Source organism: Toxorhynchites rutilus, chromosome 3 (genome assembly GCF_029784135.1).
Source record: "Toxorhynchites rutilus septentrionalis strain SRP chromosome 3, ASM2978413v1, whole genome shotgun sequence".
In the NCBI taxonomy this organism is placed as follows: Eukaryota; Metazoa; Arthropoda; class Insecta; order Diptera; family Culicidae; genus Toxorhynchites; species Toxorhynchites rutilus.
Genome location: NC_073746.1, coordinates 35,329,514 through 35,390,461, shown reverse-complemented (window position 1 = coordinate 35,390,461; position 60,948 = coordinate 35,329,514). Strand labels below are relative to the sequence as shown.

General features: G+C 38.3%; 1 protein-coding gene across 1 annotated transcript; it reads right to left on the bottom strand.

The window, feature by feature from the left end:
* Positions 1-214: 214 nt before the first annotated feature.
* On the bottom strand, positions 215-40,272 carry LOC129777250 (uncharacterized). The gene is made up of 6 exons (XM_055783419.1): positions 38,895-40,272; positions 14,127-14,335; positions 13,869-14,004; positions 13,535-13,797; positions 13,250-13,382; positions 215-3,263 (listed from the first exon to the last, which is right to left on the bottom strand). Exons 1-6 carry the CDS (start codon positions 38,935-38,937, stop codon positions 3,106-3,108), a joined length of 942 nt encoding a protein of 313 aa, XP_055639394.1. The 5' UTR covers positions 38,938-40,272; the 3' UTR covers positions 215-3,105.
* Between the last annotated feature and the right edge of the window lie 20,676 nt (positions 40,273-60,948).

Below are 60,948 nucleotides of genomic sequence, written 5' to 3'. Positions count from 1 at the left end.
AAAAATCTCCGAGAATAGCGGATTCGAGACAGTATTTTTCCGTTCAAATCGATAATGAACTTTGCGAAGATGATCTGTGAATGTTTTCTGTCTCAAATCAAGTGAGGCATAAACGGAGAGCTGGTTGACATTTTAAACTGAATGTTTTCGGATAGTTTTGTTTTAGAATCAACCAATTCTTTCGGATGAGAAGAGTGAAAGGCGGGTAGACACTTTATCCATCATTATTTTTTATTTCATGGTAATGAATCATTTTATCTCTGTTTTTTCATCATCATTCTCATTCGTTCATTGTTTAACTAAAACTTACTTTCAGAGAACTACTTCTCCACGTCTTCCCATCAAGGTTCTAGTGAATGAAATTCCACTTGGAGAGGATTTCTTCACATTTGTTTATCTCACAATTGATTTAACTTTGTTTGTTTTTCTCCTTATATTTTGATTCTGTTTCATGGCACTCTTGTCTGTCAGGTTAGTCTTTCCCATTTCAACGCCCCCGTTTTTATACCACTAAATTGATACGGGATGCTCTCCATTTTTTCCCTCTTAATTTCCTTTCAAAACTTTTGCCCGCCCATCCTTCGATTCTGACAGTGGAGACGCACACACACACACACACACACATACAGAAGTTGAAAACGTTGAAAAATGTAGCTTTTGTTGCGTATTTAATTTCGTGCTGTTTGTTTTTTTGTTTCCTGTTGTTTTTTTTCATTTTAATTTCAAATTCTGTCGTGAAGAAGTAGAATTATCTTACACCTACGCTACATTCGCTCACATTCCCACAATATTATGTTAGTCACGTCTGCTGATAAAATTTTAATTGAACTCCCATACTTTGATATGAAAAGTTTTCTTATCGATATGTGGCATACGTGCTTGCCTGTCTGTCTGTCTGTGTTTATCTCAAAACTCAAGGACGGTAAGGAGGGTCTGTCATTTTGAAGTGCTTTTTATATGGTTTCATGTTTCACCCCCCTCCGGGGGGAATTAAGCCTTAAATATGCGGTTTTCCGGTTGTTTGCTATGTGATATGAACATTTTTTTCTTTGTTTTGTTTCTCGAAATGTACATTCATATTCATGGAATTTAATCACATTCATAATTATTCAGTTTCTGCCGACCACCTCGCGTACCTTCTTCCTTCCGGTTCGTGTGTTCGTTCGATAAACCGATGGCTGAGAACTAATTGATTCATTAAATCCATAAAATGGTCGCTTAAATAAACATTAAAACCGCGGATGATTGAGAACATAAACGGTGCATTAGGCGCTTTGCGGGCAAATGACAAATGATGTGGGAAGTGTGTGTGTGTGGGGTTATCAAAATGGTGTTTGATTTTCGCCGCAGGGCACGAAAATGGTGTTGCGGTGACGTGAATGGAGGGAAGGGTTTGGAATCGATACCACAATTAATGTGTTCTGTCGGTTTCATTGAGCTTTTAAAATTAGCACTTTTCACCGCTGTGGATTTAATCAAATGACGAATGTTACTGATATGATTTCGTATGTTTGATATGAATGAAATATGCGGTGTTGAAGCTGTGCGCAGCAGCCCCTCCTCCAAATCATGCGCCATCGGATTGGATTTAATCACAGCGGAATCTTGTTCGATTTTAATATTTCATATCGGGATGTTTAGCATCTCTTCAGCGTGGATTTAATGCCTGATGTTAACGAATTAAGCTGCGCCATTAATATTCCATGTAATTAAACCCGAATTGCTGGCCTAAATTAGGCTAATAAGAGAGATTGTGTTAACACGAATCGGAAAGCCAGATAGGCGTGTTGCTCCAATTAGGATCGCCAGGAGCGCTCTTTTTCGGCCCCTGCAATCAAAACAACATTCCGTCGGATCTGTTTTATAGCACACGACGCTAGCTTCCGCCATGTTGCCACCGGGGACTCGAGAAGAACATGCCGCCGTTGAATATGGAAAACAGATTGGCGTATTTTGAGTCCCCCTTTCTTTTTTGGATCCACCCGTTCCTCGTAGCAATCCTACCATCGAGTTCTGATATCCTGATTGGGTGTAAAAATGTTGCCGATCTGATTTCCATGCTTGCCATTCAACCCACGATGGCGGTCGTTTGCGGCGTTCGGGAATAAAAGGATACGTATACAACGGCATAGCAGCCCCTCGTTCGTCAGTCCATCGCATCGGGACCGTGTCGGGGGGCCATTACTCAACGCGAACATGGGGTTCATTGTATTGTGCGATTGTTAGTGGTGGTTTTCATGGTTCGATTCGAGGGGGATTTAAATAACAGCATTATTTTCGATATTCCATCGGTAACAGCTATCGACAGCATGATGTCGAATTTAATTTTCCAATTTCCGGATTCAGTTTTTTTTTCCGACGGCTACAGGTCAGCGGTGGAAATCAGTGGGTTTCTTTGTGATAATTGGAGAAGGGATGCCTTTTCCAAAGCTTCGCTTCAAAATTCAAAGAATGAAGCATAATTCGGATTTATTTACAAAGTGAGCGTGGGTGTGAATAACTGTAAGTGAATAAACGCGTAGAGTAATTATTCTATTTCGGTCGAGCGTGAAAAAAATTAAGATGTTAACTCGGTGATGGATTCATTTGACAGCTCTTTCACCCTAGAAATAGTGCTCTCGGTTGGTTGCAATTCTTCGGAACCCAAAGATTTACTCGTATTTCAAACAAGAAGTTGTTTCGTCCTGTTATTGTGAATAAATTAAAAAGAGGAAACATTCTCGGATAATACTATTTTTCACCACTTAACCACCTGCTATTTTTTCCATTTTTACATCGCACATCTTATCTTGTTCTCAGATTTCCATGCAACTTAATTATCTAAAAAAGAACTGTTTCGTAAGGAAGTGACAATACACGCTCTCTCTCTCGCCCATTCGCACATTCCATTCCATGGAATGTTTCACATTCACACAAATTTCAAATTTCACCACCTGCGTTCATTTTTGCTTTGTGTTCACCTTAACTCAAGTAGTATATCTTTCCACATTAAATATCATTTAACGTTAAAATTTGGTTTTCCTTCGTCTTAAACTGGATTACATGCTAGCAGCAGCAGCAGCAGCGATGCGGCGGCAATGAAAGAGAGGCAGCGGGCTCTGCTAGTTACCTCAGGGAGAGCTCCTTGCTGAAGGACTGCCGCTGCTGTTGTTGGGTTTTCGTGCTGACACAGCTCGACGCGGAGGAGATTGCCATGGCGATCAGTAGCGTGGCGAGACTGGTAAGTAGGATTCCACTCGACGAGATGCTCGTGGCTCCGTTGGCTGGGGGGAGAGAGAATAATTGTTTTGCTTTCATCAGTTTCGCGGTATATCACTTCATGTAATAATCATTAGATTTATAAGCATGTCTCGTTTGATGAACTAATTAGGCCTATTAAAAAAATACTTCGACATTTTAATTGAATGAATGTTTATTCCATGCCATCATTTAGAAACGGTTTATCTAAGTTTGATATTAAATATATTCTACATACGAAGTCTGTTTAAAAAGTATCGCGACTTTTCAATTTCAGCGGGTTACGTATATTGGATTTTTGATTTTTTGTGGCGTTATATTAAAATTAATGTCTTTCATTTATGCTGACAGCTTCGCCCATTCTGAATTCTGAATCAGTTAATTTTCGACAGTTATTCTGCCTGCACACCAACGTCATAAAAACTCGAGAATCTCATATACGTAACCCGCGAAAATTGAACGTTTTCTTGCTTTTGACTCGAAAAACGACCCACCACAATTGCCTCCTCATGACTCTTGGAATAATCTCCTTCGTCGTCGCCCCGTCACCCAGATATGGATGACATTTTCTTCGATCAAATTGAACAAGATTTTTGAAAGGAATTCGATAGAATTGGCATTCAAGTGTAACTATGGGATATGTAGGAAAATAATAAAATTGTAACCATATTATTATAATGTTATACTATACTTTTTATTATTTTGTAGTACGGTTGGTTTGTATTGCAGTTTTGACGTAGGTCTACGTCTTTCATCTCTATACGGAGTGTATGTTCGATGTTTCGAAAACGAGAGCGTTACGCCGGAGCAACAAGATTTTGAGCGTTAATACCTCCTAAACAACTAGACGAAATGGTATGATAAACACTTCATTCGCAAGATAAAATGTCCACGCGTGATATGCTTGTTACTTATTGCTCCAAAAACTTGAAACAAGCTTTAAAATTGCTTCCAAAACAGACTATTAAAATTACACAAATCTGTACATAAACGAGTGTTTATTCGGAAATCCACTCAGTTATGATTGCGCAGTGGTTGATGTATAGGAGAAGTGTGTAATAGTATTACACACTTCGCTTATACATCAAGCACGGTCGAGATAAATGCATTCACGCTTAGTATTAGTAATACGCAACCCCTAAGCGAAAACGGATTTATCTCGACCATGCTTTTAAAACTTAAGGTAACAACTACGTCAGTACGTAGATTAGTTAACCCTCAATCATCTGTAATCGTTCTGTATTTTAGATACTGAATAACAATAGGGCTACAAATTTTATTTTATAAGGCGCTCAAATTTTATATTTTCCAAACATACGGTGTTAAATGGCCCAGCAGAAGTATAGTATGCTCATAAGTTGTTTCTCTTAGAGACTATAAAGAGAAACAGCTTGTATGAATGAGAGATTCCATCAACCTATTCACTTCATGCTCACTAGCAAAGTATTCGTGCATTGATTCTCCAGTCCGCGTTCTTTTATTGCTACATTCTCTGAGCACATCATATACAGTGACTCAAATCCGTAATCGGACTCCACCATGCTTCCCTTCTTTTGAATGTTGAATGTATGAAAAATGACTCAAACTCATAATCGTACGCTGGTTGAAATCTCTACTCGATTTCGATTCTCAGCATTATTATGGTATCCCTTGTTCATTGCAACTATCTTTAGCTGTCTTTAGCCTTATCTACGAGTTTTTTGGTGTATTCAGAAGGTATATTTATCAATTTTTTTCATTAAGTGGTTTTTAAAATCGTTATTTTTAGAAATTTAATAGTTTCTAAATTTCCTACACAGAAATTAGAAATTTAATAGTTTCTAAATTTCCTACACAGATAACCGGAAGATTGTGGAGGAATATCAATAACTTTTGAGTAATTGTAATGTAACCATGTGCGAACTTCATATGTCTTGAGTTCTACACTTTTAGGATGTTCAAGTAAACATTCTGATCCATTACACCATCGATAAAAAACAAATTGAGCAAACAAAAAGTTTGTAATGTGCCTAGGAAGGGCAGCTTGAATGCCCGAGCACAGAGTGACAAACCGTTTCTCAGTAAAAAAATATCAGTAACTCCAATTTGATGATTCCAAACAGCATGAAACACATCAATGTCTTTCTGATAAGATGTTATTCCCATAGATGGGTCCTAATTTGATATTTTTGACTCCGATGGTTATCGTTTCGTATGGAGGAAGCTAACGACGAATTAAACGTAAAAAAATCTAAAAGCAATGTTTAAACATGGTGATGGTGAAGGGATCATATGAGGGGGCATGTATGAGGAATTTGGTTTTCATCGATGGTATATTGGGTCAGAATGTTTACTCGATCGTCCTAAAGGAAAATATGAAGCAAAGTGTCAATATAATGGGATAGAATTGAGGATTCAAGTTTTGCCAAGACAATGACCCAGAGATCAAGACATGAAGTTCGCACATGGTTACATTACAATTACTCAAAAGCAGAGCTTGGAAATATTGAGCTTGTTAAGCAACATTGAAAATATATTTTTATCAGTGTAACGCGTTTATTTTGCTTGTCGATGCTACTGTCATTCATTCGACGGCAAACAAATTTACAACTGTGTTCATTCATATTCATTCTGTGCTCTCTGAGCTTTCCTCAAAGCTCGAGTCATGAGAATTCATTCACATTTATTCATTGCCATTGAATTGTCAGGAATGTTGTGACTGTTCATTTTCAGTATCCCGATATGTGTGTGATTTTCTCATTGAGTCAGTGCCTTGCTTATTCAGTTGTTTTTGAAGTTACTCCGAAAGGGCAACGCAAATCGGTGGCGCAAGCGGAAATGCCAACAAAAGAGCAAGATCTGCATGCACACTCACAGCTAAGGATTGCTTAGGCTTGGACGGCGAGGGGGCATTCTGCAGAATCGATCCAAGCAGCGAATGCAAACTGTGTCAGCCAAAGCTGGATGTTGGCAATTTCATCCGCTAATCCTATAGCATAGTTTGATCCGTTTGCAAAAGGAAGCTCGAAATATTCCCATTGCGGTCGTGTCTTGGACACCACCATTTTATGTTCGTGTGTTCAGAATTTAAAAAGAATTAAATGTTTGAAATTTGAGTCAAGACGGTATTTTTTACATCGGAATTCTTCTTTTGAAGCATTTCTGACAAGTGGATTTGGAACTGCATATTCACTATGTAAAATGAAAGCAATTTAACTGAGACGGAAACCTTGCATGCTTGAACAATTTAATTTATTGTCACTATTATGAGCATTCTGTACTTTCTTATCTTCCTCAACGAATTTCTCCGTTTCGTCAGTGTCCGAGAACGATGCTGATAGTGAATGAACTGGTATGTTAATGTCAATGAATGACAAAACTAGGGATATTTTGTTTTGCTCACATTCCGTGAACGCAGAACAGAACGAAAAACAGAATGAAAAAAAACTGGATGAATCAACTGTGAGTGGCTTGCTGTGATTGTGAGGTTTGGCGTTGGTTCATTTTCGGTATCCCGAATGCAATGGTATAATGATCGAATGTGGCCGGAAATTCGGCTGAAAAGATTGATGTGATACAGATATTTCCAAGCACTGCTCAAAAGTTATTAATATTCCTCCACAATCTTCCGACATGTATCCCAGTAAAAAACTAAGGAAGTTATTTGTGTAGGAAATTCAGAAACCATTAAATTTCTAAAAATAACAATTTTAAAAACCATTTAATGAAAAAATTGATAAATATACTTTATGAATGCAGTAAAAAACTCGTAGATAAGGCTAAAGACAGCTAACGATAGTTGCATTGAACAAGAGATACCATAATAATAATGAAATTGGCCAACGTCTTCGAAATCGGGTATAGATTTCAACCAGCGTACGATTATGAGTTTGAGTCAATTTTCATACATTAGCACATACATTCGCCATTTTTAGAGAAATAAAAACCATTATTCTGAAAACAGATAGCAAACCTTTAACCCTCATATGACACTATAATTTTATCAAAATAGAATGTTCCGAAAGCTTGTTTTCGACTTTCAAAAGATGGGAAGAGATCTGCATGGTGGTGTACGATTACGGATTTGAGTCACTGTACTTCTAGAGGCGAATGAACTGGAAAGTTTAAAGCCTCTTTAAAACAAAGAAGAAGAGAACATAATAAAGATGCCAGTTGTGAAGACATGTTTTCGTTTTGAAGATATTTAAAAGTCATTTCAAAATATGCGAAAACAATTGTTTGTCGAACAAGATTTAGAAATATCGTGATGGTTTGCTCATTTTTGTTCATTAAGGTTATATTTGTAGACATTTATTCGTGTCATGCAGAGATATTTGAAAAAATCATCTGGCATCCCTCACATACAAGCTATTTCTCTCGTGAAAATGTTATCCGGCCGAAAGCGAGCAAATTGCCCCGATCGAGGGTATGCCGTACTGCCCGATGGTAAGCTGATACGGAAAATATCTTATTGAGAAGGAAATGAATCCTTTCTTACCGTTTCTTCATCTGATATATCCACTGGGAACTCGACTCAATAAATATGACCTACTGTTATCGCCTCTGAATTGGTTGCAAGCAACAAAAACCTTAATGAAACGATGCAGAAAATTACATCGAAAATCGCTTCCAAAGAAAATGTTTTTTCAAATTTTTTAAAAGCATGTTACAAATGTAAAACTTGCATGGTAGGATTCTATCATTGACTAGGATTTCTTTTCTTGCTGGTTTACGAGAAAATCAGGCGGATCAAATTGCCCGGCAAGCGCGTTTTAGACTTATCTCCTCTACGATCGCTGGAATTTTTGTGTTTCCTTAACAAAGACATCAAAACCTGGGGAAAATCCACACGGAAATCAACTCAGTTATGATTGTACAGCGATTCTGAACATTTTATCGCGGTTGTGACGAAACTATCTTCGTTCATCATGAAAGCGCCGTCGAAAAAGACGGCATGTTAATTGTGCCTACACTATTTTTAAAAAATGAATCAGCGAAGTCTCCCGCATAATTTTAAATTACTCTCATTATTTTTTTATTTTGTTTTGTTGCTTTTGTTGCTTTTGTTAAATCTTATTTATTATGAGGAAATTCGACAAAACTCATAACCTGATTTCTCGGATTTTTTTTTGTTTTATTCGGGTAAACGTTGCATACGGGTAAATGTCGCAGTGGGGTATTTGTCGCATTCGGGTAAATGTTGCATTCGGATATTTGTTACATTCGGGTGAATGACATTCGGATATTTGTTACATTTGGGCAAATGTGATTATTTGTTTTATTTGTTCAGAGCTCGACAAAACGTCCGAAATTTACATTGAGGAAAAAATGCTTCATCGTATGCTGAAGAGAGAAATGAGTGAATAAAAGCATTTTTCGATGGTTTTTCTGTATTTTAGTGCGAAAAAGCACTTCTCAAATCATATCCATCGTTCCGTCAAATGCTCTAAGTTGCGTATGGCATGACTTCTAATAGCAACAAGTTTCGACATGCAACTAAAAGCACAACACAGCCACGCACAATCCAAAAGGCAAACTGTCCAATCACAAAGCAGGGAAACAAAAGGAAATCGAACGATGAACGGCGTGGATTTGAGTTATCCGGCTCCTATCCCCCGCCCAAAAAAAAGGTTTGCCTGTAATTGAATAAGTGTATCTTGTTGAAGATATGTACCTGGAGTAAATGGGTGTTTTAGTCGCATACGCATAGACATTCAAAAGAAGTATAGTATGTTTATCTATTTTGAATCAGTTATCAGTTTGTAGGGACTTTATTCGCACCTTCTCTCGACTCATGTCCAATCACTGTTCGTTAGACGCGCTACTCTTTCGTTTTAATCATGCCGATGGCAATATCTGTGCTTGTGGCCAAGGTTACCACGACATCGTACACGTTGTTTGGTCGTGCGAGGAGTACCTTGTTGCCAGATCGAATTTAGAAAACTCTCTTAGGGCTAGAGGAAGGCAGCCCAATGTGCCGGTGAGAGATGTGTTGGCTCGGTTAGGCCTTGATTACATGTCCCAAATATATGTCTTCCTAAAAGTTATCGATCTTCGTGTCTGATTGTCCTTATATCCTTATATTCTCCTTTTCCTTATCCTTCACGAGAAATCAAATCCCTTCTTGCTAACATTAGAATAAGGTGAAATGTAAATACATATATATATATATATATATATATATATATATATATATATATATATATATATATATATATATATATATATATATATATATATTAATATTTCATAATTGTTCATACATTTAACTTCAGTATAGAATTGTTTTTTTTTTCAAATGTGTTCTAAGCCTTGAGTCAGTGAAGCGCCACACAGTCTGATAAGTGAATTGATCTATTTACGTATAAAGATCAAAACAAACGAAAAAAATTGCTCTCCTCTCACAAACAATATTACCCCATTTTTACACCTGGTTTTACCTATATTACTACAAAGGCTTGCTTCCACCTTAATGTAATAAATCGGGATGCCATAACTTGTGCTAAAAATTAACTTTGGGTGTAGATAAACATACTCTGCTGACTAATTAGATTTGCTATTGAATTAGTTTCCAAAAAAATTTGTTAGTTCACAAATTCAGAAAGAAATCGATTTTTTATTTCTTCCCGATATTTTTATCCACTACATCTATACATACACACCGAGAAAAAAAACCGTTCGTAAAATATTCCAAAGCTTGCGAGTTTAAGCTCTAAAATAACGTACACCCCACCTTTATGCGTTCATTCTATGTAGGGGAGAGGGAGGCAAGATGACGATTCGGTAATTTGACCCGTTGTAATGAAGGTAGCGCCACCTACTTTTTACTGAAGATGCATCATAACAAGGCCAAACTTTGTACTTGGTAACTCTGCCGAAAACGTTATCACAAAAAAAGTGAAAAATAAAAATGAGAAAACTAGTGATTTTGTTATTTTTTTCCGTTTTTTAAATTTCATTATCCACTTTATGAGATAAGTTAAATTTTCATAATATTTTCATAATTTTCATAATTACATGATAAAGGTACTCTATTGTACATAATCTGTTTGTTTCCGGCGAGTTTCAATAATGATTTTTTGTCAGCTATATTTTTTTTTATTGAATAAGTCGCTTGGGGTCAAGTTGGCGAACTGCAACATTATGTTCATTTTTGGTTTTTATTGCAGATGGTTAGAACTTATAAGCGAAAAAGAGACCAACATTGGTCAGACACCAGTTTGGAGAATGTTATGAAAGCTATAGAAGAAGGTTTGTCTGTTCTGGCTGCTTCAAAAAAGTTCGGTGTGCCAGAACCAACTGTGACACGCTATCGATGAAAATATCCAGACATGGAGGTTAGATTTTCAATTCAGCATTTGCGTTTCCATGTTCTTTATGCAAGAAATATTAAATCTGTATCAATTTCAGGATACTTCGTCCAATAAAGGCCGCTTTAAAGCCACATTCAGGTCCAGTTTCGAAGAATTGCCTATTCGTTTGCGGTTAAAAATGGCATAGAGCACCCTTTCAAAGGAACATACGCTGGACGGACATGGGTTGAAATGTTTATGAAGGCTCATAAGCTATCTTTGAGAAAGCCAGAAAATACCTCAGCGGCTCGATTAATGGCGTCCAATAAAGAAAATTGATTCGTTTCAAGCTTGCCGACAGCAATCTCTGCGTTTGTGGCCATGGTTACCACGACATCGAACACGTTGTTTGGTCGTGCGAGCTATATCTTGTCGCCAGATCGAATTTAGAAAACTCCCTTCGGGCTCGAGGAAGGCAGCCCAATGTGCCGGTGAGAGATGTGTTGGCTCGGTTAGACCTTGATTACATGTCCCAAATATATGTTTTCCTTAAAGATATCGATCTTCGAGTGTGATTGTTCTTACATCCTTTCCCCCCCATTTTCTCCTCCTTTTCGTCCTTCGCGAGCTATCGGTTCCCTAACATTAGAATAAGTTAAATTGTTAATACATATTAGATGTGAGGATAGTTTAAGAATTCAGTGTGATGTGTGAGTATGAATGTGAAAGTGAGTGTGAGTGTGAGTGTGAACATGGTTACAATCTCCTTACATCCCATCCTTTTCCTAAAGAAAATGTGTCACCCTTCTAAACTCGAGTCGACCGCGAGTAATCGGTTTCCTATTTCATTAACCGTAGAATTAAGAAAACATGTTAATAGTAAAAGTATAGTTGAGAGTTTGGCTTCTTTAAACCTATGTAACTGAGCCTGTACAAATAAACGAATTATAAAAAAAAAATAAAGAAAATTGTGATTTTTGTTTTCGAACATTGGGAGATATACGAGCTCAGTATCGTTTTCCTGCGTGTGACATTTACAGTGTTGATGAAAATGGCATTTCCACTGTTTCAACCAAGGATAAATAAATAATTGTTATTACATTTTGTTGATATTAGGTGACCAAACCATATTCGCCAATTTGCCTCCAGAAATTCGACGATTTTTGCACAAAGCTTTTGGGTGGACAAGTTTTTTAGTTTTTTTTGCCCATCCAATAGATAATATGACAGAAAACACTTCAGACTATATGAATCAGCATCAACATTAAAAAAAATAATTCCAAGCTCGCCAAAGCTTAACGTCGCCAACTTGCGTCCCTCTCCCCTACAAAAAATTTGTATTTTATTTTTTTAATGAAAAAAATCATGAAAAACTACTTTTTGGACATCCAATATTTGGTTACATTTTGGATTCGTAAATTTGATACAGATATTCTGAGAAAAAAAAATAAGATGAAAAGAATAGTAAACAACTTCTTGCAAATCCCACCAAACACAGCAAAATCTCACTAACCGTCAATTCTAGCTTTGTTTTCGGTTGACATTGTCTTCAGTGAACCACTTCCTATCACCAGTTACCATCCGACATGGATGGGTTTCAAAATCCAATTTAGCAGTAATTTTCTGATGAAAATTCCGTACATAAGTTTTGCTCGACTTCAGGAACATCGGCCATTAGACACAAAAAGATGAAATGGATTTAATCAAATAATGTAAATGTAAATTTGTAATGGTTCTATATGTCTTATACCAGTGAGTCCTTTAAAAGAAATCTTTTTCCACTGGGACTTCACACCCACATTTTTAGTTTTCTTCTCAGCTCATTTTTATTAGTTTATTAGCATTTTTTTTGTTACATTTTTTTTTGCTGCACAGTTCGAGCTATGATAGTTGCGTCCACTACCAGGGGGCTCATTCGAGCTCTTTGGTGTGGGGGATAGCGGAGGGTGAAAAAAAAAATAAGCACAATAATTTTGTGGCAGTGGCGTGGTTATAGTGTGGGGAGCAGTTTGTTGTGAAAATAAGCATACCTGCAGATGTCTTAAAACGAATATACACTGGCAACTATTGCGAACTTCCAGAAGATTCCCTGTATGCAGTAGGATATGGTAAACCATTTAATGATTAGAAAGGCTACTTTTCGTGCCAAGTGTCACGTCAAGCATGGTTCTAAGCAACGGGCCTTAGTCATGTTGACGGCGAATGCCGAAATAGTCCTACTCGAAGCGACTGAGAGGAAAGTCCATTTTCATGTTTCGTCTTCGAAAATGTTGGACCCTGATATCAATCAACATCAATCAATAGTTGATATGAGCATTTTATATAGCTATCACTTTCAAAACAAAGCAAGTTCATTTCATCGTTCAGACGACGATTGAATCTAGCTGATCAAAACTCTACTTTGAAGTCTGCTTTTGAAGAAGTCCCCCTCGTCAATAAATAGGTTGCGCAGATCGATATAGCAATAGGATCACACAGCACCGGAGCTGGACTTCAAATAAAATCACTCCAAATGATGAAAAATTTATTCTGGGAAATTTCTTTGCCATTTCGACATTCAATTATATTTTTTTCTCTTTTTTCTCGAAGATTATTCACTCTCATTGTCGGCTTCCGGAATGGAAGCTGCCAATTCTAATTTTCATTAAATGAAAATTCCTCAAACGCAGAAATTGAAAATGTCCATCAATAGAACGATTCAGATTTGTCAAACAAAAAACCAAAAAAAAAAACGCACTCACCTTGAACTCGATCCGCTCGAGTGTTGGATGAGACGGCCTTCCGCGACTCGAGCATCGGGGCCTTCTGCGGTTTGTCCCCTTCGACGCTTTCCTCGTTGCTCTTCCAGTACACGGTCGAAATCGTAGCGAGACACTGTGGGGACAAAAATAACGACGAAAGCAGAAAAAAAATCCAATTTAGAAATCTTTCTTCATTATAATCTCTTTTGATTATTCCAACCGTCTGAAACTGCAGACAAATTGGTGTAGAATTTGTTATCATTTCGTCCGTCCCCCGCCACTCACCTTCAGCTTCATGTCGCCCCGTTTAAAGTGCTTCGGCTTGACGCGGAATTCCAACCCCAAGATGGATGTTTCCAGCCGGTCCGGGCCGGAGACGATTGGTTCGAATTGTCGCACGAGTGCCGGGTCCGCCGGTTCGCTGTTGATGTACCAGGCTAAGTGAACCGCAGGTTTGGACCGTCCGGAGGAACAGTTGACTCGGACGTAGTCCCCGATTTGGTAGCGAGGCTTTCCGCCCGTTATGTGCGGGTCCTCGTCGGGAAGAACTGTTCAGGATGGGAAGGGGTCATTACAACAAAATTAAGTGGGGGGGGCCAGCCCGGTCGTCATTACTCACCAACGACGGTCATTTCACCATGGTCGGACACGGTTTGGAAGGACGGAGCTTCAGCCGATACCTCACATCGATACTTCCCGCTAGACGTGAGCTCGATTGGGTTCAGTACCACCTGGTTGTTGGTTGAATTTTGTACCTGATGTGGGATGAGGCAAAAGGGAGAGAGCGTGTACAAAAATAAATTTATCTTCATAATCATCAGTGTCGTCTGTTGCTACTGGATACAAACTCTGACGGAACAGGAGCAAAGTAACTTACATCGACATTGATTCCCGTTTGGGGGAACACCTGGGCGGGGGGATTATCTCTTGGCACGTAGCGATAGAACTCGTTGCCGTCCTTGTACCATTTGACCGCGTAGAGCGCATCGCCTTCCATCTCGTAGTGGCACTCGAGACGCACCGGATTATCCTTGATGGTGTGTTTAGGCACTCGTACCTCCATCAGCTTGATTCCGAAGGTCGTTTCTGTGGAAATTGGGGGCGATAGGAGGATGGGAAGAGGTGAGAAACTCATCTTCACTCGAGCTAGGATTTAGCTTCATATCGATCGACATGAAGTATATTTTTAGATTGATTGGTTTCGGTTTCGCACCGCACCCTCCCATATTCTGTTCAAATTTTCCCCTATTTTTGAAATTTTAGTCTCGATGGCATATCAAAGTTAATCACCGTACATTTACAGCTTATATCCGTATGTTCTTAGTTAAAAGAGATGTCAAAAGCGACCGGCGCTCCTCTCCCGCTGAAAATTTAACGCCGGTGATTACTAATAACGAAAGTAATAGATAAGATTCCCATAAAATCAAACAATAACACACACGAGAGGGTGGGTCCCTCGACTGTGCAATCATTTTAGTTTGATAGGCCATAAAATTGACCCACGTGCTATTTGTTCTTTCTCTCTCCACATATTTATCCTTTCACGTTCGTCGGATGACACGAGAAAACGAACCTAATTTAAGCTGACCCTCATTATCCTTCGGTTTTATGTGTCTGTCTTTCTCCGCCTTTCCCCCTCACCGCGCGTGGATTGTGGATTGTCAAAAGTGAATGATATTTCGAGAAATGAATGCATAAAACGCGACCGGCCAATAACATGAGCCCCCCTCGTGCTCACATATGGGCGACGAAAGAGGAAAGCCAGGCGGTGGCAGCTGTTATCTACGCCGTGTTTATTATTCATGCACGCCATGGCCAGCTGGGTCCTTGCGAGTAGGCAGTGGCCATGTGTGCATGTTTTGACAGAGCGGGTCCCGATTAGCGATAAACACGTGGAAATAAATATAATTTGAAATTTAACGCTGGACGGGAAGCGTGTCATTAAAATTGCAAAGAATTTATGACTCACACAGAGTAACGTTGTGCTGCGCTCTAGTAGTTTGAAATTGTCCCGGTCAAGAACATTTGCATTTAGAAGTATTTTTATTCAAGAGGCAAGATCGTATTCGTATTGGTATTATGCTAATGGACATCATTCAATCAAATTTTCACTATATGACCCATTCCAGCGTGACGTTTTGACTCACTAAAACACGATTTCCAAATAGTAGACGATATCAAAGTAAAACGGAGAAAATTTCCTACAAGAATCTTCGGTTGAAGAATATTTTACAGTTTAATTCGCTTGTTGCCAGCCCAACACTTTTGTGACGTGACAACACCTGTCTTTTTGCGGTTTTAGACTTTTGAACATTAATGTTGTATTTTCAGTTCCGTTTCAAAACATACAAATGAACTTTGTTCTATGCTTTGTCAAGAAAAGATGAACGGTGATTCCTGTATATTCAGTTTTTCAAAGAACTCGCAAGAACATTGCAAAAATCGGCATTCATTTTGTGACGTGACAACGCGCTCTGTGCGAAAAAAACAGTCTCCACGAATCGTTGTCACGTCACATAATCAATAAGTTGTACAGTTATACCTCGATATAAGGCAACATTATTTTTTTTTCTCGTTACGTTATATCGAAGCAAAAAAAAATTTTTTTTAATGATGCAAAACTGTTTAATATTACTCAAAAATGCACAAAAACTAATTTTCTATCACCCGCAGTATTTATAAACCTTTCTTATGCCCATTTAAGGTAATTTTCGTAGACATGATCAGTTTTAAGTAGAGGAAAAGGTCTGAAAAAAAAAACTCTGCAAGTAAATTGGTATCAATTAGTGATGAAACGGATAGTAGTTTGGCCGGATACCGGATAACTTCAAGGCCTGATAGCCTATTATCCGGCAGTCGGATTTTCGGCTTTTTATTTGCGAATACGAATACGAAACACTGCATTTGTTCATGAAGCGAATGAAGGATTACATTTTAGAAGAAATAAACACACTTTTACATAAAAATAATGAATCAAGTTTTCGGCAAGTAATCTTCAACAGGGTTTTTTCCTGATAAGGATTCAACTACTTAGGAGATCAGAATTACTTAATTGCAAACTTTTTAGACCCGAGGATCAAGTCAGCCTATTTAGGAGTTCTTGAAACGTAAACAGTCTTGCTGGCAATGTTATTGGAGTACATGAAATATCTTGCGACGAATCTTCTGAGAGTAACAGCTCATCGTCGTCTTCAAGACCTGTAAATGAAAGGAAAGAGACTAAACTGAATCAAACCTTATACACGAAACTCACGACACACCTTTTAGGGATGTTTCAACGAAGTGGCAAATGAAAATAAGAGTCGCGTTCAGGAAAAAAATCCCGTTGCTAACGAAATCGATGCAATGTGAATCACGTTTTTGGTGGTTATGAAAATTAAAACGGTCAATCGAGGACAAGGATTGTTAGAGTTTATCTCTCAGCTTCTCGCAGTAGTATTACAGCGAAGACTGTTCATTGGTTTACCTGGTTTACGAAGCAAAGCGTAATCGGTTGTCATTATCAACTTCCGAAAATTTATTATTTTTTCATCATGATAATAACCATTGGGTAATTTTGAATACCGTTCATAAATTAATGTTATGCGTAAATATTAATTTAACCCTCTACAACCCAACCCCGCCTTTAGACGGGCTTCACGGTTTTTTTTTTCAAATTATTCAGACATTATTTTCAATGTTCACCCCCACTAGAATGTCTTAGACTATTTTCATCTATCACACATACACATTGGTGTTATGCTGGCAGCTTTCTATTAGGAGTATCATCAACTTGCGTGGACACCGACTGGACAACATCGTTGCTGGACGAGCTGGGCGGCGAGGGATCGAGTGCCTTTCTCAAGGCAAGAGGGTGGAGGTGGTAGTGCTGAAGTAGAGTAGAGTTTTCAAAGGACCTTTCTCAAGGCTAGAGACGAATGAACTGAAAAAGTTTGAAATCTCTATAATACAATACCTTACCTTACCTATTAGGAGTATTTTATGTTTAAAGCCGGAAATTCGAGATAAAAGTGGAATGGGTTTTTTAGACAAATAAAAAATTTAAATTTTAATTTTTTTTTAAATCTGGCAAACCTTATTTTTTATTATGGATAAATGGTTTTAATTTTAAAAGCATATTTTTCCGAGAAAAATGAGTTTTAATTTTACAAAAAAAAATTTTATAATGGAATTGTTTTTCCAAAAAATTCTTTGATAATTTTTAATGAAAACCTAAGTTATTTCCTACATTTCATTCCCTGTCCAACTATTTGTAGATCTTATAGTTTTTAAATTAAGATTTTACCTACAAAAAATCTATCTCACCTACAAAATTTTAGTCAAAGAATGGAATGTAGGAAATTATTTTGGTTTTCATTAAAAATTACCAAAGATTTTTTTTGGAAAAAATTTCATTGAAAAAAAATTTTGAAAATTAAAATTCATTTTTCTCGAAAACATAAATTCTGAAAAAAATTAGACATAAATAAAAAATAAGTTACGTTATATCGAGGTTGCTTTATATCGAGGTTGCCTTATATCGAGGTATGACTGTACATGTTTTTCAAATGCTTGTTTCTTATAAATTACAGAATGAAACCTAGATCTACCCACGGCTCTTCAAACATGTATTTAATTATTCATTCAATGGTGTATATATATATATAGACATTGGATTTTGGTTGAGCAAGTGCTGAGATATCTCATGAAAACTTAAGCATACTGAAAACCTAAAATATTTTAAATATAATTATGTAGTTTTTTTATACAGGGTGGGTCATTTAAAGTGGAAGGTTTTTTTTTTGCAATAGCAAAGTAAAGAAGTGGAATTTTAATTTATTTTTTTGAAATTCATTTATTTTGGTCCAAGGAGATTTGTTCTAACTACTTTTTGATTATGATATCTCGTAAATGACCGCCTCTGGCCTTGACCGCAAAATGTGCCCTTTTTTCGGCATTTTCCATCACTTTGCCCAATGTTTCGGCCGATATGGCAGTAATTTCTTGTCGGATATTGTCTTTCAGTGCAGCCAGGGTCCTTGGTTTACCAGTGTATACCTTGGATTTTAAATATCCCCATAAAAAAAGTCAGGAGGCGTCAAATCAGGTGATCTCGGTGGCCAGTCATAATCGCCGTTTTTCGATATTAATCTTCCGGGGAACATTTCGCGCAATAATTTGGTCGTGGCAGCCGCTGTATGGCATGTAGCGCCGTCCTGTTGGAACTAGTAATTGTCCAATTCATTTTCATGAACAAATGGCAATAAAAAATCGGTTATCATTGTCCGATAACGCTCCCCATTCACGGTTACCGTTGCTCCATTTTCGTTTTCAAAGAAGTACGGGCCGATGACTTTATCGGCATAAATGGCACACCACACAGTAACTTTTTGGTCGTAAAGAGGATGCGTTTCGATGAATTGAGGGTTTTCAGTAGCATAAAACCGACAATTTTGTTTATTCACTCCTCCATTCAAGTTGAAATGCGCCTCATCAGACATTATGATTTTTTGCCAAAAGCCACAATTGAGAAGTTATTTTGAATGTACAGCTGAACAATTTCAGCGCGTTGTTTAGGTGTGTATTGTTCCATGGTTAAAATTGTACTGAAATGACGCTTCCAACGCGGTATGACATTTGTTAATCTGACATCTCTGTCAAAAGTTATGGGGTTGCCAGATGCTTCCACTTTAAATGGCCCACCCTGTACTAGCCTCTCTCAAAGGTTGGCGCATAAAATTCAAATTCGTTTCAAAGAATTTATGATATAACTAGTGCTTATTCAAATTACGTTTTCAATCTTTTCCTAAAACTAAATTTGGTTGATTGGTGCGAAACCTCATGGAATAGGTCATATACATGTTTCATTATTTGACTCGGTTCGTTAGAAGTTCGTTATTTTGAAACGGTGGATTTGGGCGGATATCATTTTTATGTTGATGAGTACAATTTCTACATTAACAATCTGTAATAAGTGTAAAATGCTAAAAAAAAGCGAAAACTAGAAGTTATTTTGTGTTTGGATGCAATTTTTGCTTCCCGAAGTTTTGTGAGGGGTGTTCGAAAGGGTGGCGGCGAAAATAGTTTTGTCAAATTTCAAAAAGCGACCATGCACATTTTATTTATTGGTCCGAAAAAATGATCTGTGCAAAGTTTCAGCTCAATCGCACATGATTTAGGGGTACCTCAAAGCACTTAAAGTTTTGATTTTTTCATCCTCGAAAATCTTCCAAGGGGGGAAAGGAAATTTAGAAAATCGATTTTTTTTTTATGCCAAATGACTTAAAAATGCATAAAACGTCGAGATCTGGTGTTTTCATGAAAAACAATTTTTGGCCGAAAATCGACTTTTTGGGACTTAGCCTGAGTGGCCAAAAAATGGTCGGTTTTTTCGAAATTCGACGATGAAATTTTTTTCCATACATCCATTGCCACCCTATTATACATATTTAGGTAGGTGCGTTTGATTTTACAATGTAACAGGACGCTCCGCAATTGTTATCTGCGAAGCAAAGAATTGTTTTTCTAACTATAGTGTTCATTTTTAAAGTAGTTAACGTTTGCTACCTCGATATTTGTGTGATCGAGTGGGAAGAGGATGTGCGTTTCATAGATATAGAAACGCGGATGACACCACATTTCTTAACATGTGCTTCACAAAATTCGCTATATTTTGAAGGAGTAAATGTTTTCAACTCTATGCCAACACAAATAAAACGTGCAACAATTCTAGCAGAATTCAAGAGAAACTGTATTTTACACGTTAAGGTTGTATTGTCCTAATAGCCGAAAGTTTTTTTTTTCGGCAGACTTATCTCACTTCTTAACTAGGCGAACCTAGCCAGAATTTTCACCTGCCCCCGGGCTTCTGAATGCCAAAGGGGGACTGGGCTCTGCGGAATGCACGTATCTGCATGCTCGTGCTGTTTCAGTCCTGACCGAGAAATTGTCGGACAATCGCGCAGGTGCTAAGGATGACCGACTTTTGGATGCCGGCCAATTCCTTCTCCATATTCAACACCTTTAGCGCTTCCAGAAGTGTCTTCGGGACAATTCCAGTTCCAGAGAGAACGACTGGAACAATTCTTGGGACCTCCCTTAGCCCCCACAGTTCCTTGAGCTCCACGGCCAATGGTCGGTACTTGCAGATTTTGCGACCGTGGGTCTCCTCCAGATTCTGGTTCAGTGGAATAGCGACATCGATGATGGTGACTTTGCGGTCGCTCTTGTCGTTTACCATTATATCTGGGCGGTTGTGGTGGATCGAGAGGTCGGTCAGAACAGTGCGATCCCAGTACAGCTTGAAACGGTCATTTTCCAGGACAGGTGCAGGCAGGTACCGGTAGTTTGGTACGTTGTCTTCCAGTAGAGCACATTGGAGCGCCAGTTGTCGATGAACAATACGGGCCACGTTGTTGTGGCGCTCGGTGTAGGCTGCGTTGGCCAAAACGGGACAGCCTCCCATAATGTGCTCTATGTTTTCACCTGGTTGATGGCACATCCGGCAAATGTCATCAACGTCTTGATGCCAGACGTACCGCCTGCAGTTTCTCGTCGGCATTATCCTGTCCTGGATGGCTATCATGTCGGCTTCTACTACTGAAGAGAGTTCACCACGCGTTAGCCACAGATTAGATGCGGCCTTGTCGACGTGTGGCCGATCCAGTTGATGGGGGTGGGCACCATGCACTGCCTTCTGCTTCCAAGCTGCAATCTTCTCCTCCACTGTCTGCAGATTGCAGTTGAGTTGGTACTCCGCTTGCGCCAAGTGCAGAGCGCTGTATCCTCTGTCGGCGGCGCAGACAGCCCGGTATAGCGCGTTTTGGTTGGCGCGTTCTGCGAAGTACTCGCGCAGTTGTCGTACCTGGGCAACACACAGTGCAGATATGTCGACTATTCCAAGTCCCCCTTCTTTGCGTGGCAGTGAAACTCTCTCCAGTGCCGATTGAGGATGGTGCATTCCGGCCTCTTTAAATGCTTTCCTCATCCTCCTCTCAAGGTCCTCTAGGTCAGTTTTGCTCCATTTGACTACACCAAAACTGAAGGTCAGCAGGGGAACCGCGAATGTGTTGATCGCGCGTACCTTGTTCCCCGCGTTGAGGAAAGTCCTCAGGACACAGTTCACTCGACTCAAGAACTTGTCTCGCAGCTCCGTCTTGATGTCGGAGTGGCGAATCCCGGTGAGCTGACGGAATCCAAGATATTTATAGGATTCGCCACGAACCATGTCTCTTATAAACTCGCCGTCATAGACCTCGTAGCCTCCGGATTCGGTAAGTTGTCCTTTCAGCAGGTGGACACAGCGACACTTGTCGAGGCCGAACTCCATACAGCTGCCTCTGCTTATTTCTTCGACAACCCGGATAGCTACACCTAGACGCTGACGTGAATCAGCGTAGACCTTGAGATCATCCATGTAGAAGGTATGGGTCACTTCTTCGTGGGCGCCGTCGCCATACCTTATTTTATAGCCATGACCGTTTCTATTGAGCATCCTACTGAGGGGGTTCAGTGCCAGACAAAACCAAAGCGGGCTGAAAGAGTCGCCTTGGAATATCCCCCTCTTTATCTGCAGCGTTCTAGACTGCAACACATTTTCCCCATCACTGAGGTGCAGAGACGTACTCCACTGCCTCATCGCATGCTGCAGGAACCTAACGACGACGGGATCAATTTTGTAGAGCTCCAATACCCGGACGAGAAACGAGTGAGGTATGGAGTCATAAGCCTTCCTGTAATCGATGTAGGCCATACTTAGGTTCCGCTGGTTATATACCGCCTGGCCGACTATGGCTGCGTCGATGATGGCCTGGTCTTTGCAGCCATGCGTATTTTTCCTGCATCCTTTCTGCTCTTCTGCGATGATGTGATGCTGTTCGCAGTGAGCAGAAACTTTGGCGGTAATTATGCTGCTCAGTATTTTGTACAGACTCGATAGGCACGTTATCGGTCTGTACTTTGATGAGTTCAATGTGTTGCTGTCTTTCGGGAGGAGGAAGGTGACGCCACGGGTGGCGAATTCAGGAAGGTTGTGTGGGTCACGTAGCACCTTGTTGAAGCACTCAGCTATCTTTGGATGTGCGACGGTCAGCTTCTTGTGCCAAAAGTTCTAAACACCATCGGGGCCCAGTTCCTCAGGTACCGCGAGGCTTCGCGGACATCGTTCTCTCCGACATTGATAGCTGGCATCTCTCCAATTTCACCACAACTCTCCTCCTCCCGTCTTAACCACATTTGCCCGTCGCGATGTTCTACTGGGGTCTCCCAAATACCAGCCCAGAAGTTCGTCACATCGCTAATATCTGGCAAACCTTCGCGGTAGTCGGGCTTCTCGTCGCTAATGTGGTCGTAGAACGCTTTTTCGTTATCTCTGAACATCCGATTTTGTTCCTGGCGCTTTGCAGAGTCAGAGTAACGTTTCAGCCGTTTTGTAAGGACGCTCAATTGCTGTACCAGTGTGTCGAGTTTTTCCGTCAGCTGGTGAGCTCCCAGCTGGCGAAGTTCAGTAGGCCGCACGATCACAGCAACTTGGCGACATAATTTCACCGATCTGCTGCCTCTTTTGTACGCCATCAGTCTTCCAATTGCGGCGCGCTTGTTTAGGATCCGTTGCTCCAATCTCCTTCGCCATGGAGGCTCACGCCTTTCACGGAGATGTTGGAGCAGTCCGCCTCTTGGCCTAATACGGTATCCTAAACTTTTGGCGGTCGCCACAGCAGCACAGTAAACTTTCAGTTGCAGCTCCTCCATGTTCTCAGCATCAACCAAGTGCAGCGGAAGAACGTGCTCGTTCATGAGCTTTACTGCACTTGTCAGCCTGCGGGAATGCTGCAACTTCGGGATCCTGGGGCGCGACAAAGGGTCCGTGTCGCGGAACTGTGAGATCGCCTCGTCGTAATGGAAGACCAGATCGCGTAGTAGTTGTTGATCTGGCTGTGGATCTTCCGGCTCAGAGGGTTGTTGTACTGTGGCCTCCACTGGTGCTGATTCGCGTGCCCCACTCGCGAATGAATTGCTCAGCCGTACTGAACTTCGTCTCGACACATCGCTTGCTCTGCTTGTTCTGGAGCTTAGTTCTCTCTGCACCTGCTGCTTGATGTCGTCGACTTGCGTTTGGGAGAGCATATTGTTGCGTACAATCGCTCTACGCCTCGCGTTCATCGCGTTTTGGTCAAGCCTCCCGACGAACTCTGGATACGCTTCCTCGAACATTGCGAGTATTCGAGGGCGACCGCTCATGTCCGTCTCCAAAGCAGTGCAGATGTAATAGGCGCGGATCACGAATTCGTTCATTTCGTGTGTCCACATGATCCGTCGCCTAGTAGTACCCACAAGTGTGGACGACTGTCGTCTGACAGTCGCAACACGCCTCGTAGGCGCAGCGTTTCGTTGGTGATGTCGATGGCTGCTGTTTCCGTGTGGCGGTAGCTCTTCGGGTTGAACCCGGCTGGTGGCCCGCTCTTGCACATCGCCCTCCAGCCGCTGGCCGCTCGCTCTTACGCCCGTTCCAGGACCAGCTCCAGTTCGGGGACCCTCCTCGGGTGATCGCATTCGTAGTATTCGTCTTGACCTTAGCTCCATTGTCTGGGTGTGTCTCCTTTGCCCGGGAGACAGCGGGTTGGCAAGGCCTCCATGACCCGGGAGGCCTTCCCCGGGAGAGATATAGCGCTCTGACTCGCTCGCACCCCCTCACTTAACCACTTTCGACACCCGTTCTCGGAGCCAAGACCAGGTGTGTGTTTCCAGTTCACGCCCGATCTAAAAATGTCGTCATATGATCTTCGTGGAGGCGTGAGATAGGAACATTTGAGACCAACAGGTAGGCTCCTACCCTAGTGTTGATCCCCATTTGAGAACCAATTTTTTCATTTTTTTTGTTTTTTTTTATTCCACTTATTTATTTATTAGGCTCATTAGCATTTTATCTGTAACAGAGCCGAGTTTTTATCGTGTACATGTACATATGTTAATGTTTCTGTAAATTGTTAACTACACAGTAGTAGTAGTAGCCATTACATTATGGTAAATTACACTGCCATTTAGGCGTAAGGGTATTCTATCTGTTCTTCCATTGTTCAGCAGCCCGGACAGCGGAGACAGTTGATATTGATCATTGTTGAGTTATTTATAGAACAGCAGCCCGATGTTTCTTGCAGAGCAGAGCAGTTGTATGGATGAATCGATCTTATTTCGACCGTGGATCGATCTCCATCGCTGATGATGGTTGCGTGGACGTAGTTATTCTATAATAACACAAAGATGGTCAATTGAGGGCCCTGAGTTTGAACTCACGATCGATCGCTTAGTGAGCGAACGCGTAACCAAGTGGCTACGAAGACCCCCTCAATTTTTTGTTATTGACAAAGATTTTGACTGACGAAGTTTTATACGAACGGATATCTTAATGTGAACAGTTTTTTAAACGGTTTTATTTAGCTTGCCCTGTAACATGTTTGTAATGTGTTTGTCCCACATTAATCCCACATTAATAGAAATTTGACCCCCTTCCTGTTGACCGATTGATCTGAAATTTGGAACACACCTTCATCTCTGCTGTCATCATATAACTGCGTATTTCATGATCTTAAAAATCCAAGATGGCGGCCGCTACAAAATGGCGATATATATATATATATACTATATATATACAGCCATTCCATGTCAAACCGATATAGTGGTTCTCAGATTTTCGTGGAAAGTGGAAATTTTGTTCTCTGTCGCAAACCATTAGACCCGTATTTTTTTTATTTTTTTTTGTTATAGTGACCATTTCCATTTTAGGATGATCCGAAATATCGACTTTTTCCCCTTTTTTCCAAAAATGACATTTTTCAAAAATTCATAACTTGTGAACTACTAAACCGATTTAGACGGTCGACATATCAAACTAAAGCTAATTAGCTAGTCATTCTTGAAAAAATGCTATTCTGTAAAAATTCCAGGTATTGGTTTTGTCATTATTGATTGTATTGGTTTCTTATAGTTTTCATGGTCTCGGGACCAAGGGCGCTATATTTTTTATATTTTTTATGGAAAGCTGAGGACTTTTCACATAACATATCTTGAAATCAGGGAGGCGTTTTTTCTCGTTTTTGAGTTATGATTTTTCAAAGTTAACCGATGATCCAAAACACATTTTTTTCCCATTTTTTCCACTACAAAAAATCATAACTTTTGATCTATTGGACCGATTCAGATGATCGACATATCAAATTGAAGTCAATGAGTTAGTCTTGTTTGAAAAAATATAACACTCTGAATAAAAATGGAGTTTGTTTCCGTAATTATTGATTATTTTTGTTTTTTATAGCTTACATCGTTTCGGAATCAAAGGCGCCATATTTTTTCCTGAAAGCTGAGGTTTTTTCAATTAATATATCCGAATACCAGAGAGGTATTATTTTTCGTTTTTAAGTTATGACTTTTCAAAGTTAACATGTTTTCAGTTTGCTCCCTTGGCCGGGTGGTTAGCGTCATAACTAACATGCCGGGTGTTCGGGTTCGATTCCCATTCTGGTCGGGGGAATTTTTCGTCAAAGAAATTTCCTCCGACATGCACTGTGATCACGCGCATTCTAGACCTTGCCACTCAGAATGCATTCAAGTCGTGTTATTTGGCATAGAAATCTCAACTAAGTACTAATAAAAATGACGTAAGTAATACTACGTTGAGACGGCGAAGTTCCTCTAGGAACGTTAGTGCCATTGAAGAAGAAGAAGAAGAAGATGTTTTCAGTTTTTGTTCAATATTTCTATGTGACTAGACTAGATTTATGTGACTATAATTAAATTAATCGGCAAGTGTATAATTTTTTCAAAAAAGTCTAGCTAGTAGGCTTTAATTAGACATGCCTATCATCTGATTCGGTCCAGTAGTTCAAAAGTAAAAATTTTTTGACAAAAGTCATTTTTGGGAAAAAAGGGAAAAATGATTTCATCGGGTAACTTTGAAAAATCATAACTCAAAAACGAAAAAAAACGCCTCCCTGATTTCGAGATATGTTGTGTGAAAAATCCTCAGCTTTCTATAAAAAATATAAAAATATATAGCGCCCTTGGATCCGAGACCATGAAAACTATAAAAAACGAATACAATCAATAATGACAAAGCCAAAACCAGGAATTTTTGCAAGAATGATTAGCTAATTAGCTTTAGTTTAATATGTCGACCGTCTAAATCAGTTCAGTAGTTCACAAGTTATGAATTTTAGAAAAATGTCATTTTTGGAAAAAAGGGGAAAAAGTCGATATTTCGGATCACCCTAAAATGGAAATGGTCACTATAACAAAAAAAATAAAAAAATACGGGTCTAATGGTTTGCGACAAAGAACAATATTTCCACTTCCCACGAAAATCTGAGAACCACTACAGGTAAACCTCGATATAACGTACATTTCACTTTCAAAATTGTACGTTGTATCGAATTGTACGTTATATCGAAGCATAATAAAGTACTCACAAACGTAGTCTATAATACATTATTGTTTTGCTGATTTAGTAAAGTTAATGAATAACTTCAATCAGAAGACGAAGTCTCATGATGTTTCCCTTCGTACTGTTGATTAAAACTTGATTCGTTTAGAATCAGGAATTACAAAACCAGCTGTATTTCGAGATTGATTGAAGGTACAAAACTTGTTTTAGCATTACAATACAGATATTTCATTGTTCTATCAGAAAAAAAAATTGAAAAAAAAATTCATTTACACTTTGGAAATGTGTACGTTATATCGAGGTAAAATGTACGTTATAACGAGGGTACGTTATATCGAAGTTTCCCTGTATATCGGTTTGACATGGAACGGCTGATATTTCAGAATTAAATTAGAATTAAATCCGAGTTCTCTGTGTTTTTCGAGTAAACATATTCACGTATCAATTGCGCAATATTTTTTCTGAAGGTAAAAAAGAAGGAAATCGACAACATTCTGAACAATATTTTCATTCTTGTGAGGTTTCCAAAACATTAAAATAAAAGTCAACTTTTTGAAGACTGTTAACAGCTGTAAAAATGTATTGAACTGCAACAGACTGAAACATACTGCATATCAATTTTGGAAAAGATAAGATGCAGTCGACGAAAAGCCTCCTTGGACTTCACCCTCGCATGTTCGTAACAGAATTTGACGCTGACGCTAATATTTCAATAATTAATTGATCGCGCGATCCTTGCATCATACATCATTCTATTAAATCCACTCCGCTTATCAATTTAGCATCGTGCAATTAAGCTCAAAATTTATAGCGATTTACATCGCTCGGTTGGCTTCCCGATTACAGGAAATTTGGGCTCGTTATCACCAATTACCAACACGAGCCATAGCAAACGCTGGCAAACGGCGCGACGGAAAACATAACGTCAAAGTACGGAAAAGCTATTCGAAAGCAGATTGCAGAAGTTTCAAAACCAGTCGCTCCCAACAACGTCGCAACTAACCCACCTCCACCAATCATTCCATCGATGGTAGTAGCAGCAGCATATGTTTCGAGCTAAAACTTAATTCCACAATAATCCCTATAAGTTCTCGTACGGTTTCATTTCGGCGCAAATGGTTTCAGTATGTTACTGTGTGTCCCAAGGTTTGTGCATCGCATTGTCTATCTCACTTTATTTCCACAACCACCCCCCCCCCCTTCACGCGACCCATTGGTCCTCTTTTTCCGGGCATTCACAAAGCCCCTCTCTGTGTGTTGTTTGGAAAATGTTTCACCCCAACATGTCAACTGATATTTACAGCGATCGATAATGCAGCTGGAGTTTTCCCCCCCACCATCGTTTTCCCCCACCTAAAAACATTAATCTGAAAATTTACGACATTCCGGCCGTAGTTTTCCCGTTTGGTTTTGTCCTCTGTTTAATCGCTCTCCCAATACCGGACGAAGCGTTTACAATGCAGCCCGAGCTCTGGGGTCCCGGTCCATCTGGTCAGCTGTATCCACTAAAATCCGAGCGTTGTTTGGTTTTGGGGTGTGAAAATTGAATAAATATAGATTAAATATTCCAACCCAAAGTGACGTTAATGCCGGTGTAATGACTTTCCGAGTGTCCTTTCCGCAATTCAGGCGCGCGAGAGAGACGCTGAGATACATCAAAATCCACCTCCGTAATATCGCAGAGGATTATGCTGCTGCTGATGGTATCCAGCTATGTGTGTGACTCCGAAATACGATGGGTGTGGGGACTTAGAAGTGAAAAATGTTTGTCTTTCTTCGCCTTCTAAACACAGCGAAGAATGTGCATAAATATTCCGCTGATTGCATTCCCGTTTATGGCCCGAGTGCATCGCGTTCTGCGGTTGCGGCTGTTTCGAGGTGCCATGTTTGCCAGGTTTCGCTACGAATAAGCTCATTGTGGTTTTTATTTATGGTAAGCAATCTTAAGATTTAGTCATACCAGAAGCAGCAACAGCAGTTGGTGTCGCCGCCGCATAGTTTGAATTGCGTTTGTTTGGCGAAGGTTTTCTTTCTTCTTTCATAAGCCGAATGGCGGATTTGCGTTATTTGAGACTAAATTGTGTGTGCGTGGTCTGATCGGATGAGAAATGCGAACGATGAAAATTTTTCTTATGCTGTTTGCAGGAAAGATTACCGTTTGATTGCCTATGTCGTGTGAGGTTTATGGCTTGTTTGACTGCGGTTTGATGATTGAAACAGTAAAACAAATATATTGCCCTGGATTAGTGAGGTAAATAATGCATAAGATAAAGAATAGCTTGGAAATATTTTTTCACAGATGAGACTGGTCCATTCCTCAGTAGAGTATGTGTCAACCACGAACATCTTAATGAGAGCTACGGATTGTTGGGTGGAGTTTTTGGTCGAGAAAAACCTTTTCTTCTTTAATCAAAAAACAACCTAAGCGCATCGTCTTGGCATAGGGATTTCAATAAAGAGCCAAACATGTAAACACATGATATACTGAAATTGGGTATTAAAAAACTTTCAATTTTTTTATCACAATAATATTGACAACTCCTTTTTCTTCCTCTACTTCAATGGCCTTAACGTTCCTAGAGGAACTTCGCCGTCTCAACATAGTATTACATGCGTCATTTTTATTAATACTTAGTTGAGATTTCAATGCCAAATAACACGCCTTGAATGCATTCTGAGTGGCAAGCTCTTGAATACGCGTGACCTCAGTGCTAGTCGGAAGAAAATTTCTTTGACGAAAAATCCCCCGATCAGAACGGGAATCGAACCCGAACCCGCGGTATGTCAGGTGTGACGCTAACCACTCGACCACGGGAGCACAATATTGAAAACACAACGTTTTTTATTCTAGAATGTGTTCATTTTGTTACGATTAGTAGCCTATTAGGGGCTGTACACATACCACGTGGACACAAAAAGCACGATTTTAGACTCCCCCTCCCCCTCCGTGGACATTGTGGACATAAACACCTCGATTGCACCCTTATTCCATTTCAAATTTATTCAATGTTAGATTTTATTTCTCAGATGGACTGTTTCAAATGACTTTTCCACTCACGCGAATAAGAAATTAGGAGTTCAAACTGAAAAGTTTAAAGCCTCTTTAGAACAAAGAATGTCAAAAGGAGTTCAGGGAAGTATTCTTGAATCATTTGTTGCTGTTTTTGCATCGAAACCACCGTGTTATTACAACAGAATAAAGCACCATTTCATTCAAGTCGGAAGTCCTTTAAATGGTTTATAGGACTTGGGCTTCGATTCTGGACTACCCTGCTTCTTTACCAGTTCTCACCCCAATCGATACCTTATGTAGATTGATCACACGAAGAATAGGCAGTTTGCGTGTTTTATTGAGCTTAAATGAGCAACTACCTCTTCGTGGAGCGGGATTCAAATTTCCACATGTCGTAGCTTGACCGAATATGATGTTTGGATTGATTGGAAACTAAGGATGGCCTATGAATTATAAACTTGTAATAATTCGTGCGAAATTTGTTGTTAATTTTGTAAAGAAGTGACACGTAATGTATTATTTTTTTTTAAATTGCTCAAATTTCAATTCCTCGCGAAAGTGTACATTTTTGGAAAAAAGTAATGCAAGTGAAAAATTAAATCTTCGCGTTCGTATGTCTGTACTCAGCCACCAAATCTTTGTTAACCGTGCAGAACTGTAGTAAAAAACCCTAATTTTGAGGGACTGTGTCGAAGGATGACACACGAACGAGAGTTTTAGAATATATTTTTTTATATAAAAACAGCATTTTAAAACACATTATTCAGTAGATACACATCTAAAGTTCACAACGAATTGAAAAAATATTGTTTATCTTTTATGATCATATAAATCATGCATCACTGCTCTTTCAAGTAAGAATAATTCCGACCAGTCCATGTCCAAATTGAATACGGCCGCAAAGGGTTAACATGCAACTGTGTATCTATATAAAGATTATCATTATTTTGACATTTTTATACAATTTTGGTGCATAGTCATGATTTGCAAAAAAAAAATTAATGAAGAAAATCCTCTGACACCAAAACTTGAGCAAAACGGTCCAAGGAGAATGATGACGGCCCACGACCAGGAGCTCCAGCCATACTGACTTTTGGAAGACGATTGTTTGGACCGATTAGAGTAAGTTTGAGATTAAAAAAACACAAATAAATGACAGCCTGAAGTCTGAGCTATCCAGCCTACTCAAGCAACAGTTAAACACGTTGGAGAATCGCTGCTTGTGAGAGGTTATTTTTCTTGGAATGGGGTGGACAATCACGTCAAGATCGATGTAAAGAAGACTTCTGAGTCCTACGTCAATGTCTTGGAGGAAAACTTAAACTACTTAAGCTACTTAAACCTACGTCAATGTCTTGGCTTAAAGCCGTCACTCAGGAAAATGAATTTAAATGCTATATCTCCCAACAGGACAATGATCCCAAGCACACCTCGAAGGTGCACTATTTTCAGTCCAAAGAGATGAAAATGCTTGAGTGGTCATCCCAGTCCCTAGACCCCAACCTCATAGAGCATCTATGCACAATACTGGATGAAAAAATCCAATGAGTTGAAGTTTGATGTAAATTTGAAAATGAATACAAACAATGGCTTGTTTACATCCTTTCCATTGTAAGAAATACGTTCATTTTTCAAAAAAAAAAATCATGGAAAGGTATTTTGCGTAATGCTGTTTACTTTTTTCTTTCCAACACTGTACATAGAATATTTGGTAACTTATCGAGAAGCTCTTGATCAACCTGATAAATCTTCACAAACTGCTTTATGATTAGTTCTCGGACACCAAATTGCTAGATTATTTGAAACCATGATTATCAAAAACCATGAATTCTACCATTGTGTTCACACTGACAAGTATTTGAAAAAAAAAACATCAGGCAGCTCAAACTTTTTATTGTCAAATACGCAGAACAAGCATGATAGGAATGTTTGAAAATTCTTGAAAATGAAAAACAGATTTCGTTGATTTTTAAATATAGATCAAATATTGATTTCACGTATCCACGTGGAAATTGGCGTGGATTCAAATATGACGTACGGAAAAGTTGTTGGAAAATCATTGAAATGTTTAGAAACAATAATATTTCAAATACACAATACTCCAAACTTTGATTTAACGTTACAAACTGTTGTATCTTAAAAGACCCTTCCTTCGATATTTTTTAACATATTTTCATTAAACTCTTTCAATTCAACAAATTTTGACATATAGTGATGCGGTGTCGAACTCTAGATTAGCGTTTTTAACAAATTATTCAATATTTTCAAAAATCATAACAATTTAAGAAAAGTAATACAGGGGAACTTCGATATAACGTACCCTCGATATAATGTCACTCAATATAACTTACATTTTACCTCGATATAACGTACACATGTTCAATGTGCAAAAAATATTTTCCGAAATAGATACTGAGAGTTTCATGTCAATCTAACAGGTTCAACAAAGGACACTTGATGGCCCGTACTTTTAACCAATCTCGAGATACAACTGGTTTCATGATTCCGGATTCTAAAGTAATCAAGCAGTATGAAGGGAAACATCGTGAGAAAGGTTTGTATAATAGTTCCATATTGAATAGCCAATATGGGTATCAAATGAAAGGGCTTGACTAGTAGAATACAGTTATTTATGAAAATGCAAATTCAAAATGGCCGCCACCACAATATGGCGCCATATATATTTTTTACACAACCCCATCAATATGGGTATCAAATGAAAGGGCTTGACTAGTAGAACACAGTTATTTGAAAAAAAAAATGCAAATCCATAATGGCCTCCACCACAAAATGGCGCCATATTTTTTTTCAAAGCCCCATCAAAATGGGTATCAAATGAAAGTGCTCGACTGGTAGAACACAGTAGATCATGAAAAATCCAAATCCAAGATGGCCGCAGTTTCCAAATAAACAATTACTTTATAATGGTTTCATTCAGCTTGAGTTGTTTGTATGTATGTTTGAGTGTTTGTAGGATTGTCCTACACTAATTGAATTTTGACCCCGTTCCTGATCACCGCTAAAAAATGGCTAAGCCTTCAAGAATATACTACATTATGAACAACATAAATTCGAAAAGGTCGCCGCCACAAAATTGTCGACTATGTATTTTTTGCAATCCCCTCAGTATTGGTATCAAATGAAATGAATTGACTAATAGAATACAGTACATCATCAAAATATTTAGAGTATTCTCCAAGTCAAATTCGAAAGCATAATAAAAAACAAATTGAAAATGCATGGTTCCTGTATGTGAGAACTTCCTTTGAAAGCCCGGGAGTAAAATTTACGTGATTTATTTTTGAGCTTTTTCTTACTTCAGCATCATTTTATTAGTTCAAAAACAAACTCCAGATGTCTCACCGATCGTTAAAGTTTTGCGTTAGATCGCCAATAAGTATTTACTATAATTATTCTTCTTGTGACATCTTACGAAATAGTCCCCACAATTCAGTCCTGGTTTTCGCATGTATCATAAAAACAATTAGTTTGGCGTCTTTCGCCTTTTATCTCTCTGTTTGAACATACCGAACATTGTTCTTTACATCTCTAAGTACCGCAATACATGGAGTTTTGCATTAATCCTTTCCTAAAACATGGATGACAACTTTTTTTAAATACTGTATATCTTTTTTATTCATAGTAACACCGTTTTGGTTCTTGAATAAGTTCACAAGACATAAAAATTCGTTAAGAAAATTGTGAACTGATACATTGTTTGCATAAATTATAATATTGGTATACTCGGAAAAAAAAAGAGTTTTTTAAAACCAAAAACACAAATTTTATTATGGCAACCCTGATTCCGACATTGTTTACATTTGTTTCGACGTGTTTGATTTTTCACCAAAGCTATTCGAGCAGAGGGTCACTTACACAAAGGGTTCATCAGTGAAAAGGATCATGGTTGGACAAATTAGTATACAACAACAACACAGCGGAAGATAGCTAAGAAGTTAGGGATCAGTCGGGGAGCAGTTCGTGAAATCGTAGAAAAGCATCAAACCTTTGGTTCAGTAGCTGACCGACCGAAACTTGCCTGTGATCCTGTGTTCACAATCCGTACAATCCAGTAAAATCTCTCACTGGCGATAGCTGACGGAAGCATCCGTCGCAGAATATCGGAACATGGATTCAAAAGTAGATTGACGAAGAGATTTCCGTTTATCAGCAGAGTGAATAAAGTCAAGCGTTTAAATTCGTTCGGCAACACAAACATACATGAAGAGTTCTGGAGACGAATAATGTTGACCGGTGAGTCCAAATTTGAACTTTTAACAAGAAACGACGTGAACGGGTGTGGCAGAATGATAAAGAAGGCTTCCAAGATCGTCATTAGCAAACTACGATAAAGAATGTAGGTTGTAACGTAATGGTTTGGGAGTGTTTTTCTTGGTCTTGGCATGACAACCTAGTTCGAATCACCGGTACAATTACTGCTAACGTCTACATTCACATCATTAAAGAGAATTTGTCAGCATCTGTGCGGAAAACTATGCTGGGATCCGGTTCTATATTTCAACAAGACAATGACCCTAAGCATACAGCTTAAAAACGAAGGCCTGTTTTCATTATCGTCGCATAAAACCTATTGAATTGTCTCCTCTGACCCAGACTTGAATCCTATCGAAAATTTATGGCTATTTTGGACTGTAATGTGAACAAGAATGGTGTAACGAACAACGACAACAATTTTGCAGCTCTTCAGAAGGCGTGGAACGAAATCAACCCGCAGCATCACCAAAACTTCGCTGATAGTATGCCAGAACGTCTTCAACTAGTCATCGATGCAAATGGAGGCCATATCAAATACTGAATCCATCTACTTCCACATTTGGAAATTTTTATTGTGTACCCATTTAATGTGGGCTTTTTTTTTGTCATACCGTTCTGGATCATATTTCGGACACTCTTTATAAATAACTTGAAATGCTTAATTCCTTGATAATATAACTAAAGGGTTACTCTAAAGCAGGGGTTCTCAAACTATTTTGGGCAATAGACACCTTTTCCAGAATTAGGCTTAAGTCAGGGTTGCCAGTTGTATTGAACAGAAATCTGTATGTTGGATATCAAAAGTCTTGTTTTGCTCGGATTGTTGTCGACATTTTTTATACTTAATTGTGAATTTTATTGAACATTTTCACGAGAAAGTCGTTTGACGTTTGTGGAAGCGGACACGGTTTGCTGACGAGCAATGACAATGAAGTGTCTTTCTCGATGCAGGTGAAGAAGGAGTTTGGATTGAATTTGTCCAGAAGAGCCCTTCTCAGGACTAGAACTGCAAAAGTTTAAAGTCTCTATAATTAATTACAATCAATCAATCAACATTTTTACGTCTGATTTGTAAAACATCGACGCATTACACTTAAACTTGATGGTTGCAGACATGTGCACCAAACCACTATCTTCAGTGTTCAGTAAGTTTTTGGAATAAATTTTCTGAATTGTCGAAATGCCATTTCACCAACACGGGTAGTTTTTTTTTATTTTTTTTATCCCATCTGTTTATTTTTATTATTATTTTTTCTTATGTTGTATATCATACAGCAGCCATATAGGCGTAAAAGTATTCCTGTTTCATCGATACACACTTTTTATCTATTACACATTAGCTATTTAGGCGTAAGGGTATTCATTCCTATTCTATCGATACGCAACACATGTGCATTTTTCGGCGTAAGAATATTCTTATTCAAGGGTAGTTGTGGCTAGAAACATGACTACATTGGTTCGCTCATCCGAAAAAAAAATTAATATTCAACATTGCGCAGTTCTCTGAATTCCTCATGAACTGCCTGAATAATTTCTTTGGGAATCAGATTTGGAAAATTTTCAGTTAGCGGTAGAATGGTTTGATGCTCTTCTGATGACACTGGACGGGTTGTGCAGTGTCAGATTTATCATAACCGAGTCGTTGAAGTTGAAGTTGATGTATTAGTATTAGTCGTTGAAGTTGAAGTTGATGTATTAGTATTAGCCTTAAAATCGCTGAGCCGATCAACAGATATTTTTTCATCGTTTACGTACTCCCTAATGAAATGAGCAGTTCAGCCGTTGTCCCAACCTGCACATTTTCCAAGCTCTCGTAATTTTGTTGATCATTTATGGAAAAAATATCCAATATCGTGCTAAAAAGTCGTGAAATGTTCGAATGAAGAATCGGTAGGACTCTCACTTTGAAATAGCTTGTTCATGTTGATAATCATTTTCAGTGTGTATTTGTATGTTCTCAACATGATTAATAAGCTTCACAAATCCAAAGTAGATTCATAATGGTTCATATCTGTCGAATACTCTTTGCACCATTGCTTCCAGTGAAAGCCATCTAGTCTAGCATGGATGCAGCAATTTCAAGGGTTTCCATTCAAGAATTTCATGAATCCCATCACACTTATTAGTACAGAACGGACTGCAGCTAAGACAACTATTGGATTGCTCAATTTCATCTGGAATATGCTTACACGCATACGAAGATCATAAGGCAGAACTATAGCAAATACACTTCATAATGAAAAGCGATGGCCAATCTCTTTTAAGCAGAGCGCCAAAAGAGTTGCCTGGTGAAGTGATGGTCCTTGCTTCATCAGCCCCATACCCAATCAAATAAATTTAGCGTGCAATTTTGTCCCTCTTGCACAACGAAACCATCTTACAACGTTCTAGAATCCGTTTCGGTAACCTGTGTAAGGTCACAAAAACAATCATTCACGAACAGCATACTATCCTTCCAATAGCTAGTTCTGGCTACTAAGGATTATCATACACTGTTTGACCTAAGCCAAACCAACTCAATGAAGTCCAATGAAATTGCAGATTTGTTTTTTAAATCTGGACAAATCTGGGAAAAATGCGGAAAATCTGGACTAAACAAAAGACTGGATATCTGAATATCTGGATGTCTTGACTTGACATCATTTTCTCATCCAAATTCAACACAAAAATAGATGTAAAATTATATAAAAATTAATTTAATTGTAAATATGTTAATAGAAATACTGGAGTAGGTAATTCATTTTTGAAAAAAATATATATATAAAAATCGCTCGTTAATGATAAAATGTTAATGAATAAATATGTAATCTGTTGAATTAAACGTATTCACTTGTCAAATCTTTCATCTTATACGAATTTATGCGCGCACATCTATTTGTTGAGTTTTTGAAAAGTACCACAATGATACTTTCTGCTTGAAATCAAGTTGGATTACGTAACAATCTTTAGACCTTGTCGACCCCCAAAATCAATTTTCGCTCTTGTCGACCCCTGAGAAACCAAAATCGACCCCAAGGAGTCGATATCGACCACTTTGAAAACACCTGCTCTAAAGAATCAATCGTGATAATAGTTTCATAGTTATACCATTATGACATTGAGCATTTCAAGTTATTTATAAAGAGTGTCCGAAATATGAAGCTGTCCGAAATATGATTCCGAACGGTACCTTTTTTTACCATTTATCAGAACAACCCCTTTCTTACATTTGTTATGAAAAAGCGAGGAGCAAAATCCCGGGTAAAAAAAAGCCAGTCAACTTCCAAGAAGTTCACCGGCAGACCCTGGATTATTATTTTTGTTTCAATAAGTTGACCTTGCTTGCTTGCTACTCAAGGCAAGTGGCAAGAGCTATCGATAGAAATACACTAGCGCCAATAATGTCAGGTCTATGAGAACTTTTTATGATGTGACATAGTTTGCGAGACCCGATATGCCTTTGTTGAGAATTAAACCTTTGCGGTCGGAAAAATTCCCTTGAAGGAGATCCTTTTATTTTTCCACGCTAATGCAATTTTGTTTATACCGAGTACCATTACCTATTATTCATAGCAACTTCGTATACATTCGAAAAATTGTAAACTATTACATCATTGAATAAAGTATTTAGTATGGTTCCTTGCTGTGGTGGCTGAGAGCATACAAACGACTGTTTTAGTATTTCCGCATAAAATGTGGATTTTCCTGGGATTATCACATGGAATTCTTGTTTTACAATGAGTACATAAACGACTCATAAACAACTCCGATTTGAATTGTCCTAAATAAAAAAAATGCATATTGAGAATATAAGAAAGTATGTTGAAACAATAATCAAAGCACAAACCATTGTTGCTGTTCTTGATTTCAAACGTGATGTCACAACTAAAAAATTTGAATGCAATGGGGTGGGCATTTATTTATGCCGGTCACTGTACTTCAAACGGATGTCACACACTGCGTTCGAATTCGGACACAAGAAACTATCGATCAACACTGTTGACATTCAAGCTACCGACACGAACTTTGTTATCAACGAGCCTAGAGACGGAGTACAATTCGCACACCCAATACTTTAACCACATTAGGTAGTACTTGTTTGAAATTTCGATGCCAAACAAATGGCTCTGGTTGTATGTTGTGTAGTGAATAGCAAAATATGCATGTACGGTGTATTTCCGGGATGATGTATCTTTGCAATGAGAAAAAAATGGCATCCTAACATCAGATTATATCATACATCGCATTAAGCCACATTTAAGTAACTGGAATAACAAGCAATTTAATTCGTTCAAGTGGAGAGATGCTTAGCAGCCGAAGATGACTTCACATGCGCTGCAGGCAGTTTAAACCGAATTAGCTTCTCGCACCGGATTCCACATTTTTCATCACCATCCCCCGTCTTGAACGAAATTGTCGCATGGAATTGACCTTCATGCTCCATTCGCATCGCAAATCTCAGCGCAAACGCTGAGCGTTGAAATACATAGTGTGAATCAGAGGAGCACTCGGATGATTCTCTCGAATGCATCTCACTGCCGGGTGTTTGCACACCGGGTGCACCTGCAGGAAGGGGAAACACATCCCAGGCGAAAGCTAATGGCGCTCGGCAGCTATACGCGACTCGAAGCGAGTGGAAAACCTATATTTAGCTGACTAGTCATTCGTGAAAATGAGCACTTGTTTCATTCATAAACTCATTAAGGCATATTCTTTTGAGACTGTATTTGACAACCGCGCGTCAGTTGGTTGAGTTCAAGATGTTGCGAAGACCGGAATGCTGTCATATGCTCTAACGAACTCTTCCGGTCCCGACTGGGTAGAAGAGGGGGAAGAAATGCCAGAATCTTTCTCTTGTTTATCCGTAAGGTATGACATGTTATTATTTAGGTTTCATAATGTATTGTACCATAGATCCTGATGATATTTTCATAGATCTAGCATCTCTGAGAAACGGTACTAACCTTTTATAAGAAAGATCTGTAGCAGCACCAACAGAAACCACATCTCATATTCCGTTTTGCCCCTGGATTGTTGAAGTGAAAGGTTCAGATTCGCTGTGTTTTGAAATACTTTCCGGTATTCTCCGGCCCCGTATTTGATTAATCACTCAAATCAAGGGGACTCGTTCCCTCGTTTGTTTCACCATCGCCGACAAGATTGATAGTTCTCCGTGGCCACATGTAACCGCTGGTAATGGCCGCGATATGATCGAGGTTACCACTTTTCACGCCTTGCTTTACGGTCTGAGATTTTCACGTTTATTCTACGTCACTACAATTTCTTCGAAGTAAAATCGTTGAGCGTTGTGTCTAGGAATCGGTAGCATTTGCGGAATTTGAGCGCGCACAGAGGCAGGTATTACACATAAATTTCCACCCTCTTCCCTTCTGGCCCACTCGGGTGCTGCACTTGTGCCGGGCACATGAAAAACACTCGGGATTTGGTGCCCTTCGGTTCTCTACTCTGGGAACTCTAGCAGCAACATGGCATAGCGGCACACATTTGCACGCGCGCACTCACACACAAACACACACATACACTAGATTACTATGCTTCTTGGGATGCTGCACCGTGATGCAGACGACGAGGGCCGGGGCTGGGTTCTAACAGCGATGGGTACCTTGTTCCATTGGTATTTAAACTGTAACAAAACATCCGCGTAAATCACCCCTGCTGCTAGGGAGGGAGCAAGTCAGTGCACGGCACGCGGATGCTTCCTGCTGTGATTAATGACTTCCAAATGAAACGAACGAATTTATGTGTTTTCCCAGCGTTCGGCAGACCAGACTAAACCGGACGAACCTTGGCTCGCTTCGGTCGGGGGCGGCACGGCGGTTGGGGTGGGGACAATGTTTACGGTCCGTCTACGGCCAGCACACTGCGGATATGTCGTATATTCACTCGGCGGGAGTCTCGTCCCACAATCTGGCCGGTTTAGCATCTGCCAGTCCCAGCAGCCGTGGCCAGGTGGTCAAGATGGATACAATACAAACTAATGCGCACTAATCACAGAGCACTACCTGCGACAGTATTTCATTTAGCATGTTCGATTGAAACACTACACAAATATAACTAATGATTGAATTTTGGCAAGAAAAATCGCAAAATTTTCACAGCAGAATCACGATTGACACGGTGTTGTGGGGGAGGCATCCATCCAAGAGGTGCAACAAAAACCGAACGACCGCGAATTCGTGCGCCCGCTAACAATTGCAACACACATTCATCGACGCTCAGTGCTGATAATAGACTAAAATTTAGGGAAAATTCGAAAGTGAGCATAAGCTCGCGCTCTTCGCGTGCACATTTCCGCCGCCGTCGTTTGCTCGACAGGAGCAATTGAAGCTTCGTGCGTCCGCGGATTGCTCCCACACAAAAGAGACGAAGGAAGGAATCGAAAAAAAGAGACTTGTCTCATGATTGTTCTCTCTCTCGGAGTGTGAGGGAGCGATGAAAGCAATTTTTGGAGAGCAGGAGAGAACAAGCGAGAGCTCCGGAATATACTGCAGCTGATTCCAATGGGAAAACTGAAGGGAGCATGCGTATTGGTGGAACGACAGCGGCGCCTAGCGGTGGGTAACGGAAAACGACATGAAATGGGAAGCAGAAAGCGTAGGATTCGCAGAGCGTCAAATGTTTGTGATGTCAATTGAGACAAAATAATAATTAAGGTGGGAAATTTATTTTCTTGGTTTTGTGGAAAATGTCTTTCTTCGATTTTGTCTTTTGTTTGAATTTACATATAAAATGGTCTTTTGAAATATTTGTAATGTTCTTTTCCTCGTCACTCTCACCGATTTCTGCGTTGATTGTTAAGTCTCTTAGCTATATTTATCACTTATGGTAGTTAAAAGATTTTTGGCATTTCATAGAGCATCAAAACACTATCAGGAGACAAACCAGAATCCAGGAAAATTGAGCTTCGTTGCTCTTGTTATTCAAAGCGTTCTAAGTGAGAACTGCAATTGACGGAATACAGTATTGGACAAAACATTCGCAACCAGTAATGCACAATCATAACAGCCATTCCATGCCAAATCGATATACAGGGTAACTTCGATATAACGTACATTTTACTTTCAAAATTGTACGTTATATCGAAACATAATAAAGAACTCAGAAACGTAGCTTATCTTACTTTATTGTGTTGCAGTTTGAGTAAGGTAAATGAATAAAATCAATTAGAAGACGAAGTCTACCTTTCTCATGATGTTTCCCTTCGTACTATTAAAATTTGATTCATTTAGAATCCGGAATCACAAAACAGTTGTACGTCGGGATTGGTTAAAGATACAAAACAAGCTTTAGTATCAAAATACATATAATTTGATGTTCTTTCAGAAAAACAATACTCGAAAAATTATTCCTTTGAACTTTGTTAATTTGTACGTTATATCGAGTGACGTTATATCGAGGGTACGTTATAACGAGGGTACGTTATATCGAAGTTTCCCTGTAGTGGTTCTCAGATTATCGTGAAAATTTGAAGTTTCGTTCCTTATCGCAAAATATTGGACCCGTATTTTTTCAGTTTTTCATTAGGGTGTCATTTTCATCTAAAGGAGGTCCGAAAAATCATTTTTCCCCTTTTTTACACAAATGACGTTTTTTAATGTGTAGTTTTAACCCTTTCGCTACGGGCGTCGTCTTTAGACGACATCAGGGGGATACAGTCATACCTCGATATAAGGCAACCTCGATATAAAGCAACCTCGATATAACGTATCTTTTTGAGATGTAAATACAAACAATACAGAAATAGTTTTTGGAGTATAAATTATTTCGAATGAATGTTTCTTGTAAGTTTTCAAACAAATAAGTACCGTAAAATGGTGTAGCATTGGTAGTTTTCATTTTGGATCTCAATTTTATTTTTTGACAAAAAAGGAGCTTATGGAAAAGCAATGTATGGATTGTTTTGTATTACAGTCCACGACAATTTCCCTTATGATTTCATACGCATGAATTCAACCTGATATTTATGGGCGGTATTTCCAGTCTGTATTATTATGGCATTTTTTGGACTTTTTGCATAACTTTGAACATGTTTCAAGAACAAAATTCAGAGGAATTTCTATTTGGAGATAAAGTTAGTAAACATAGAAACTATAAAATAAACATTGATACTAGAGATGAAACGGATATCCGGCCTATTCGGCCAATATTTGCTATCCGTCTGGATACCGGATATTGGAAGTAATCCACAATTACTCATTAACACAACGTGAATAACGGACGGCGTCAGTGGTAGTGTGGTTAGCATAACAGCCTCACAATCCGATCGGCCTGGATTTCCAGCTGGAGTCGCTGGGATTTTCTGAGATGAAAAATCTCTGGTTACGTCTTGCTTCGGCTGGCAAGTAAAAGAAGTTGGTCCGGCTCATGAGTCGCCTCGCTGATGTAGGTGATTGGTACTGAAGTGGCGGAAATAGGCCGACAAAAATAAGCGAAGTTAAAAAAAACAACATAAATCATAACAAAATAACTATTAGCTAGCTAGCATAGCCTAGAAAAATCATTTATCCATAATAAAAAAATTAGGTTTGATTTCTGAAATGCCAGGTTTTTGTTTTCAAATTCAATTAATATTAACTCATAACATTAATTTATGAACAGTACTCAAAATTACCCAAAATAAAACATTTTCGGAAGTTGATGATGACAACCGATTACGGTTTGCCTCGTAAACCAGGCTAACTTCAGAAAACTGTCTTCGCTGTAATACTACTGGGTAATTTCGTATCAGCGTCACCGAAGCCGAAATACAATAGATAGCAATTTTATTGTACACACTGGCACTCAGATATCTTTTGTGTTGTTGCTGCCTTGTTGTTTGTAATGTTTTGTTATCGGAAGCGGCGGCCTTTCGCAAGCAAACCTGTGTTCCATCGATTGCCCGGTTAGTTTGAAACATAGGAGACGATCCTTTAGTTAGGTCAGCATACATTTGCCTGGTTAATTTTTGCACTGAAATATAAATGATACATTTCAAAGCAAAACTTAACCGGGCAAACGTAAGTACTTACTACTGCAAGAAGCTGAAAGATAAACTCTAGTAATCCTTGCCCTCGATTGACTGCTTAGATTTTAATGACCATCAAATTTAGATTCGAATGCAAACGTGATTCACATTTCGTCGATTTCGTCAGCCACGGGATTTTTTTCCTGAACGCGACTCTTATTTTCATTTGCCACTTCGTTAAAAGAGACCTAAATTGTGTGTCGTGAGTTTCGTGTATAAGGTTTGATTCAGTTTCGTCTCTTTTGTTTCATTTACAGGTCTTGAAGACGACGATGAGTTACTCTCAGAAGATTCGTCGCAAGATATTTTCTGTACTCCAATAACATTGCCAGCAATACTGTTTACGTTCCAAAAATTCCAAGATAGTCTGACTTGATCCTCGGTTCTACAAATGTTGCAATTAAGTAATTCTTATCTTCTCTTAAGTAGTTGAATCCTTATCAGAAAAAAAACCCTGTTGAAGATTACTTGCAGAAAACTTGAATCTCTATTAAAAGATATCCACGGAAAGGGTTAATTTAATCATAGTTCATTATTTTTATGTAAACATGTGTTTATTTCTTCTAAAATGCAATCCTTTATTCGCTTCAAGCGCTTCATACAGTGTCATCCAGTTTCATATTCGCAAATAAAAAGCCGAATATTCGACTGCCGGATATCATGCTATCAGGTCTTGAAGTCTATCCGGTATCGGGCCAAACTGCTATCCGTAATGAGTTTTTGAGCATTTTTGAGTAATCATAAACAGTTTTGCATCAATCAAAAAACAATAATTTGTTTTTGCTTCGATATAACGTAACGAGAAAAAAAAAAGTTGTCTTATATCGAGGTATAACTGTACTGCATAATGATCACACCAGCGCAATGTGCATATTTTTCGGCGCAATGCTGTGTTCAGCGGTAGCACTCCGACGGAGCACACTGCCGTAGAGAAAGGGTTAATGGGGTATTCTAGTGCTGAGACACGAATTTCGGACGTTTTCTCGAGCTCCGTTAAAATAAAACAAAGAATATTTTTACTATCCATGGCATCATTCTTTGTTCATCTATCCTTCAACAATTGAACAAAGATTGAACGGAGAAGAAAGATTGATAACTAGAATAGGTGAAAATTGATAAAATAGGTGAATGGGGTTCAAAAAAAAAGTTGTACTACGGCGTACACGATTCCCTCCCTTCTGGTTAACCGACCAAAAAAACCGAACAGTGAAGATGCCGTTATTGCATAAAAATTGGACAAGTCAAAAACATCTTTTCTGACTAAATGGTGGTCGTTTGAAAAACAAAATGCGATTTAAAAAGTTTTTTCTTACGTTTCCCGATTTTTTAAAAATAGTAAAATTTAGAAAATATATTTTTTTAGTAGTTCATACGATAGAGAGATGCATGCAGATTGTATTCATATACATAAAAATGGATTTCTGTCTGTCTGCCTGATTCTCATGGACTCGGAAGCTACTGAACCGATCGACATCAAAATTGGTATGTAGGGGTTTTTGGGGCCGGGGAAGGTTTTCATGATAGTTTGAGACCCCTCCCCCTCTCTAAGGGGGGACTGCCATACAGATGAAACACAAATTTCTACATTACTCGAGAATTTATCAAGCAAAGGAAACGAAATCTGGCACGTGGAGGTTTTAGGGTGCAAAAAATATTTCTATGGTGGTAAGATTCTCTACCCGCCTCTCTAAGGAGGTTCGCCATACAAATGAAACACAAATTTATGCGTAGCTCGAGAAATAATCAAACAAATCGAGCCAAATTTTGCAGGTGGGGGTTTTAGGGGGTAATAAATGTTTCTATGGTGGTTTGACACTCCTCCCTCTCTCAAAAAAAGGGGCGGGGTTGAATAACTCGAGAACTAATCAAGCAAATGGAATCAAACTTGACATATAAAGGTTTTAGGGATCGATAAACGTTTCTATGGTGGTTCGACACTCCTCCCCTCTCTCTAAGGAGAGGCTATCATACAAATGAAACACAAATTTCTGCATAATTCGAGAACTATTCAAGCAAATCGAGCCAAATTTGTGATGTGAGGGTTTTTGGGTACGAAAAATGTTTCTATGACAGTATGACACTCCTCCCTCTTCTGGAATGGAGAAGGGTCCCGTAAAAATAATACACATATTCCAACCAAACATGACAATTCAAACATGGCAATTCAAAATGTGTTGATAAGAGCAAAACTCGAGACAGGAATTGTCCGATTTAGGGCTGTCTTTATTCTATCATATTTTCTGTATCAAACATTCATGCCATGTAACGGAGAACATGTTATTTGCAGGTGGTTGAAAAATCTTTAACGAGAATTGTGTCTGAAAATAATCTGATATTATAATGACGAGTTTTGGTAGCAGTACTAGGAATTTTATGTGCTCCCGTGGCCGAGAGGTTAGCGTCAAACCTAGCATGCCGGGGGTTCGGGTTCGATTCCCGTTCTGGTCGGGGAAATTTTTCTTCAAAGAAATTTCCTCTGACTTGCACTGTGGTCACGCGTATTCTAGAGCTTGCCACTCAGAATGCATTCAAGGCGTGTTATTTGGCATAGAAATCTCAACTAAGTACTAATGAAAATGACGCAAGTAATATTACGTTGAGACGGCGGAGTTCCTCTAGGAACGTTAGTGCCATATAAGAAGAATAAGAAGAACTAGGAATTTTATAGTAAAAGGTTATAAGATAAGAAGATCAATCAATGAACAGTTCTGCGATTGGACCCATGAACGTGCGCTTAGTAGGAAAACGTGAATGTGATTACGGAAAATAAATTTTTGGCGGGACAAAGTTTGCCGGGTCAGCTAGTATTCATATAAATTCGACATGAATCGATTCAGTAGAACCTGAGATGTCGTGTACGTCAGTATGAAAAAAACTAGTTTTTCTCGAAACTCGAAAAACGCGTTTGAAGTTCATTGTTATGACCGTACCAGGTTAGATACCGCATCACTAAAATGGCTCTAACTCGGTAAAAAATAGGATTTTTGATAAGTCCATTCTAAGGTATTCTTGAATGCCTGCACTACAGAAATATGAAGGAAAAAAAATGTTTTTTTTTCAAATTTCTAGACTAGAATACTGCCTTAAGCATGTTTTATGTCTAGAATAAAAAAAAAGTATATGATCAATAAAACATATGAACTAATTTTATTCCGAACCTCACATATGCATAGTTAGAAACCATAGTTGTCTAATCAAAATATTGAAACTAAGCAAAATGTATATCGATACATGTAATGAACAAATTCAACTAGAAGACGAAGCCAACCTTTCTCATGATGTTGCCCTCCGTACTGTTGTTTAAAGATTGATTCATTTAGAATCCGGAATCACAATTGGAATTGGTTAAAGGTTAAAAACAAGCTTTAGTATCAAAATACAAAATACAAAATATTAGCAAAGCATATTGTTTGATGAGTGAACTAGAATTGAGCGATATATAGAAAAAGATCGATCTTGACGAATCGATTTTCTAAACGGCGTAGGGATTGATTCACCGATTAAACCAGTGAATCAATCTTTGCTGAATCGATCTGTGATCTTTGATCTTTTTTTATTTTGATTCTCAAAAAATGAAAACCCAAAAATGTGTTTCGCAGGGCATTTGTCTTGTGCCGTCATGAATCATTTAATCAATTAGATTAATTGAAAATTATTATTAGAAATTCAACAACTGATATTCAAATCCAACCGTACGTCTGGCATTCAGGCGAAATTTTGTAAGTGGTCCCAGTTATAGAAACAGAAAAGTTTGGCTGGATCTGATATCACCATCAAAACAACATCAAAGTTGTTGTAAATGTTGTAAATATAACTTGTGACCACTGGTTTTGTATTGGCCAAACTACTCAAAACTGATCCTAAATTAACGACCACTATTTTGACAACCTTGAAAGAGATCTAATGTTTATGAAATATTTCAGATGGTTTTAGGTGAGATTAAAACCAATGTTTACAGAAAAACAAGTTTACAAAAAAACATCTACGATGAAAAAGAACGGAAAGATCGATTTTAGCTATTTTTTGAAGTTCAAATTAATAAAAATTAATTAATTAAATTGATTCTAAGCATTAACATGTACTGTTAATTGCTCGCTGCACTGAAATTGAACTACTTGTCTTCTTTAATATCCAAGTAGTTTGTCAGTATCTCTTAGGAAAATTATATCTCCAACGCAGAACGAAACATCTCAGAAGGCGCAGAACGGCAACAGAAAATTCTAACCGAAACTATTGTGTGACGGTGGCGGAGGCAAAAGTAATAGCATCGAAACAAATTTTCATTTTCAGTTTTCTACCGTTTTCCACCACACAACTTTCAACCCGGAGACAATAATTAAAATCTCGAAAATTGAATGAACGATTGTAAAAAAATAGAAATAAGTTATAAACGATTCTTCAGTCATCCAGCTAGCGAATGGACGGCAGCAAAACTTTCTAAAAATACAGAGTCACTCTTCACCAGACGGCATGCAAAACGACACGGTGTCCCCACCGAAAAGAATTGCCTCATACTGTACGATTTCTATCGGTGGGTTTACGTTAGGGAGATCTATAGCTATAGATGGATTTATTCACGTTAAAAAAGATGTAAACGGTGCGAATAAATATGACACACTTATTCGAGGTATATATAACTAGAATAAATTCAACATATGTAAACGCTGGTGAATATCTCACTGGCGAGAAATCACTAAAGTTGACCGCATTTCTACTTCAGGTGAATAAATTCATCGAAAAAGATTCTCTCTTTCTTGCACTCGTGTTCACAGGCAATTGAATGTGTTTGCTGTCAGCAGATGTAAACAACGCTCGTTTTTAAATCAATTTCTATTAATTTGCTACTGTCATTGACGGTTAATTTATTGCCATTTATTGACCGATAAGAGTGAGCAGAATTAATTTTTTTTTTTTTTTATTAAATCGTTTATTTTTACAGGCTCAGTTACATAAGTTTAAAGGAGCCGAACTCCTATCTGTATTGTTACAAGTATATATAATCATTTTTCATTAATTCTAGTGTTAATGAAGTAGAGAACCGATTACTCGCGGTTTGCTCGAGTTTAGAAGGGTGACATTTTTTTCAGGAAAAGGAAGGGATATAAGGATATGTTGACAATGTTCACACTCACATTCGCACTCACATTCATCATACTCAATTCTTAAGCCTATCTTATATCTAACATGTATTTACATTTCACCTTATTCTATTGTTAGTAAGAAGGGATTTAATTTCTCGCGAAGGAAAAGGAAAAGGAAAATATAAGGATATAAGGACAATCACACACGAAGATCGATAACTTTTAAGAAGACGTATATTTGGGACATGTAATCAAGGTCTAACCGAGCCAACACATCTCTCACCGGCACATTGGGCTGTCTTCCTCTGGCCCGAAGAGAGTTTTCTAAATTCGATCTGGCAACAAGATACACCTCGCACGACCAAACAACGTGTTCGATGTCGTGGTAACCTTGGCCACAAGCACAGATATTGCCATCGGCAAGATTAAAACGAAAGAGTAGCGCGTCTAACGAACAGTGATTGGACATGAGTCGAGAGAAGGTGCGAATAAAGTCCCGACTCAAGTCCAGACTTTTGAACCATGGTTTGAGGCTAACCTTAGGGATAAGCTTAGAATTAATTTATTAGAGTCGAAATTGATTAACTGACCCAAAATTGGCTTTTACTGCTGTTTATTCAAGTGGTAGAATGATGCACAATTCAGAATAAATATATGCATATGTAAACGGGTTGTACATTTATCATAACTTCAAATTGCATGGAGGAATTCATGAATATATTCATTATATAAATTCACGCTAGTGTAAACGGTTGATGCGATTTCTATAAATCTCATCATATTTCTTCACATGAATGTATCGCTAGTCTAAACCCTCCCTTAGAATCGAGCAAAACCGCTGTGTGACATTAGCATTGAGAAAGACTGCTGCAAAACGTACCGAAAAAAAAATTAGAGAATTTTCTATTCTATTGGAATGCAAACCATAAAAATCCGTTCAGAGCTAGAATAATTATTAACGTTGAAACTATTTCATAAAAATATTAGACCTGTTTTCTGATTTGGTACCAGTACTGAGAGACGTATGTAGTCTTATGTCAGAAAATAGGTAATGTTTTCATATTCATATTTTCATATCCATATTTTTTCATATCCATATTTTATATATTATATTTAGGCATGGAATGGCCATGTGCCAATAATGGGATGTGCCAATGAAAATGGTCATCTCGAATTTCAAAAAGTTACCTCATAAAAAATGTTTACCACCTCGAAAAAATACCTTATGCCAAATTTCAGCTCAATCGGACTTAAGGGAAAGTGGCGCAAAGCTGTCAAAGTTTGAGTTTTTTGAAAATCGCCCAAGGGGGGAGTAAAGGAGATCGGGATTTTCGAAAAAAAAATTTTGATGCCAAATGTCATTAAATGGCATGAAACATCGAGATTTAGTGTCAACTCGAAAAATTTTTTTTGTCAAAAATCGGCACTCTGGGATTTAATTTTTTTTCGGAATACGAAACGGAAAATATTGTTTAGGGTTTCAATAAAATTAGTTATCTCGATTTTTCATTCGGAACTTGCTACGAAATGTTGATTAGCACTATAATATACCCTATGCAAAATATTAGCAAATTCGAACTTCATTTATTAGTGTTGCAGACGTTAAAATTTGAGTTTTTTGAATACCGAAAAATCACCGGAAATCGGAGTTTTAAACAAAAAATGGATGCCAAATGTCTTAAAATTGCATGACACGTTGCGATAACTGTAAATCTCATACAGTTACCGCAACAAATTTTTTTTTATCAAAAATCGATAATCTCGAAACCTCGATTTTCGGTGATTTTTCGTTTTTTTAAAAAAAAAAAACTCAAATTTTAACGTTTGTGACACCAGTAAATGAAGTCCGAATAAGCTAATGTTTTGCATAGTGTGTATTATCATGCAAATCAACATTTCGTAGCAAGTTCCGAATGAAAAATCGAGATAACTAATTTTATTGGCATCAAACTTTTTTTTTTGGAAAACCCCGATTTCCTTTACTTCCTCCTAGGGTAATTTTTCGATTCTCAAAAAACTCAAACTTTGACCGCTTTGCGCCACTCTCCCTTAAGTCCGATTGAGCTGATATTTTGTATAGGGTGTTTTTTCGAGGCGGTGAACATTTTTTATGAGGTAACTTTTTGAAATTCGAGATCACCATTTTCATTGGCACCCTACTGTATACATTAGGGTGGCAGCGAAAATGGTCATGTCAAATTTCAAAAACCGACCATGTACATTTTGTTTGTTGGCCCAATAAAATTATATGTGCAAAGTTTCAGCTCAATCGGACATGATTTAGGGGTGCCTCGAAGCGCTTATCTCGAAAATATTTTTTCGGCCGAAAATCGACTATTTAGGACTTGGCCTGCGTGGCCTAAAAATCAAAATTTGAGTGCTTTGAGGCACCCCTAAAACATATACGATTGAGCTGAAATTTTGCACAGGTCACTTTTTTGGACCAATAAAGAAAATGTACATGGTCGGTTCTTTGAATTAGATTTTTTTGACGTAGAACTACGTCTTTCATTAATCAGAAAACAGGTCACGCCAAATCAGAAAACAGGTCACGTTTTTATGAAATAAAGTTAACGTTAATAACTATTTTTGCCGCGAACGGATATTAGCGATTTACATACTAAACGAATCGGAAATTCCCTAAGATTTGTTTAATATGCTATACATTAGAATCCCCTGGTTTGTAAATGGTTAAAATTCATGAAAACTTTAGGCGTTTCCATTTTTCCATACATTTGTTCTGTCCATTTGTGTGCTTTCCCGAATAGAGCTGTCAATAACGAGCAACTTATCGACGATCAACGAAGGGGAAATCGTAGGATTTTAAGTCACCGTGAACAAAGGAAAAGTAGAAGAATGAAGGGGAATATTTGCCTTGAGTATAAACAGTGGATCTCGCTGAGGAAAACTTTCATTCGGCATCGGACTGTTGAGCAATCCAGTTCACTTTGCTTTCGCTGCGCTTCGATCTAAGATTGGACCCCACCAGTGGTAATCCAACTTGGATATCCTTGTTTCCTTTTCTGTTCGTTATTCGTTATTCGTTTCGTGTGTTTTTCTTCCCGCGTCATAAATTGGACGTTTCGCGTAGTGTGTGATGAGCAAGAAGCAGAGGGAGGCAGGCTCTAGCCCTGCAAAAAACGAACGCATTGCCAGGGGCAATTAAATTTCGAGCAAGCGTCATCTAATGATGCACGCGATGTTGGTGTAGTGAAAAGCGCTCGCACTGAACCGAGCCTTCGCGAGTGTGACACCGCATCGAACAACAGCAAAATAGGCGATTTCGGCGCGTCGGTCGAAAATGTAAACGGCTTCTTTGGTGCCTTTGAGAATGCATCAATGCATTAAACTGACGTTATGGCGAAGCAGGCGTTAAGGTTATGCTCCAAAAAATATTTGGGGAATACCAAGCATCTTGAACGTCTTACTGGAATGTTAAAAGTTATTTAGGTTTGCGTGCCAGTCGCAAAACTGCCTTCAACTAGGATTGCATTTGCGCTAATATTGATCATAATGAAGCATTGCTACTGTTTTCGAGGTTGTTGATATTAACAAAAAGAGTTTATTTCGCTTGTTTAGTCACCAAGAAAGTAAATGTCGTTCTGGAATTTTGCATGTGATTAGGTTTCGCTTACCAGTAGCAAAAACTCCTCCACTAAGGGTGACAACTGCGCTTCTCTCGAGCATGAGAAAGTAATGCAACTTTTTTTGAGGCCAGTGATATTAACAAAAGCGTTTCTTTTGAGAATAGCGCAAAATGATCAGAAGTATTTGTATTCTTAGAAGCTTCAAGCCACCAATGTATGGTTCTGTATGCATGCTATGGCGAACGCTTGTTTGGCGCTTGGTTTACGTTGTACGAACGATGCCTAGAGGTGCGATTGCTTTGAGGCAATACTAAATAACATGTAGCATGATATTTGATACTTGCAAGTATTGTCATTGTTGTTGTTTCCATTCGGTGCCAAAGATATATTGATGTAGTTATGAGATGTGGAATAATGGTGCTGGTGTAGCATGTATATAATCGACTGTAGCCGAGTCTATGTCAGAAAAGGCGAAAAAGGCCACCGGAATAGCGTTCGTGGTAAATTTTCAATGTATTGACATGAAATAAATTGCGACATACGATCAGCTAGTGTATTGTTTTGCGAGGGCAAGAATAAATCATCAATCAATTATCGTCAAGTGATTCTACAATGAAAAAACCATTTTTAAAGATTATTCTACTAAGCAGATGTTCCGAAAATTTCCCAGCATTATAGAATAATATCCGAAGGTATAAACAAGCGACTTATATAAAATAACAGCGTAGTTCTACGTCAACAATGTGGTCGTATCTTGGACACAACCTCCTATAATTTTTTTTCTATACCTTCATTGCCTCTCAGGCTGTCACAATAAAAAATTATTTCGATATGTCACCAGATCTCGGCGTTTCATGCATTTTTAGTCATTTGGCATCGAGAAAAAAATCGATTTTGCAAATTTCCGATTGTCCGATTGAGCTGAAACTTTGCACAGATAATTTTTTTGGACCAATGAACAAAATGTACATGGTCGGTTTTTGAAATTCGATGATGAAATTTTTCCCATACATTCATTGCCACCCTAGAATACATACACGGCCATTACATGCCCAACCGATATGGTGGCTCCCACATTTTCGTGAAAAGTTGTAGTTTTGTTTCTTATCGCAAAATATTAGACTAGTATTTTTTGTTTTGTCATTAGGGTGCCCATATCCATTTTAGGGTGGTCAGAAAAAATATTTTTTTCCCTTTTTCTTCCCAAAATGGCCTTCCTTAAATATTCATAATATTTGAACTACTGGAACGATTCAGATCATAACAAATTGAACTCAATGAGCTAGTCTTTTTTTTGGAAAAATATTACACTTGCGAGAAACATGTATTTTGTTTTCGTAATTATTGGTTGTATTTGTTTCTTTTTATTTTTTACTCGGTTAAAGGGGCGCTATATTTTTAAGCGGTTTTATTTTTTTTAGCGATAACCGATCTTTCTTCCAGTTTAGGAAGCAAATGTGATGTGATGTGATAATATAGTTAAAGTTTATGAATTGGAGGAACAATGAACAAAAATAAGGAAAAAGTTTATTGTTGATTAGGGTGAATAATCGAGTCAACTGACAAGCACGAGTATTTCTGAATTCTAAGGAAATATTTATAGATTCAAATATTTCAGAAAATTCTCACACCGTACTCTACAACATCTATAAAGGGTGTTCACAAAAACATTTTATTCTCACCCTCACTGTGTGATATTATAACAGAAAGGAAGCCTTCGACTACCTTGTACCAAAGCAAGAGCCAAAAAAACACCAATCAACACATCTTCTCCCAAGTTCACCGCCACGGAGTTATGTTTCGCAAATGAAGCCCTTATCATTGTTTGTTCCCAAGCTAGATGAAGGTATGCATACAAGTCCTGAAAACAAAGCGCGGACGCTTGTAAATTTGATATTAGGTGCAAAATAAACATTGCAATCTCACCCCGTTCACCCCCCGCGCTAGTCCCTACCCGGTGGAGTGTCCCATTTCGGAAGTCGTGTCGATTCCTGTTCGCAGCAAACAGACGCTGCTCCTGTGTGTGTGTGTGCCGTCGATGATGGTTCCTCCTGAGCTAGCGGACACAGAATATACCCACTTTTGCCGTACCGAAGCCATACCGCTCTCTAATAACATTATCGGCATTTATCGCAGCGATGTGCGATGGTGATGATATAAAATATCCCCGTCTGTAGCGCAGGAAGCAGCCAGCGCCCCCTCTCCTTAGGTGGGAAGACAGACATGATCATTTATTTTCCATGTTATACCTACCGATCCTGTTCCTGCCGTGTTTTTGTGCTGTACCGTTTTTTTCCTTCTCTCGCTCGCGGACCTCTCTGACCGTTGGCTTCTTCAGGTTACCGTAAGCACCGTTTTCGTTATTTCCATTCGCTAATCCGTTCGGCTCGGCGCAAACGCCTGAAGACGAGCCCACATACCGCCGGGTGCGGTGCTGCTGGTTTCCTGCGCTGGGTGCGGAGGGGAGGGGATGTGACGCATCGTTGGAAGGAAATTTGATAGATTTCCTGAAGCCGAATTCATTTTTCAAAATTCGAGAAGGCGATTCGTATTTCCGCTCGTGGTGCGGACTATCAGGAGAGGGAATGGCCAACCGTCCGCTGGGCGTCGATAATTGGAGTTTGAATTTATCGGTCTTTGACAGATGCGGTGTATATTGGTATAAGTCACTGTCATATTTCCGCATGACCTGAAACGCCTCGCTGCCGGCGTCGGAATTGGCTTTAATTGGACCAAACGAACTGTTCGAAGCGTTCAAGCGGTACGCCTCGGCGCAGCTAAAGTTATTTTTCAATTGATTATTAATCATTGGTGGCACTTAATGAAGGGCGGGTTATATGGAACAATTAAACGATGACGATGTATAACCATCATAGCGGAAAACATGTTTGACTGGGGAAAATTTTAGTGGTAGAAAAGAGTGAGTAAAAGTAACACCAAATCTATCCATTTCAACACGCTATCAAATAAAAACGCTCATGATTATTGTCAACATTCCACTTCAACCGCACTTTGCAAACACACATCAAAAATATAAAATATATGAATAAGTGTTATTCAACGAGTGAACAGTGGCGACAAAGACCCACTCGAGATACCAATTAGTTGCTCGCCTCCGTTTCGATCTGTCCCAGTGTCTCTCACCCACAATTGCCGATCCCGAGCGAAGGGATCGTCGCTTCATTGTGCGTGTTTTCCTTCTCCGAGAAAAAAAAACAGATCATCTTGCTTGCCAGCTCCAATAAGTGCTTGTTAAGTCGAAAAATATGTTCTACCACTTACGCGCAAATGAATCATTTTTCGGTATCATATTTTGGTTCCCAGCTAGAACCGCGTGAGGGGCGCTAGAATAACTCTGTTCGCACCACCGATCCCGACTAATCGAATCTCTCATCGGCTGCAAGTGAAAGTGCTTTCTGGGTTATAAATTGGTTTTCCGCGTTGTGGCGGTGCAATCCGCCACTCCGTGCAACGGGAGAAAATCAATTCTAATGTTTTTGTCGCTTCGAATAAATTTATCTCGCACCGTGCTCAAGATCAAGGAAAACAAATTGAATAACCATATCCCATCATCGTAAAAAACACTCAGATCTCGGATTGACGCGAAAGCGGTAGACGGTCGGTAATGAGCGGAATATCTTCATGTATCTCCTCTTGGTGCGGGTGGAGTGGGAAAAAAAGGAGAAGCGGTGGCGTTGTGTTGCTCTTGAAATTGTTATTATTATTGTTTGATGATTCACAGCGCAGAGTTCGAGCGAAGCTAAGTTGGTGTTGTATGATTTATGGCAAAAGGAAATAATCGAGGCTTTTGTGACATTTACGACTTCTACTTTTGCTGCCGGTTTTGAACTTATTTCGAGGGCGTGATTGTAAACGCACGATGTCCCGGCCGGAGAGTGTGTCACGGCAGTAGGTACTTCACACTTTTCTCGATTCAATCTTGACTTTTACCATCGTCGATGTCAACCTTCCAATCCGACGCGCGGAAAAGCGACAATTTCAATTGCCTAAACGGTATCGTTTCCAGCATCGGCTCGGTACCTGTACCTGTGTTTCTTCAACTATCGGAACCCACGGGAAGAGCCGACTGTCGTTCCTCGTATTTCCATCTCATTGTTTGTTGATATGCATTGAATGCGAAGAGTCACGCGCGCAATCCGTTGGTTGGTGAGGTGTGGTTTCTGGAACACGCGCTGTTGCTTCCCAAATTTATTGCTCCTTGTTCGGAGGGAAGCTACCGTGACAAACATACAGAAACCTTGGTGGGAAGCTGATGGTACAGGTTGGAATGATTGTTGGCTGGTAATAACGATTTGAAGGTTCGCTGACGGAAGGGGAGACGACGGTAATTGAAAAGTTTATGTCTTGATTGAAGGCTGGTTGGCGTAGGCAACAGTGGCCTTTGTTGGTTTGATCGAGCTATGTTACACACTGGAAGGAAAATGGGACGTTCAATTTATAATTTGTTTGTTATGTCGAAGCAAATAAAATCATGCCAATACTGTATACATGGTGTTGTTTTCGAAGTCCGGCCATTTCTATTTCTGTTGGCGATTGTCCATCATGCCCATTTTCCATTATGCGTTAAGTAATTTTCGAGTAATTTTTCTTCCATTAATCTAGCAATAATAAAAAATATCATCCATATAAACGAGAGTGATGCGAAGCTTTAGCTCTCCCATTTCGATGAGTTTTATTCAACCGTCCAATTCAACCCCCAATCGTTACCAATCATTATCAGATCGAAAATATACGGAGAGAGCGAGCAACCTTATTTAAGTCCACTTTTCGCGTTTCAGTCGCCAGACTTCTAATCATTCCATAACACCTGATGCTTCTCGGAATTATGTCAATTAATAATTCTTGCAGCCATATTTGATTTTCTCAACTGTGAGTCGAATATTTCGAAAATAAGAGATTCGTTAAAATTTTTGTAAAACAAAAAAAAACAAAAAAAAAACACTCCGCAACTCACAGGAAATCTGGACATTCCTTTATCCGGTTCATGTACGTCGAAAGTAGTACAGGTCCGACGAGTTGCCACATTTCTATTGACACTATCTATTTTAGAATGTTATTGCCGATCCGTCCAATGCTGTTGATTACTATGCTAGATGACTCCCTTTATAAGAAATACCAATCCTTTTTGGACGAATTTCATGCCAACTCGACTGGCCGTTCACAGCACCATCTCAGATAGCAGTGAAACGTTGTAGGTGTAAAGACATGGGTCATTTAAGCAACTTTGCATACTTGAAATATTCGAAAAATAATTAGACTACTTTTTGGAAAAAGCCAATTTTTTTTTCTTATTTTTTTACAAAAAACATATAAGTCAAAAACTACCTACAAAATTCATGTCAAAGTATGTAGTACAGGTCGGACTCGATTATATACAGACTCGATTATATGTGATTCGATTATATACAATTTTGGACTCGATTAGATACAGTTTGAAAAAAAATCTTTTTTTTTACATTTCGAATATGACTTGTTTCAAGAAAAAATGTAACCTTCGAACATTAAGGTGGAATTTAAGTGGCTATTTTATGTACGGTGGGGTAAAAATCGTGAATTTTGAAGATTTTGCTTGAATTTTCACCTGGAATTATTTATATCAATATTGCAGTGAAATTTAGAGAGATAGAAGTTAGGTGTCAAAGAACAAATTGTAAAGTGGCTAGAGAACTTCAATTTGATTGATAGAAACTTTCAAGTTCAATATGAATTTTTGGGATAAAATTAATAACTACACATTAAAAATTACTAACTTTGGAATTTTCACTTTCAAAAAGTTATTTAAATCAATTAATTTAGATGTTTCACTACTATATCCTGTACTAAATTCTCTCATCTTTCAAATGAAGGCAACAGAATTGGTTAACGCAGCGTTCTTTTTAGTGTAGAACCAGTTTGAGGCAAGAGAGTCCGAAACAAAAAAAAAGTTCTATAACTCTGTCATTGTTGAAATTCGAACATAAGCGTAGAACGATTTTTTTCATCAAATATAATCATCTATCACATTCTGAGAGATTCTGGAAAAAAATATTTTTTTTCATGTGAGAAAGGTATTTTCTGACTTCAAGGGGATGAATCAAAAAAATTCTTCTTTTATTTTCAATAAACGAAAGAAAAAATGCATAAAAAACGAATAAGAAAAATGTTGTTTCGACTCGATTATATACAGGATTCGATTATATACAGTGAAAAGAAATCGGAGACTGTATATAATCGAGTCCGCGCTGTATGTGAAATATAGGAAAGTGTTTAAATTTTTACAAAAATATAACAAACATTTTTTGGAAAAAAATTTCACTGAGAAAAAAGTTATTTTAAAAATTAAAATTAATTTTTCTCAAAAACGATTTTTTTTAAATTCCCAAAAATATATATTTCAATAGCCCTTACAATTTCCAACAAGTCGTCCATACACCGAAAGATGGGAACTTTTACAGGGAAAAAGTTTTTCTAACAACAACTTTTTTATATTTTTTTGAAAAAAATACAACTAATCCTAATTTTGTTTAAAGTAAAGATAGCGATATAATGTATCTGACAGAGTTTTAGATCTTATTAAAATATGAACTTTTGTCGAAGACGTCAACTTTCTATCTGTTGTATCTGTTTTTGGAATATAAGTCATTTTTGTATGAAAACTTCTGAAAATAATAATGTTTCGCTCGTAACATTTTTTGTGTGTAAATTCTCACGTTTGACATGTTCTTGACATGTTTCAAAATAGAGAAAAGTTAGCAGACCATGTAAATTGCGATAATTTATGCATAAAAATGTTACGAATTAAACATGAATGATATTTTTTCAAAGAAAAAAAAAAGTTGTTGTTCGAAAAACTTTTTCCATGTAAATGTACCCATGTTCCGATGTATGGGTGACTTGTTGTAACTACTTGTTGTTTTCGAAAAAAAAGTTGATGAAACTCAAAATTAAAAAAAACCTACAAAAAAATCTATCAGTCCTACAAAAGTTTAGTCAAAGGATGGAAAGTAGAAAATTATTTTGGTTTTCATTAAAAATTATCAAAGAATTTTTTGGAAAAAAAATCATTGAAAACAAAATTTTTTTGAAAATTCAAATTCATTTTTCTCGGAAACATATGCTTTTAAAAATCTGAAAAAAACGATATAAATAGCCCTTAAAATTTCCAACACATTTTCCATACATCGAACTATGGGCACATTTACATGGAAAAAGTTTATCGAACAATAACTAGTTCATGTTTTTCTTTGCACAAATGTTATTAATGTTCAATTCGTTACATTTTTATGTATAAATTATCGCATTTTAAATGCTCTGCTAACTTTTCTCTATTTAGAAACATGTCATGAACATGTCAAACGTGATAATTTACACACAAAAATGTTACGAGCAGTACATTATTTTTTTCAGGAGTCTTCATACAAAAATGACATATATTCCAAAAACTATAAAAGTAAATATAGCGATATAGTGTATTCGACAAAGTTTTAGATCTTATTAAAATATCAACTTTTGTCGAAGACATCAACTTTCAACAACAAGATCTAAAACTTTGTCGAATACAGGGTGAGTAGTAATAACTGTCAGTGTTTTATAGACGTGTTTAATTTAAGATGGGTTAATCACAGATGTGTCTGCATATTTTTCGTTTAGAGTGTATTTAAATGTCAACATCCCTTGCAAGTTTGGTTTGAATTTTCATTCGTTTAAGAGTCGTGGTAACCATGGACGCAAAAAGGGAGCTGGTGATAAGTCTGTTCTTGAAAAGTTTTCGACCGTGTGATATCTTAAAGAAGCTGAAACCACTCGGAATCAACGAAAGATTCATCTTTCGTACCATCAAGCGATACAAGGAGACTGGTTCTTGGAAAATACTTCCCAAGCCTGGTCGTAAACGCACTGTGAGGAGTCCGGAAGCCATCAAACGAGTAAAAGAGCGAGTTCGACGGAATCCTGCTCAGTCTGGACGTAAGACGACCAAGGAGCTGGGGATATCGCAGTCAACCATGGAGACTATTTTGAAAGATGATCTTCGATTGATTCCATACAAAAAACAACGGGCGCACGGTTTGACTGGAAAGCAGAAGGCTGGAAGAATCGAAAGATGTCGGCAGCTGCTCAAGCGGCACGGTGGTTGTGAAATTCTGTTTTCGGACGAAAAATTGTTCCTGTTACAGGATCACCACAATCAACAAAATGATCGGATATATGCAGCACATCTTTCTGATATTCCTCGGGACAAGCTGGCTGTTCAAAGATTCCAAAATGTTTCCAGGGTGATGGTATGGGGATGTTTCTCCAAAAATTTGAAGGTTCCCTTCCTGTTCATCGAACCTGGTGTTACAATCAACACTAAATACTACATCAACAATGTTTTGAAGAACCATTTGCTTCCTATTTTCAGAAAACACTACAAGAATACGCCATACTGCTTCCAACAAGATTCTGCACCGTCTCATCAGGCAAAAGCTACACAGGCTTGGTGTGAGGATAATTTTCCGGATTTTATTTCTTCGAAAGAGTGGCCTGCTTCTTCGCCTGATTTGAATCCTCTCGACTTCTCTGCATGGGATTACATGCTTGGCAAACTAGGGAGTACCAAAGGATTGACAGTGGACACTTTCAAGCAACGTTTGGAGAAGGTTTGGAATTAAATGCCTCAGGATATCGTGCGTGCCAGCTGTAACGCTTTCCAACAACGATTTCGACTGGTAATTAAAGCAAAGGGAGAAAGATTGGAATTGGACTAATTCAAGAGAAATGTTATGGATGTACTTAAAATGAAATACACTCTAGATTAAAATTTATTCAGCCGTTTAATTTTTGTGACCATTTGCTTTACTGACAGTTATTACTACTCACCCTGTATATCGCTATCTTGACTTTAAACAAAATTAGGATAAGAAGCATCAAAGAAAACATGAACAAAATGTTATTCGGAAACCTTTTTCCCTGTAAAAGTGCCCATCTTCCGATGTATGGATGACTTGTTGGAAATTGTAAGGGCTATTTATATATATATTTTTGGGAATTTTTGGAAAATATGTTTTTGATGAAAATGAATTTTAATTTTTAAAATAACTTTTTTTTTCCAATTTAAATTTAATAATTTCCTACGTATCATTCTTTGACATGAATTTTGTAGCTATCATAGTTTAATGTTATAAATTTTTGTAAAAAATTAAGAAAAAAATGGTCTTTTTCCAAAAAGTAGTCTAATTTTTTCTCAAATATTTCAGGTATGCAAAGTTGTCTTTACACCCACAACGTTTCACCGCTATCTGAAATGGTGCTGCCAACGGCCAGTCGAGTTGGCATGAAATTCGTC

Bases quoted from the DNA above. Each gene is read 5' to 3' on its own strand.
- LOC129777250 (XM_055783419.1), bottom strand. From the start codon at position 38,937: ATGTGGTTTCTGTTGGTGCTGCTACAGATCTTTCTTATAAAAG. The intron at 14,336-38,894 runs GTTAGTACCGTT...CAATTTCCACAG, and splicing joins ACAGATCTTTCTTATAAAAG to AAACGACCTTCGGAATCAAG. The intron at 3,264-13,249 runs GTGAGTGCGTTT...CTCTCCCCCCAG, and splicing joins TCGAGCGGATCGAGTTCAAG to CCAACGGAGCCACGAGCATC.